This window comes from Glycine soja, chromosome 13 (assembly GCF_004193775.1).
Source record: "Glycine soja cultivar W05 chromosome 13, ASM419377v2, whole genome shotgun sequence".
Classification (NCBI taxonomy): domain Eukaryota; kingdom Viridiplantae; phylum Streptophyta; class Magnoliopsida; order Fabales; family Fabaceae; genus Glycine; species Glycine soja.
This window is the reverse complement of record NC_041014.1, coordinates 22472607-22543415: the sequence shown is the minus strand read 5'-3', so window position 1 is coordinate 22543415 and position 70809 is coordinate 22472607. Positions and strand designations below refer to the sequence as shown.

At 31.8% G+C, this 70809-nt stretch overlaps 8 protein-coding genes and 1 long non-coding RNA gene across 14 annotated transcripts in view; 3 read left to right on the top strand and 6 right to left on the bottom strand.

Moving 5' to 3' along the window:
* Window positions 1-6849, top strand: part of LOC114382505 (auxin response factor 19-like) — a 7468-nt gene extending 619 nt beyond the window's left edge. The window contains exons 2-14 of the mRNA XM_028341974.1: window positions 1-361; window positions 1193-1305; window positions 1398-1493; window positions 1600-1656; window positions 1784-1939; window positions 2041-2125; window positions 2442-2532; window positions 2620-2784; window positions 2870-3065; window positions 3192-3330; window positions 3747-5623; window positions 5761-5951; window positions 6043-6849. The exon at window positions 1-361 is cut by the window's left edge and continues 131 nt beyond it. Of these exons, the coding sequence (XP_028197775.1) occupies window positions 319-361; window positions 1193-1305; window positions 1398-1493; window positions 1600-1656; window positions 1784-1939; window positions 2041-2125; window positions 2442-2532; window positions 2620-2784; window positions 2870-3065; window positions 3192-3330; window positions 3747-5623; window positions 5761-5951; window positions 6043-6226 (3393 nt within the window). The 5' untranslated portion in view covers window positions 1-318 and the 3' untranslated portion in view covers window positions 6227-6849. The remainder of the gene's footprint in view (window positions 362-1192; window positions 1306-1397; window positions 1494-1599; window positions 1657-1783; window positions 1940-2040; window positions 2126-2441; window positions 2533-2619; window positions 2785-2869; window positions 3066-3191; window positions 3331-3746; window positions 5624-5760; window positions 5952-6042) is intronic.
* Window positions 6850-7455: 606 nt separating this feature from the next.
* Window positions 7456-9845, bottom strand: LOC114382506 (20 kDa chaperonin, chloroplastic-like). Of its 2 annotated transcripts, none has more exons than XM_028341976.1 (6): window positions 9693-9845; window positions 9284-9468; window positions 8919-9098; window positions 8625-8780; window positions 8072-8149; window positions 7456-7810 (listed from the first exon to the last, which is right to left on the bottom strand). In XM_028341976.1, exons 2-6 carry the CDS (start codon window positions 9449-9451, stop codon window positions 7637-7639), a joined length of 756 nt encoding a protein of 251 aa, XP_028197777.1. In that variant the 5' UTR covers window positions 9452-9468; window positions 9693-9845; the 3' UTR covers window positions 7456-7636. The 2 variants fall into 2 exon arrangements, with proteins under 2 accessions (XP_028197777.1, XP_028197778.1); XM_028341977.1 differs by having other exon boundaries at window positions 9284-9456; window positions 9693-9825.
* Window positions 9846-14506: 4661 nt separating this feature from the next.
* Window positions 14507-15488, top strand: LOC114381452 (ethylene-responsive transcription factor ERF017-like). The gene has a single exon (XM_028340717.1). It carries the CDS (start codon window positions 14583-14585, stop codon window positions 15180-15182), a length of 600 nt encoding a protein of 199 aa, XP_028196518.1. The 5' UTR covers window positions 14507-14582; the 3' UTR covers window positions 15183-15488.
* A 493-nt stretch (window positions 15489-15981) lies between these two features.
* On the bottom strand, window positions 15982-20097 carry LOC114381000 (beta-galactosidase 15-like). Its single transcript, XM_028340162.1, has 17 exons — window positions 19914-20097; window positions 19623-19831; window positions 19451-19517; window positions 19257-19349; window positions 19020-19163; window positions 18836-18924; window positions 18605-18710; window positions 18426-18513; window positions 18212-18330; window positions 17953-18114; window positions 17681-17874; window positions 17484-17587; window positions 17280-17389; window positions 16948-17181; window positions 16634-16848; window positions 16266-16542; window positions 15982-16184 (listed from the first exon to the last, which is right to left on the bottom strand). The coding sequence occupies exons 1-17, from the start codon at window positions 20076-20078 to the stop codon at window positions 16077-16079; spliced, it is 2484 nt and encodes an 827-aa protein (XP_028195963.1). The 5' UTR covers window positions 20079-20097; the 3' UTR covers window positions 15982-16076.
* A 15257-nt stretch (window positions 20098-35354) lies between these two features.
* LOC114382527 (FCS-Like Zinc finger 13-like) lies at window positions 35355-36613 on the top strand. The gene is made up of 2 exons (XM_028342007.1): window positions 35355-36059; window positions 36221-36613. The coding sequence occupies exons 1-2, from the start codon at window positions 35494-35496 to the stop codon at window positions 36378-36380; spliced, it is 726 nt and encodes a 241-aa protein (XP_028197808.1). The 5' UTR covers window positions 35355-35493; the 3' UTR covers window positions 36381-36613.
* A 3995-nt stretch (window positions 36614-40608) lies between these two features.
* LOC114382412 (oligouridylate-binding protein 1-like) lies at window positions 40609-44881 on the bottom strand. 4 transcript variants are annotated; one of them, XM_028341802.1, is made up of 13 exons: window positions 44858-44881; window positions 44578-44724; window positions 44155-44216; window positions 43762-43864; window positions 43453-43529; window positions 43313-43374; window positions 43130-43217; window positions 42893-42968; window positions 42750-42780; window positions 42302-42421; window positions 41842-41927; window positions 41415-41588; window positions 40609-41084 (listed from the first exon to the last, which is right to left on the bottom strand). In XM_028341802.1, the coding sequence occupies exons 2-13, from the start codon at window positions 44656-44658 to the stop codon at window positions 40812-40814; spliced, it is 1233 nt and encodes a 410-aa protein (XP_028197603.1). In that variant the 5' UTR covers window positions 44659-44724; window positions 44858-44881; the 3' UTR covers window positions 40609-40811. The 4 variants fall into 4 exon arrangements, with proteins under 4 accessions (XP_028197603.1, XP_028197602.1, XP_028197606.1 ...); XM_028341801.1 differs by having other exon boundaries at window positions 44578-44878; XM_028341805.1 differs by lacking the exon at window positions 44155-44216 and having other exon boundaries at window positions 44858-44874.
* A 3883-nt stretch (window positions 44882-48764) lies between these two features.
* Window positions 48765-51132, bottom strand: LOC114382585 (protein TIFY 10A-like). The gene is made up of 5 exons (XM_028342110.1): window positions 50824-51132; window positions 50191-50338; window positions 49627-49871; window positions 49470-49527; window positions 48765-49105 (listed from the first exon to the last, which is right to left on the bottom strand). Exons 1-5 carry the CDS (start codon window positions 50990-50992, stop codon window positions 48997-48999), a joined length of 729 nt encoding a protein of 242 aa, XP_028197911.1. The 5' UTR covers window positions 50993-51132; the 3' UTR covers window positions 48765-48996.
* A 5560-nt stretch (window positions 51133-56692) lies between these two features.
* Window positions 56693-59791, bottom strand: LOC114382109. Of its 2 annotated transcripts, none has more exons than XR_003660182.1 (3): window positions 58870-59791; window positions 58733-58773; window positions 56693-58219 (listed from the first exon to the last, which is right to left on the bottom strand). It is a non-coding gene; the product is annotated as an uncharacterized LOC114382109 (long non-coding RNA). The 2 variants fall into 2 exon arrangements; XR_003660181.1 differs by having other exon boundaries at window positions 58883-59791.
* A 1102-nt stretch (window positions 59792-60893) lies between these two features.
* On the bottom strand, window positions 60894-68507 carry LOC114382098 (probable polygalacturonase). The gene is made up of 5 exons (XM_028341333.1): window positions 67710-68507; window positions 64141-64261; window positions 63158-63406; window positions 62393-62546; window positions 60894-61687 (listed from the first exon to the last, which is right to left on the bottom strand). Exons 1-5 carry the CDS (start codon window positions 68133-68135, stop codon window positions 61162-61164), a joined length of 1476 nt encoding a protein of 491 aa, XP_028197134.1. The 5' UTR covers window positions 68136-68507; the 3' UTR covers window positions 60894-61161.
* Between the last annotated feature and the right edge of the window lie 2302 nt (window positions 68508-70809).

Below are 70809 nucleotides of genomic sequence, written 5' to 3'. Positions count from 1 at the left end.
GTTTTGTCCTATTTGTTTGAGATTTGGTGTGACTTGAATCCTTCGATGTTAAGTTGTTGAATTTGGAGAGCTTGTGCTGTGTGGAAGTTGGAGTTAGAAATTAGTTGCATTTGAGGGAAAAGGGTCAGTTTTTTTGTTGATCCTATTCTTCCATATGAGTGGACAATTTTGTGTTCGTTTTCTGTGGCAGTGCTGGACGAATTGAAGTTTGAATTGTCTTGTTATGAAAATCCTGTGGGACAAGGGCAAATCTTGTTGCTAGAAAAGGCCATGTGGTGAATTTGTTTTGCGGTCATTGTTTTTTTTTTATAGGTCGTAATGAAGGCTCCATCCAACGGTTACTTGCCTAATTCTGGCGAAGGTGAGTTTTTCTCAAAGTTTACTGCCTCATCATTCCTGTCTCTATCTCTCTCTTTCTCTGCTTGTGTTTTCCTATTTCATCAATCATAAAACATAACCTGGTCAGTGACTCCGAGGATGATTGTCTTCAAAGAAAATGCTGCTTTTGTGTTGTTAAATTAATCAAATAGCATTTTAGATGGAATAAATATGGGCATTTGACATGTTTGTGTCCAAAATGGTTTTCTTAGATATGCAATAATTGGCATTTTTCTCCTGAAAGATGATGAAGAGAGAATTGCTTTTCATCTCGCTGTGTCGTTGATGTTCTTTTGCTTAAACTTCCGGAGTTGTTTGTTCACTTAGTTTGATTTGTGACCGGGTGTAGTAATAATATGGTAAATTGTGCAAAAGTGTCAGATGTTGTTTCTGAAGTTTCATTGCAAGAAGGGAAATGATGAATATGTTTGCGTGATAGTCTTCAGAGGGAATATGATTCCTATATAATAAAAAAATTTAAAAAAGGAAAGGGTTTTCACCCGAAGTTAATTACCTTCTAAGTATATTCTTTATGGGTAATGGGTCTACTGATATCAATACAAGAGGAATATGCAAGATCTGTTCCTTGCCTTTTTCACCAAAAATGCCTTTTGGCAATTGCAAATATGTGATTAAGCTACTGCCCCCTGAGAAAATATTGATTATTAATGAATTTTAGTGTTCTGTAGTATATAATATATCCTTTTGAAATTCTGCATCTCTTCTTCAATAGCATGCTTGAAGAAAACTGTTAGAGAAAAACTTAGTTATATTTTTGTTCAAAGGGGTAACATTATGTTTGTTTTGTTAACAGGGGAAAGGAAGACAATCAATTCAGAGTTATGGCACGCTTGTGCTGGACCTTTGGTTTCTTTGCCTCCTGTTGGTAGTCTTGTGGTTTACTTCCCCCAAGGACACAGTGAACAAGTATTTTTCTTATGCCATGATTCTATTAAATAAGTGTTACTGCATGATCTTTCTGTAGATATAAATTTCTTTTTGATTATTATAACTTTCAGGTTGCAGCTTCCATGCAAAAGGAGGCTGACTTCATACCAAGTTACCCTAACCTTCCATCCAAGTTGATTTGCATGCTTCACAATGTTGCGTTGCATGTACGTGCACTTCCCACATGTGACATTCCTGATCTGCATTTGATACCATTTTAATTGCTCTATGATTTGATACAATGGTATAATATTGTTATGTATTTTGGAGCAGGCTGATCCTGAAACTGACGAGGTGTATGCACAGATGACCCTTCAACCTGTAAACAAAGTATGTTAGCTGTTCAATCTGAGAATTTGTTTATTGCATGTGGGATTTGTTTCCCACCTTTTATTTAAGGTCCTCTCAAGCAAATGATGTGTAATACATCAAAGTTTGTTTGATTTGGCTCTTACAGTATGAGAAAGAAGCAATACTGGCATCAGACATGGGTCTCAAACAAAACCGTCAACCCACTGAGTTCTTTTGCAAAACTCTTACAGCTAGTGACACTAGCACTCATGGTGGATTTTCTGTGCCACGTAGAGCAGCTGAGAAAATATTCCCACCTTTGGTACGAGCATAACATTTTCGCTTCTTTTTTTTATTCTTTGTAGCTTGAGATAGAATCCCAAGAAGTTTGCATGCTGACAGTAAGCGTGTTTATTTTGATAGGATTATTCAATGCAACCTCCAGCTCAGGAGCTTGTTGCCAAGGATTTGCACGACAATACATGGGCATTTAGACATATTTATCGGGGTATTTCCCCTTTAACATGTTCTTTATTCATTTCCATCTTTCTTTAATATATAGTCCTTAATATGGTATATGTCAGCATTGAAATATAGTGCTTTCTAAACTAAACCACTAAGGCATATGTTGTCTCCTTAGTGGTTCAAATGCAACATCATTTTGGTTGAACTAAAACAGATTTTTTTTTTCAAAAAATAAAAACTCTTACTTTTAGAATAATCTTATGCGTGGTTTTGACCAAATTGTGAACATAGAAGCTGTGTAATTGATTTTTACAGAGTTTGAATGCTAATTGCTAATCTTGGTTGCACATCGGCTACAGGACAACCAAAGAGGCATCTATTGACTACTGGATGGAGTGTATTTGTCAGCACTAAAAGACTGTTTGCCGGAGATTCTGTTCTTTTTATCAGGTAAGATACCATTATATTTTGCATGTGGATATTCTGGAATATTTTGACCCCTTGTTGCTGAGCAAAATTGTTTTTGGTTATTTTTAGAGATGAAAAACAGCATCTTCTTTTAGGTATAAGGCGTGCTAATAGACAGCAACCAGCACTCTCTTCGTCAGTGATATCCAGTGACAGCATGCATATTGGCATTCTTGCTGCTGCTGCTCATGCTGCTGCAAATAACAGCCCATTCACTATATTTTACAATCCAAGGTACATTTGGCATACTGCATATGTGTATTACCATGACATGGCATGGCATGACATCCATTGAACAATGCTCCTTTGAATTTGACAGGGCTAGCCCCTCTGAATTTGTTGTTCCATTAGCCAAGTATAACAAAGTCACGTACACCCAAGTTTCTCTTGGAATGAGATTTAGAATGATGTTTGAAACTGAGGAGTCTGGGGTACGCAGATATATGGGGACAATCACTGGGATCAATGACTTGGATCCTGTCCGATGGAAAAGCTCACAGTGGCGCAATATTCAGGTATTATCAAAACGTTAAATTTTTATAAAGAAACTGTAGAAAAGTTTATGACTAAAAAATATATGCACTGACAGTGTGAAGATTTTTTACACTATCATTCAATTACATCTTTTGAATTATTGGTAGGTTGGATGGGATGAATCAACAGCTGGTGAACGCCCCAGTAGAGTTTCAATCTGGGAAATTGAACCAGTGGTGACTCCTTTCTACATTTGTCCACCTCCATTTTTTAGGCCAAAGTTCCCCCGGCAACCAGGAATGCCAGGTAGCAAGACTTCACCCCTAGCTAGTTCAGCTTTCATTTTGAAGATTTTCTTTTGTCTACAATTGATTTATGTGGTTCACTTGTTACCTTTACTGATACTTTCTTTGATTATTTTCTTTTTGTAAACAATTCAAATATCTATCTTACTTCAAATCGAGTATCATTTTAATGGTCATATCTTGTAAAAAAAATGCTGACAATAGATGTGTTAGTTAATAGTTGCCAATTATCTTACTGTTTATAGAGTCAGCCTCGCATTATGAAAAAAGGAATCAAATTACTTCTGTGTTGAATGTACAGCCTCGTTTATAATATGATTTTTGAATGGCACCACTTATGAAACCTGCATTTTATTCTTATTCCCATCATTGTGCATGGTAAGTGGTGACAGATGATCCTTGCAATTGATTATGCAGATGATGAGTCAGATATGGAAAATGCTTTCAAAAGAGCAGTGCCCTGGCTTGGAGATGACTTTGGCATGAAGGATGCCTCAAGTTCAATATTTCCTGGTTTCAGTTTAGTGCAATGGATGAGCATGCAGCAGAATAACCAGCTCACTGCTGCTCAATCAGGATGTTTCCCATCAATGCTTCCATTTAATACCCTTCAGGGTAACCTTAGCACTGATGACCCTTCCAAGTTATTGAGCTTTCAAGCTCCTGTCCTCTCTACCCCAAGTCTTCAATTAAACAAACCTAATCTACCAAATCAAATCAACCAGTTGCAACAGTCTCCAGTGTCATGGCCTCAGCAGCAACAGTTGCAGCAACAACAACAGCTGCAGCAGCAGCAACAGCAACAACAACAGCAGCAGCAGCAGCTACAGCAGCAACAACAGCAGCAGCTACAGTCATTGTTGCAAGTACCAATGAACCATCTCCAGCAGCAGAGGGAACAACAACTGCCTGAACCACAAAATCTGCCATTGTGGCAGCAACTGCCTCAGCAGCTAGGACAGCAGCCTCAGAAACAACAGTCAAGTCAACATGCTACTATTATGAATAATGGGGTAGTCGCCTCTAACCAGATTACAAATCAGTTTTCACAACAACCAATGGCATATGGTCAACTTCAGCAACAACAGTTACTCTCAGGAGGTATCCAGTCAGCTACTAAGAATACATTGCCATTGACATCCTTACCACAAGACTCACAATTTCAGCAACAGATAGATCAGCAAGCTAGCCTCTTACAGAGGCAGCAACAACAACAGCAGACACAATTGCAACAATCTCCATTGCAGTTGTTGCAGCAAAACCTGCCACAGAGAGCACCACAACAACCCCCAGCCACTCAAATGTTACAGCAAAATCCCTCTGAGCAACAACTCCACCTGCAGTTGCTACAGAAATTGCAGCAGCAGCAGCAGCATCAACAACTACTTTCCACGTCTACCCCACTTTTGCTGTCTCAGCTTCTACAACAACAAAATACTCACCAACAAAACCAGCAATTACCGCAGCCCCTGCCGCCTATATCTCAGCATCAACCTCAACAACTAGGCAATAACGCATTCTCAACAGAGAAGCTTCTCAACAGCAACAACTTATCTTCATCTCTTATGCAATCACAGAAGCTTTCAATGAACCATCCCCAGAATACACAGAAATCACTTACCATCACTAGAGCTCCCTCTACACTAACTGAGGGAGATGCCCCATCATGCTCAACCTCTCCATCTACTAATAACTGCCAGGTGACTCCCCCAAACCTCCTGAAAAGAAATCAGCAATTACCAGCCACATTAAGGGGAAGTTTGATAGTTGAGCCCACTAGTAATCTGATACAGGAGCTTCACAGTAAGCCTGGCACGCAGATCAAACAGGAGTTTCTCAATGTAAAAGGACCTGACCAGTTGAAGTATAAAGGGACAATTACTGATCAACTAGAAGCTTCTTCTGGAACATCTTACTGTCTTGATCCTCCTGGTAATGTCCAGCAGAACTTGCCACTTTCCAACTTCTGCATGGAAGGGGATGTCCAATCACACCCAAGAAATAGTTTACCATTTGACTCCAATCTGGATGGTCTAACCCCTGATACTATGCTTCTAACGGGGTATGACTCTCAAAAAGATCTTCAAAATTTGTTGTCTAACTATGGTGGTGCTCCAAGAGAGATTGAAACTGAGCTGTCAACTGCTGACATCAGCTCACAGTCGTTTGGAGTGCCAAACATGCCTTTCAAGCCAGGTTGCTCAAGTGATGTTGGCATCAATGATACTGGGGTTTTAAATAATAATAATGGCTTGCGGGCTAACCAAACTCCACGAATGCGAACATATACTAAGGTTTGCCATTCTTTTGACAATTGCAAATAAATCTATTTGGTATATTTACTGGCCGCATTGTGTGTGTGCCTCTAAGTTAAATGAATTATGAGATTATATGGTGTATTAAAATTCAAAATGATGTACAAATTTTGTAGGTTCAAAAGCGTGGCTCTGTTGGAAGATGTATTGATGTTACCCGTTACAAGGGATATGATGAACTCCGGCATGATTTGGCTAGAATGTTTGGGATTGAAGGGCAGCTAGAAGATCCTCTAAGGACTGATTGGAAATTAGTATATGTGGATCATGAAAATGACATTCTTCTTGTTGGTGATGACCCTTGGGAGTAAGTAGCTAAGTCCTTAATAATTTGTAAGCCTACTATTTCTGCAATTCTGGTTTGTTTTAATTGACCACCAACTTATGATTCCTTGCAGTGAATTTGTAAGCTGTGTCCAGAGCATAAAGATATTGTCATCTGCAGAAGTGCAGCAAATGAGCTTGGATGGGGATTTAGGTGGTAATGTTCCAATCCCCAATCAAGCTTACAGTGGGACAGACAGTGGCAATGCATGGAGGGGACAGTATGAAGATAACTCAGCTGCCTCCTTTAATAGGTAATGATGTCAAATGCTGACGCTTAAGAGAGATCAACTTGTGCATTTCAAGTGGTGGTGGAGAACCAACTTCTTAACCTAACAAAACTTCTGGTTGGTGCTTCTCAAATGGAAAGTACACATTCATTACAAATGATGCAGTTTATTGGGGATTGTATTAGAGGTGGACTGGACCCATAACTGCATCCTAGTTCTCTTCACCACACCACTTTTGATGGTGAGAAAGTTTAGATCCTCAAATGTAGCAAGAGCAGTTTCCCTTACACTATTAATGCTACAGATCCTATAACTTCGGAATCAGCTTTTCTTGTGGTTGTTTGATTAGGATTTCTTTTTCATTTTTTGCAAGGGACAACAGGATAGGGCAGCTAGTGTATAATATGATCGTTCTGATATAAACATTAATTTTTACTTATCTCTTGTAAATCTTGTCATGGTTAAAGTTGTATACGGAAGTTTGGTGTCTAAGTGATTGCCCAGAGCCTGAGACAACGAAGAATGCATGCCAATTCTAGCTCTTGTATAAAGTGCCTACGATGTTTCCACGGTGTCCATTATGGATGAAGAAAAACTCAGTTTCTTTTTAAACTCTTCAATTTTGGAATTAATGTGCTTCAATTACAATTAGCTTTTTGCGCGTCCAAGAGAGACAGCTTTGACAAATAGTTTCAAGATGCCTTCAATTTCCACCTGTAAATTTCAATGGAAATTCTTTTACCTTTATTCTAGTCACACAGAATATTTACACCTAGACTTCTATCATAATATTCGTTTTAGTTATTTTTAAAAATGACATTTTGTACTTTAAAAACTTAATTTTCACAGTATCATGTTTTACGATGCAGATATACCTGTGAGAATATGCAGTGATAAAAAAAAAAAAAAAAACAGCCCAAATTAATATCAAACCGAAGAACTAATTATAAATAACTGTTAATTAAATTTTTTATAATGGGTTAATTACCTATTCTGAGGACTGACGTTACGAAGCAATGCAATTACTGGATCTTACATTTATTAAAAATAACAATAAATTTTATACCGAAGTTTGCGATGAAGTTATTTGCATATGGGCTTTTGACTGGTTGCTCATACAGACTAATTGTTCATTCTTGAGTTGAAGCACCAAATGTAAAATGCCTTACGAGGACGATGCCTTTACAAGCTTTCTAATTGGATTCGGTGGAAATAGGCTAAGGCCATGGAAGTGTGTCCACATACAAGAGAGGGAAGTTGAAAGGCCGTAGAAAATAATATATTTCAAACGTTTCAATTTAACGCAAAATTGTCTAAGGAACAGAGTTGCAATCAACTATATTTCAAGCTGTCTTCACAACATAAATATCCATTTCCCTCGGCATTAACTCAAAATTTTGGGTTAGGGAACAAAAAAATATTTGCTACTAAATACTGACTAGGACAGGATAGCCATGACATCTGAGGCCCTCAAGGCAATGTAGTCAGAACCATCTTTGCCCTTGAAGTCATTCCCTGCATACTTGGAGTACAGAACTGTATTCCCGGGGGCGACAGACAATGGCTTTCTATTACCTTCCTCATCCAGAGGCCCCGGACCAACTGCTATCACCTGTAACATCAAGAGTAGAGCAAAAATATTACGAACTAATCTCAGAAAATAAATAAGCAAGATTTATTAGAAAACATTATTCTGGCAAAGTATTGTTACTCCATAGCACCTATCTAGGACTGTAGTACAAGGAAATACAATACTGGCAAGTATCAGTTCTCAACACATTCTTCTGACCACTCAAGCAATTTTTTCAAAAGTATTTTTGGGGGTAACTACACTATCTTTTCAACACAAGAAGTTAACAACATGAAAGCTCACTGTTCCAATAGATGGTTTTTCCTTGGTTGCCTCTGTGAGCAACAACCCTCCAGCAGTTTTTTCATCCGCTTCTGCAACCTGGAGTATTTAAACAAATCAGTAGATACCATCATTAATTCATTGCCACAGGGATGTAAAATAAGCAGAAACCATGTTCAGTAAATGCCACAGCCTTGTAGCAAAATATGGCAAGAACAAGATACAAAATGGGCAGAACAACAATACACCTTGAGCATTAAATGATTATGGGGGAAAATTGGAAGAGCTTATGGGGAACTTATTTAAGCTTACGAAAATATCTTATGTCTCTTGTAAGCTCTTTTTGGCCTATTTCAATTCGCTTTTTGGTGTAGCTTATCAAATAAGCTCTTTTTCACCTTATTCTAACAAATTTTATGGTAAAAAACCCTTCTGTGATTAGAACTTATTGAATAAGGGCTTAATTAAGTTGTTTAGCCAAAAACAACCTAATATATGATTGAAAAACTATCCAATGCAATTCTCCTCCTAACATTCAACATCAAAATAAACAAAGATCTAGAGAGTAACACACCTTTATCAAGACTCTATCATTTAAGGGTTTAAGATCCTTGACCTCATCTGTTTCAAGGATACCAATGATGTCATCGTCCTTCAGAATAAGATGTTTTGAACCATTGAACTCCACCTCAGTCCCTGCATACTTTGAATACACAACCTGCAAACCTGTCTGTACAAACAACTGCATCACATAAGTTTGCAATTAAGAGGAAAACACCCCCTTCCCCCAATCTCCTGCCCCCAAATTTAGAAAAATAAATGAGAATAGATTGAAGCATCAATGATTTTGCCAACATAGTAACATCACCTTCACACTAACATCCACTTTGCTCTTCCCAACCGACTTCCCATCCCCAACAGCAACCACTTCACCTCCTTGAGGCTTGCCTTGAGCAGTTGCTGGCAGTAAAATCCCACCTGCAGTCTTCTCCTCTGCATCCTTAATTTTCACCAGTACTCTATCACCCAGAGGCTTAACAGTGGTGTGCTGCATTGTGAAATACAATCAGAAAATATGTAACACCGAACTGAATGTAAAAACTAAAACACTGGAAACAATACAAAGGGCCAAAACTTATTATAATCTATGTCAAGAATCAATCACAAAGTCCACCTAAGAATGAAGCATTGAAACATTTAATCAAATGCATTAATAACAATGACAATAAAGACCTTGGGGGCGACAACAGTGGCGGCTTTGACAACGAAAGAGGGAAACGAGGTTTGTGTCAGTGTCCCAATTCTGACGTGCCCAGCAGAAGGAAATCGAAGCGTTGAAGGTTGAAACCTTTCAAATGCAGGCAAGTTCCTCAATGATGAAGTGATTTGAGAGGTTGCCATTGGAGCTGCACAAAAAACTGAAAATGAAAATTAACCTACGCTACCTTCAACAGCAGAAAATGTATCATAAATAATGCTATTAGAATCGTGCATTGCATTTTTTTCTGAGTCACTCCGACAACAGCACAAAATTGAGATTTTCGTTCAGGTTATCCAATTGAATTATCTTAAATTTCCCGAGAAACAATAGTTTTGCTTTGCTAACAAAAAAACAAAGATGAATAGAGATAAGAGAGTGTACCTTATCAAAGTGTGTCACGAAGCTTGGAAAGTAGGAGGAACAGTGAAAAGATTAATATAAACCCTAGGCAAATTTATAGGACCTTAGTGCAGTGCACGGTGCACCACTCCCCAATGTCTTCTTACGAGTATCCAAATCAAATCGGCAAAAATAATTTATAATAAAGTAATAATGTTATACACTTATACTACAGTGTTTTTTTTTTTTTTTACAAATCTTCTGCATAATTTTTTTTTAAAAATATATTCAATATTTTAAAATATTTATGTTTATCATACAAAAACAGTAAGTGGAAAGATTTAAAAATTAAAACTAGTGTATTTTTTTAACCATAATCACGAGGGTTTAACAGGGCAAATTAGAACGAGACAAGATACAGCGGAAACAGAAGTCCAAAAATACATCGTAAGAACAAAGCCCAAAAGCCGAAACAACTCCTGGGATTAGAATCCAAATGGAAACGAGGTTTAGCCGTTTAGCTATTCCAACTCCACTTTGCAATACAAATTGTGCAATAACAAAACTAGTGTGCATTTATTTCAAAATGATACAGTATTAGATTTTGAAAATAAAATATTTAGATAGTACTATTAGATAAAAACTAACATTTTACTGTGATTCTTAATAAACCGACAGGAATCTAAACATACATTAAATATATACATATTTATTTAAATTCATGTTAACTAATGTTTTCATATTATTTTAGAGACTTAAATATATTTTTAATTGTTTAAATTTAGGTAGTTATTTTTTGAGTTCTTAAAAATTATATTTTTATCAGTTCCTCAAATTTATGAAAAATTACTTATAATTCCTTTTTTTATTGTGTTCATAGTTTTACAATTTATCATAATTTTCAATTACCAAAATATTTTTTTAAAAATAAATTTGTTAAAAAAATATTTTTTTGTTGATTTAAAACCATCGGAATATGCATTCCTACATAAAAGATCTTTAACGTCAATTGAAAAAGAGTTTTAACGTCAATTTTGAACCAATGTTGAATCCAGTAATATTAAAAGAGATGTTTTTAACTTCAATTTTAAACCCATGTGAAAAATTGCTTTTTACATCAATTTTGGATTAAATTGATGTAGAAAGTGCATCAAATGTGTACATTGCCTAGATTCCTACATCCCTTTTGACATCATTAACTAATGTAAAAGACAGTTATAGAATATTGGTTACCTAGAAAAAAAATGGACGTGAAATTGTGGTTGTTTTTATTTATTTTTATTGTGACGGCTTTAAACCGCCAAAAAATATTTTTTAAAAAAATTCTTAAAATAAATTATGTGAGTGAAAACACATTACAAATTGTAAGACCGTTGTAATGAAAAAAGAAATTAAAAGTAATTTTTTTTAAATTTGAAAAGCTAATAAAAACAGATTTTTTTAGGAATAAAAAAAATAATTATTCAAATTAAAAACATATTTAAGTCTATTTTAAATTTTAAATCATTCAACACAAATCTAAATGTGTTAAGACCGATAAAGCCTTGTTTAGCTTTAAAAATTCAAGATGTCTATTTCTTTCTCGTAACTCATGGAATAGAGTTATCTCCCATTAATTTTTAGAGGGATGATTTTCATGAAGCATGGTCGTGTCTATAAATATCAGGACATAAGGTAAAATTTATAAAAAGAAATTTAATGAAATATAATTATTAAATTTTATATTAATATTTTAACTTTTTGAGTTGCAAAATCATTTAACAAATTAATGTTTTATAATCAATTAATTCTATTTGTTCATTTTGTAGCATCTAAAATAATATAAATAAAGCAATAATAACAACAAGGCCCAACGTTCACGAGACACCTATCTCATAGTAAAAAATACAAAGTGGTTTTTTTAGTAAATTGTGAGCAAAAGATATACATAAAGATTTAAAATACGAAATTACAAACTTTTTAAAGTTAGCCAAATCTAACACTAACAAAAAAATTATCATGGGGTTATAAGGTTGATATAAATAGACTCAATTTTCACATATAATTGTATATCCCTTTCAATGAAGCATATGATCTCGATTGACTCCCAGGCCAGCTAGCCCTAACATGGTGCTTGCCATGCTGCATCAACCATAGATTGAAAAAGTAGATTATTCAATTCTAATTAACCAAAACGATTTAATTAAAAGTGATTATATTAAAATAAGCAAAAACATTAAACTTTTCTATAGAACTAACCGAAAATTTAAACCTAACCATAAACAAAAACTATAAATAAGCAGACGAAATTAAAGCAAACCAAACATGCATAAAATAAAAAGTAACACAAGAAATTGTAACTATTTATGTATTTAAAAGACAAGCAATTGTCCAGCACTTACGCAAATGGCCTATCACCACCAATCTCTCGAGGTGTGGCCTTTTTCTCCCCAACATTCTCAACTAGTTTATCTATCAAGTGCAATATGACTTTGTTGATTTGTGGTTAGTAATTTGGTGAAAGCATTTCTTACACTGTATTTGCTTTGTAAGAAATAGTGTGGAGAAGGAGGATATGATGGAAGAACAAGGAAGTAAGTTTTTTCGTTCTCTTGGTTGCCTGAAAACAGGTAAGAAATGTTCAGAAAAATTGTGGGGTTCATGTTTTCATGTTCCACTGAAGATAGCAAAGATTTGTGTGGAAATCTTGACATTGCAACTTTGTGCTTCTCGCATTTCTTCTTCCTCACAAGTTGCAGCTTTCGGACACGTGCTCATGCTGAGCTTCTCGAGTCTTTTTCTCCCTCGCATAATTGATTATGTGGAGAAGCATAGTCGATTATACCAGGCGTGTGAATTTTTTTTTTGGCTGGAATACAAGGTTTGTGATGGCTGTATGAAAGGCATGAGTTAATCAATTATATGGAGGAATAAATCGATTATGGTTACCGGTTACCGGTTACGAGTAATCAGTTACACGTACATACATAATTTTGAGTAACTTTTTTTTTGGTGAATATAATTATGAGTAGATTTTTACTGTTGTGTAACTTAGCTTTACTTTGTTATCTTGTATCTAGTTGGTACTGCTGATACCTTGATTTTAATACTAGTATAATTTTGTCTTTTGCCGACCCTCTCCAGAAAAAAGAAACCCTCATTCCATTTTATATAATTAAACCTTTTTTATTTATTAATTTTACTTATTAAATAATAACATGAAGTCCTATACATATTAAAGGGAAAATAAAAGGGATTAGTTGATGTGAGGAAAGTGAAAACGATGGAATGCATTGCACCAGGTGGTTGTGGTCATACGGGGCATTCTGAATCGGGATTAGAAAGGTCATGATCGAATCAGATTATGACAATGGGAGAACATAAGCATCACACATGACGTAAAATATACACGTGGGGCATATGTCTCCAACCCTGTCTCTTTACTCTTCAGCTACTTTTTTTTAGAATGTTTAATACTTCTACGATTAAATAATTAATTTCGTCTGTTTAACAAGTAAAATAGGTGGAGAAAAATACCATTTGATAGCGAGATTAATAATATGCTACTTGATAGTAGTTTTTTGATATTTTTATGGTAGCTAAGAATTTTAGTAGTAAGATCAAAATAAAAAATTACTTCGTGATAAAAATCAATTCAAAAAATGTCCAATCAATGTATTATAATATTTCGATAACATGTGATAATTCTCGCATCACTTACTACATTTCAAAATAAATTAATTACAAATGCATAAAAAAATTGCAAGAACTATATAATAAAAACTATCATTAGAATAATTTATACCAATTTACATTTTTATCCTTTTACGGAAATGGTAAACTGAATCCCATCGATTGATGGATGCAAGGCAGCGATTTTTTTTTAACAATTTATTGAAAATGTTTAATTAATCTTGACATAATAAAAACGGGCACTGATATGCTTAATAAAATATTACTGTATACTGAAAAAGTATTCAACCTCATGAAATTTATTTCTTTTGTAAATAAATATTTTAAAATTTAAGTTCATACTGATAGATGTTTAAATTTTATCTTGTTTCTAATAAATAATATACACTAATTATTCTAAAAAATAATTTAATGTAGTAATAATTTCCTTAATGTTGAAGTAGTAGTATTAAATGTTTTTTTTTCTAGAGTTACTTTCTGTAGATACTGAATAAATAATAGTATTTGATTCTTAACTATCAAAATCACTTCAAATTTATATTTTGTTGAAATTCTTAAATTTGACATGATATAATGGAACATGTTAAAAATCAAAGAATATGAGAGACCATTTGAAATTTTTCTTGTAGTTGAAAAGCTTTCATACGTTGATTCTGAATATAAAAAATTATTATTAATTTATCAACTGTTGCTTTTAGGGAGCAATGAAAATTATGAAATTGAAGTTGAAGAAAAAGTGGTGACATTTTTACATTCTAATATTTTAAATATTTTATATTTTTTCTCACTTTATTAGTATTTTGGGTGTTAAATTGAAGTTATATATATATATATTCATTAAGAAATACTCCCAATGTTGAAAGCAAATCAAACATTAAATATTGAGAGTAGCAGTAAATAGAATCCCTAGCCAAATTGTATTAAGTTCACGTGGATTACAATACACACGTGGTCCAAGATTATCTTCCTCCACCTAAAAATTTCAGAACGCGTAGGGCTAACATGGGGTGCCACGTAGACAGACAAGTCGCAATGGGTCTCTCGAATTCTCCCAGGTACGCGCCTCGCCGAGTGAGTGCTGACCGCAGTCAAAATTCTTCCCTCGCTTCATCAAACTCTCTCACACAACATAGTACGGTCAACCTCATACTCGCAACATATATATATATAGGCCGCAACCTACTAAGTTTTCAGTTCTCACAAATAAATAAAAAAAATTGTTTTCGTGTGGAAACAAAAAAACAATACAAAAACAAACATATGATGGTGAAGCCGAGTAGCGAAAAGCCAGAGGAGCATAGGGATTCCAAGTACTACAAAGGGGTCCGAAAGAGAAAATGGGGCAAATGGGTATCCGAAATAAGACTACCCAACAGCCGTCAGAGGATTTGGTTGGGATCCTACGACACCCCCGAGAAGGCCGCGCGTGCCTTCGACGCCGCAATGTTCTGCTTACGTGGCCGCAACGCCAAGTTCAATTTCCCCGACAACCCTCCCGACATCGCCGGCGGGGAATCCATGACGCCGTCACAGATTCAGGTCGCCGCCGCACAATTCGCCAACTCTGGGCCCCACGAGGGACATTCGGGTCGACCCGAACATTCTCCCATGCAATCTCTATCGCCTTCTGTTTCAGAAGGGACCGTTCTAACGGACAGTGACGTCACCACACTTAACGGTTCGCTAACGGATTTGTTCACTCCCGTTGGGTCGAGTGGTTACGCATCCGATTACGGGATTTTCCCCGGTGTTGATGATTTCAGTGGCGGTTTTTATGTGCCGGAAATGCTGAACTTTAATTATGGAGAAGAAAACGGGGAAGGGTTCATAGTTGATGAGTCTTTCTTGTGGAATTTTTGAGGGGCAATCAAATCCAGTATTAACCGGCAAAACCGGTCACGGTTGCGGATAGTTTTATTGTTTCCGGAACCGTGGCAATGACCCGGGTTTGGATTGGTTATTTTTTAGACGACCAAACCTATAACCAAGAAACTATGATATCCATGCAACTGTAGCACCAAAAGTAATGCAATTTGTCCAGATAGTTGTGATTTCTTTTTTTTAAACAAGATATTTGTAATTTGTAAAGCTCTTATAACAGATATTGTGAAAAAAATAATTTCTGATTCATTCGATAATGAAAATATCAGTTTCTCCGTCGCCAAATACTAATTGTTATTTTTTTAGATTATTTTTTATTCTATGATCACTTTTATAAATAAAAGGTGAATTATTTTTATGACAAATATTAAACGCATCGGTTAACAAGGGTTTTTTTATTTATTAAAACAAGTGCTATTAATCTAATTTTAATAAAAGAATGTCAAATTAGACTATGTTTTACTTTTTTAAAAGCTTAATGTAGCTTAAAACACTTAAATATCATTAACTAAATTTGTTTCAAATAATTATAATGTTATAATACATTAATAACATCATTAGACGAGATTTTATTAGTACACTTTTGTTAGATGGATTTCAACATGCATATTTTATTCTTGTTATTCGGTAATAATTGTCTGTTTATGCCTTTTAATTCTCAATATTATTATTTTATATTTATCGAATATATCAATAGTAGAAAGACCATGGCTTAGATAAATTCCAAGAGCAAAATAACAAAAGGCAATTTAAATTTTATTAGTTCTGGTAACCAGTGATAACTGCTGGGCCCTAATCTAAACTTTATTGCAACGAGGGCCTGAACCTAAGAAATCTACCCATAAATTGCCCTTTGTTTTATCTTCTAAAGTCCTAACAGACTGCCTCCACTGCAAGTCTCTTAGCAACATTTCCACAAGCCGTTGGACCAAATGTCTTCTCTGAAACATCAAATGAACATGCTTGCTTGCCAACGCATGCCTACAGAAGTTATTAACTCAAACCATTATCATGCTAATAATAATCTTAAAGAAAATAAGACACTAAGAGACTCTTAATTACCTTTTGCACGATGGACAGTGCGTTACTCTTGCTCTCGCAACTGCCATTGGTGAATGCTCCACACACTCCTTCTGGATCACCAAAACTTGCAAACTTAATAGCGGAGATTTTACGACCTTGGCAAGACAACTCCAAGGTCTTGTTCTCGTATGCATTTGCACATACAGTGCCAACAACAACGGTTTGGAAATTCACTTGTGATGGGTTCCCACCCAACTCCGCAAACAAAACCAAATTATTTGCACCATCTTTAAGATAAGAGCGAGGGACATGGTACCTGAATAATTTACAGCATAAAACATAAATTAAAATAAATAATTTATAAACACAAGAAATGATAGTGTAATATGTGTAAAAGTAAATCCAACCATCTTTGTGTTGGCTTCCCACAATTTGTAACACATTTTGAGTCAGTATATTCTCCACGATAATCACAAGGCTCATCACTACAACCATCTTCTTCCGCATTGTAACTAGGCCAGATACGTCCAATGTTTTGACCATTCACCCAAGCATAGCCTTTGCCCATTCCTTGCAAGTCCACCACAACAGGGTCTGTCCCCAGAGGAGCATTGAAAGTAGTCTTCCAATTATAAACACATTAAATTAGTTTTTAACTTGAAATTAAAAGATCATAACAATTGAAAACATTATTGAAAGAAAATGAAGATTATTTAATTACCTTGTACCAAGTCAACATCCTGTCTGTGGGTAACTTCTCAGATTCCCATTTGTTTGGAGCAGCGAAGGGTGAGTCATCACTAAAGAGTTTGTGGTCCCAACCATGCAACCCTACCTTGTATGACCATTTGTTTGAGGATAAATTCTTAATGATGGTTTCATCACCTTTTACACTGACCAGCTCAATAGGCTCAACAAGACCGGCGTGCCATGTATCAAAGAATGCCCCGTAGTTCTATTTCACGAGATATAAGCATTGTTAATCAGTAAAATTGAAACAAAAATTTATTATTATATGCAAAATTAAATCATCAACGTCCATAGGTAAAGTACCTGAAGTCCAACAGTGACACTAAGCAAGCTTATAGTATTCGTTCCATGCTTCAACTTAATCTTCGGCTCAAATTTATCGTTGTGAATACCATATGTGGCCCAGTGGGAACCTATTCATCAAACAAGTGGAAATCTTGTTACTGAAAATTTGACACGAATAGAGTCGATACAATATTAATTTAGCATATGGTTCTAAAATGTTACCAATATGTTCTCCGTTGACGAATGCATGAATTACATGGCCGCTACCGTTAATCCTAAGAGTCATATTTTCACCCCAAACTGGATCATCGTGCTTGACATGAAGTCTGTCATAAAAGGAAAAAAAAAAATATGATCAACAGAACAAAGAGAAGCGAATGAATTTAATTAAAAACATAAAGTTAAGTGGAGGTGATTACTTTGTCATGTACCAAAGATAGTCACTAGCATCATTAGCCGCATCTTTTTGATCAAGAAGTCTGTTTGCAGAGACATTACTTTTACCATGAAGAGCATTATCAATATTCTCTGATCTCCACACCCACTTCAACGCTGTTGCCTCCTCTTCTGCCTTGCTATTTTCTTTAACCATTACAGAGGTCTGCACATTCACCTGATTGAAAAAAATTTAAATTATTAACATAACTATTGATCTTAGTGAATTAAACTTAGTATAGGATTTTTCTTTAACCTTGGCAGTGTTATACTCTTCGTGCTCACAATCAGGAAGAATGCTAACAGACCATGCTGGAACGGTATAGTTCTTTCCTCTAAATGTTAGAGTGGCATCAGTGGTGGTGTTGGTGCTGCTCAAGAAGCAGCTTGATGATCCATTTGTGGCATAAATAGTGGCCTTAAATTTGAAAGTATATTATAATAAGAACTTTTATTTTAATGAAGTATCAACACAAGTCATGGAATTTGTTAGTGGGTTTATACCATTAATTTACCTTAACAGAGTTGCCAAAATCAGTCTCGGACACGTTCCCACTAGTAAGAGTTTCCTCCATTGACTTCAAAACATTGTGAAGTTCTTTGAGGTGACCCCATTTTGGTTGGGCAATGTTGCCTGCAAATAAATATCAAAGGTTTATCCATAAGTTTTATATTCAATAAGAATAAATAAATAAATTTAATTCTAAACATTTAAATAAATTCAATTACCGTATTCATCGAGAGGAGCATCATAATCATATGATGTGGTAATATATGGACCCCCGGCTGTTCTATCGAAGTTAGTGCCACCATGATACTAAACCAAAAAATCGTATACATACATCTTAGTAAAAATTAATTAAGATCAGGGACATGACGATTAATAATTTGAACGGTGAATTTTTTACCATATAATAATTTTGGAATGTGCCTCCGGTTTGGAAAAATCTAGCCACAGCAAAAGCAACATCTTCAGCAGTTCTGTGTGGATCTCTGCCACCCCAATTCTTGAACCTTAAATAATTCACCCAAAAAATAAAGGCACAAATTTAATATCTATTAATAAAAATATGAAGCTAAAACTGTTTTTTCTTTTAAAAAATGAAGATTTAAATACGAGTTAAGAACATTAGACATACCAGCCTACCCAATTTTCGGTCCACATTTTAGGACTGCTAGGATTATTAGGTTCAAAGTTGTCACAATAAAAACCATTGCAAGTATTGATCTAGCATATAAAAAAATGTAAAATGATCAGATTCACATAATAATTATATATCCATATATATATATATATATATAGATAGATATACACACACATACCATAGACTGAGGAGCATCGGACTCCTGGCACATGATCCATGGAACCCCAACGTTCAAGGACTCTGCCATGTTCGCGCACCAATTCATGTAAGCTTTTCCAGCATCTCCATAATGTGAAATTACGTTACCATATTCATTTTCGATCTAAAAATTATTGACCAATTTGTTAGTAAATATTTTTTTAAGAAATAAAATTCAATGAACCATTCATAAGGAGATCGGAAAAAAATTAAGTACCTGAGTAAGAATTATGGGACCACCTTGAGAAGCAAAAAGTTTCTCTTTTTTTACCATATCCACGATCAAAGTAGTGAAATTTTGCATTTCATTCTTAATTCCAAAATTAAAACAAAAGTCAGTAATAATATATTTTGGAAAAACATATAAAAAGCTCAACAATATAATACAAATGAGAAAAAAATAAGCATTACCATGTACACACTATTGGCAGTCCTAATCTCGACATCAGGTAGATTGTGAACCCAAACAGGAATCCCTCTAAAAGTAGCCACACAAAATAATTGAAAATTTTATAAGACTACTCATGATAAAAAAAATATTATAGCATGCATTAAAACAAAACAAAAGGATGATTAAATGTACCCATAATTCCATTCGGCACAAACATATGGACCAATGCGAAGAACACCATAAAGTCCAGACTCTTGAATGGTCTTGAGAAATCTGATGATATCATTATTGCCAGAAAAATCATACACACGACGTGAAGGTTCATGTGCATTCCAGAAAACATATGTTTCAATTGCATCTAATCCTCCTTCTTTGGCTTTTTGGATTAACTCGGGCCACATCTATGATTAAATTGACCAAAATTAGAGTCGACAATCTTTTTGGGTGACTAATTAGTGTCGAGAAATAAATGAGTATATTTACCTCAGGGGTGCTTCTAGGATAATGGATTGATCCAGATAAGAGCACTCTACGCTTACCATCAATTATGATAGCCCTTCCATCATGAGAGACTTCAACAGCATTGGAGCCGATGAAGGACAAAATAACAAAGCAAAACCAGACGGACAGAGAGAGAAAGTTCATCATAGTGAAAGACTCGGATAGAAAAGAAAGAAAGCAATGTGATCTAATCTCTGAATTGTACTTCTTTATTTATAGATACTGAGAAGAGTGAAGAGTAGTGTAGTTCAAAATTGTTAGTTTCATTCCAAGATATTCTGTTAAGATCATAACAAAAGAATCTTACTCAAACAGACTTGTATTCGTAGAAACAGCATGGTTAACTAATTTCATATCTTAACACATTCTTCCGTTATTCTTTACCGGGAGAGAGGACAGTATCCATTTCAAGATTCAATCTGTCAAGATCTTAATCAAAGAAAAGAATCTTTTCTTTTGGAGGCAGTTCAAAGTTGTTTTTAATTCAAGATGTCTTTTCCTAGAACCCAGTCTAATGTTATTTGGAGACTGATTGGGTTGGCCCACAGAACTGTACTCATTAGTTACATTATTTTCTAATTAGTTTTATTTTAAAAAAGTAATTTATTTAAAATTGTAGTTGTTGCTGTGCACAAGGTAAACATTTATTTATGTGTAATTATAGTTCATAAAAAATATTTTAAAATTAAAAATTAAATATAATTAAAATTCATAATAAATGAATGTTTTTAAATAAATATATTATATTTTAAATTTATAATAAACAAGTTAAAGTGTGTTATAGGATTATTTTTAAATTGAAATAGACAAAGATTTAAGAAGAAGAAAAAATATGTAGGAACAAAAGGAGAGTGATTTAGATGATGAAAATACATGTTTAACTATTATTTGCATAGTAATACATGAAATGCACTTTTTAATAAGAAAAAAAATGTTAAAAGATATAATTAAAATAAATACACAAAGGATTTTAATTTACAAGGATAATAATAAATTAAACATGATTTAAACAAATAAACATATATTTTTATTTTATAATAAGCTTAAAAGCCCGCAATTAAAACAATCCTGAGGAGTAAAGTTTACACAGATGAGATTTTCTATGAAAATTGAAATAGAAGGAGATATATAATTATATAATTACTACCATAATGATGATAAGATTTTGTTTAATGATAAACATTTGTCATCTGAAAAATATGATGTAAGAGTGGTTTGTTGTCTCTAACTACAAATAATATTATGATATAAGTTTAATGATATTTATAATAGTTACTTTAAAAAATTAATAAATTATTTTAGATAAATGATAGTGTAGATATTTTCACACTAAGATGTTTATTAAATTTTTATTATTTATAAGCTCATTCCAACTAATTATACATATGTTTACCAGATTAATTGATTAAAATAAGATAAAAGTATTAAATACTATCAACTATTGTAACTTTGTAAGAAGTAACTGTTAAATGATTTTTTATATTTTTTAATTTCAATATGATAAAAAATAATATTACTTCATCTCTTCCTAAATTTTGGTTTTTTTTAGTATTTGATTTTTTTTTTTCAAAACTTTGGATGCCTTAACAATAAAAAAAATTCAGTTTGATACAAGGGATTAATCTCCAAGAATCAAAATTTAAATAAAAAAAGATCCAATGATGTTTCAAAAATATTTGTTAAAAAAATATACTTTAAAAAATAATTACTTTAAAACTCCAATATGTAGTTGTATTTTTTTCCAACCATAACTTACATGTCTCCTAGAAGAAAACTATACTTGTTAATATTAATTCTTGATGAAATTTGGGGTTAATATGGAAATTTTTAAAACGATAAATGAGAATATTACTTCTTGTATTACTCCTAGAAGAAAACTATAATTCTTAATATTACTTCTTGTAGACACAATTATAGATTGGAGTAAGTTATAAATAAATTGTTGAAAATAATATGGAAGTTTTTAAAACAATAAATTAGAAGATTTTAGCATAAATTTATACAATTAAATGTTTCTTAGTTTACTCTTTTTATAGACTTATCTTATTATAAATTTGAACTATGTTTTAACCAAGAGCATTTTAACATTTCTATGAGTTATTCTAGAGTGAAACAAAATTAATTAACACCACTAGATATCAAAGTTTAACACTTATAATAAATTTATGTGAGACTAATATTGATTAGAAAACTAGATAATTAATCATCTTTAATAATATTTTTGTTCGTGATCAATCACATTCTTTTATTCACAAACTCATAACAAAATCTTTTTTAAAATATCTGAATTCATTTTCACCAAGACCAACAACATATTAATAAATATTTACATTGGGATTTTACATTTGAGTATTTAAATTACTTTATCACTCCAATGCCATTTTTTCAGGCAATGCAATATACATTAGCTGTTCATGCAATATATACCTTTTGTTTTAAATAATGTGTACTAATGTAATTTAATCATTTTATTTTGTCTTGGGCTATAACTATTTTTTGTTGGAAAATAATCCATTGTTAAAGTTAATTAGGTACATTTAAAACATTGTGAACCTAATTTTTAAGGATTAAAACAAAAACTATATTGAAGAAAAGAATGTGTACTAATGTGATTTAATCATTTTATTTTGTCTTGGGCTATAACTATTTTTCTTTTTGTGGAAAATAATCCATTGTTAAAGTTAATTAGGTACATTTAAAACATTGTGAACATAATTTTTAAGGACTAAAACCAAATCTATATTAAAGAAAAGAAAATATATAAACTAACCAAATCAATTACGTATTAGGTTATGACGATTTTACTTTGCTAATTCATTCACCTAAAATTATCATAACGTATTAGTTTGTAATGTAATTACGTATTTGTTATCGCATAAATACCTTTGCAATAATTCTATTTTGCGTGCTTATGCTCCTAATGGTAGTTCCTATATTTGGAAGTCCATTGTCAAAACTGTAAATGAGCCGAAGGAGGGTTTTATCATAAGAATAGGCAAGGGGAAAGTTTCCTTTTGGTTCGATAGGTGGCTATGGCAAGCCCATTTGTCTGACTTGGTAAATTATGTTAATATCCAAGATTCTCATTTAATGGTTCATTATGTTTTTAATGATGTTAATTGGAACTTTTCGATGCTGGCTGAGGATTGTAAGGAATGCATGCGCAATATCCTTGTGAATGATTCTTTGGATGATGAAGTTCCTCCTCTTGAATCTATACTGTCAGGTCTGCTTATTACATCTGATACCCGAACTGATTCTTGGCCGTGGCTTTGGTCCTTCTCACTTCCAACAGTGGCTAGCTCTCCATAACAGCTTGCCAACTAACTAACGTTTTCAGTGTTTTTTGACACATTTCTTTGGATGTGTGGAGAAGCCCCGGAGTCCATTTTATATCTCTTGCGTGATTGTGATAAGACTCAGCAAGTTTGGAATGCAATGTCTTGGTATCGCACGTCAGACTTTGATATTTCTGACTCCTCGATCTTCTTGGATTCGTAAGAATATTACTAGTGATCATGGCATTCTTTTTGGCGTGATTTGCTGGTTTTGTCAAATTAAACGTAGATGGGAGCTCTCTCGGTAATCCTAGTGCGTCAGGCTTTGCTGGAGTGCTTCGAGATTGATTCTATCGGTCAGTGGATTATTGGTTTCTCGGGCTATTGTGGATTTACTACGAACCTTCATGCGGAGCTCTTGGCAATCTTGCATGGTCTTCAAATTGCTTGGAGTAGAGGTCTCAAGAAAATTAATTATTTGAGTCTGATGCTCTGTTGGCTTTGGATCTTGTTTTTGATGATAACCTCAGATTTCATCCTTATCACTTTGTCATCAACAAAATTCGTCAGTTCAGTCACTTTGATTGGGAGGTTGTCTTCAAGCACACTTATAGAGAAGGCAATAAAGTTGCAGATTGCCTTGCGAAAAATGGAGCTTCAATCAATCAACATTTGCTCCTTTGGTCTTCTTGCCCTCATTAATGTTGTTTGTTTGAGTGATGTTATGGGTATAGTTGAGTTTAGATAATTTCTTGTTTTGCTTCTCCTTTCTTTGCTTTCTCCTATATATAAAATAAACTAAAATTATCAACCAACTAATATTTTAGGTTATGCATGGTTTACAATAAATGTTTACTTCTTATATAATTTATTTATTTGAGAATAAGAAATGACATATCACTCAATAATAATAATAATAATTTTTTTTTAAAAAAAATCTGTAATTCAAGATAAGAACTTATTATGATGGGTCTAGTACTAGGAGTATAGATAGTTTATATAATATGTTATTGATTCGAATATAATTGAGCTCGATTTTCTTAAATAAGATTTCGAGTTTAATCTTTTATATGAAAAAAATGTAATATAAAAAAAAATTATAATTAAAGGTAGTTAGTCAAATCTTCCTCTAAATATTAGTTGATGATATTAATCATTAACAGCTTGCATTCACTCTTGTTTTAAGACTCTTCTCTCGTGAAGTGATAGACTTTACTTTCCTAACATACATCTGGTATATATCTTTTTATATTTTTAATAATACTAATTAAATTATTTAAGTATAATTAAATATCATAAACTAGTTTTTTTTTAATTTAAATACACACCTAATATGTATCCGATATATTTCATTATACTTAATTTTAACATTAACTTAATTGCTTAACATGTTATAAGTGGATATCAAAACTAATTTTAAATAAGCATATTGTCTAGTCAATTCCTTTAGAGTACTTTTGGATAGAAAATTTTAACTGAGTAAAGTAATATATTAGAGAATTTAAAGTTCTTTAATCTAAAATTCATTGTTTGAATGGTTTTTATGAAGAATTTAAATTTTTAGAATTTTAAAATAGAATTTTAAACAACTAATAATGTGAAATTTTAATTTTCTTCTAAAACGTGAAAAATTAAAATTCTCTCATACCTTTCTCTCCCCTAGCTTGCTTCAGCCGCAAAAAGAACATTGACCTGTGTGTTATAACCAGTTTTGGAACCATCACCAACGTCACTCTTCATTAACCTTCTTTCACACCCGTCGGCGCCACTGTCGCCACCGTCACTTTCCATGGCCGCTTCGATATCCTCTCCAAATCTGCAACCTTCCTCCACCATGGTTCTCTGGCGGTGATCCCGAATGCCTTCGTCATGTCCCTTTTCGGACCGTAGGGACAAATTGTTGGCAGACTCGTCTTCGAGAGGCTCCTTGCCACGGACACGGTGTTCATGACTGTCGCGTCGTTCAACAACCTGTCGTATCATCGGCTTTTGTTAGAGGAGGACGTGTTGAACAACTTTGGCTGCAACAGAGACGCGCAGTCTCCAAGGAATTTCCGATGGCAACGTGGAGAGTGGGGCACATTCCAGTTGAGTCGTGTATGTATGGTTGTCACCTCCCTTCGGATGTGATTTGGGTACCCCTAAAGAAATTTAATTTTGAAAATGGAAAATTTTCGATTGATGTATTTCAAATTCTTAAAATTTAAAATTCTTTAGAATTTTAAATTGTCTCATCTTGTGATTTTTGTTTTTAATATATGGGAATCATAAAGAACATACAGAAAAAAAAAATATATATTTTGTGACTTTTGGTTGCAAAGACAACAATAAATTTTAACACAAAACTTAAAGTAATTATCTAAATCTCTTCCCTATTAATTTGGTTCTAATTTTATCTATGTTAATAAAGATTTTTCTACCACCAAAAAGATTTAACTCAGTTAGTTAAAGTGTGTAAGAATTATTGTAAACTTTCTATATGTTTGATCCTTAGATAAGAAAAATAATTTTTTTTACCGTTAAAAATTGATTTCCTATCAATATGTTCAAAAATGCATTAAAATGTATTATCATATAATTTTTAATGATATATTTTTTTTAATGTTTTAATGATAAACTTAAGTACAATGTTTTAGGTATTTTCTATGTTCTTAAATTAAAATTGAAGTTTCACCATAGAATTCAACGTTGACTTTAAATACTTATTTTTTTGTGAGTACCGGGTTGAAAATTCTTTTTTAATTAAATAACAAGACGAAAAATATTTAAAGAATTACATCTATGTATTATTTTATTAACAATAAAAATTATGATAAATAAATTATTATTAACGTTTTTCTAAAAGATATTAGAATGTCAATTATTTCTAAAATCAAAATTGTACTTGCATATCCAAATTCATTGGGTCCAACTCATTGTTATGTGTGGCGCACAAACAGCCCAATACCTCTTGCCTTAATTTTGGAGTGTTAGATAAACTTTCCAGCTGCTGCTTCTTGCACCCCTTTCAGAATTTTTTTTTTTTTTTTTATCTTTTGAATTGATCATTCTAAAAGCCAAACTCTATAATCAATCTTAAAAAGGGATGCATGAAACAATAGCCAAGCTCCAAAAGAATTACGCCCAATTAACATCTCGTAAGTGATAACAACATATTTGCAAACTTGGGTGGTATTAGAGGCTTTACGGTGTATATCATAGGGGTGTAAGCACTTGATTGAGTTAAATTTAATCTAATTTTCAATCCAACACAATTAAATGTAATTAGGTGAATTTTCTTTTTTTAGCAATCTAACCCTAACTGACCTTAATTGGGTCGGTCAAAGGGTTGTGCAATTAAAAAAAAAATTGAATTCTTTAAAAGAATTATTTGTCAGTTCTTAGTATTCATTGCTTCATTTTTTTACCACTCACATGCAATCATTAGAATGAGTTAATATCAGAATCAAAATAAATTGTTGCAACTTGCAAGTGAATGAGGATTGTTTAGGATTTTTTTATTACTCACAATCTCTCACATATGACACGTACAAAAAAAAATAATTATTATTTTTTACTATATATTTATTAATTTATTATGTAGGTAGATTTAAAACTTGTAAACTTATTATCCAATTTATTTTTAATTGGATGCATTAAAAAAACCCAACTCAATCCAATAACACAACCACTTATAATCATGTTAAAAATGTAATTGACCTGAATTGAATCGAATCGATTTATATTTATTGGTTAAACACAACCATTTATCATCGTCATCCCTGGTATAATGTAATTTTTTGCTACATTCTCTTCATTCATTTTTTTTTTAATCAAGTTACGGTGTGCTTGAAAATTAAAATATGTACATTAATTCACTATAAGAGAGAAATTAGAGTTGAATGTACATTTAAAAATGTATAAAATAAACACATTCTTAATAATTCATTTTGTTATTATCCATTATCCCGTGTCTTTGTAAAAACTAAACTAATTAACTAAACGTAACCTAACTCTCTGGTATCTGTTCAAACATGCTTAATTGACTTATCCATTATCCAGACACACGATTTCTACCTTTTAGTTGTTGTTTTCATTTGTCACTTAATCTTTCTTAAGAAAATAAATTGTTTCCTTTCAAATTTAATTCTCTATTTTTTTAATTTAAATTTCACCATCTAAGTTTTACATATATTTTTTTTCTTTTTTTTTCAAAAGAGGCTAAGTTGATAAAATAATAAAGTATGATTACATCAAAGAAAGCAATGTATGTAACTATTGTCCCAGTTGTTATGGATTTCGTTAGATTTGTTTTGAATTAAAAATTCACCATTTGCATGTACCTCTAATCCCAAAAAAAAAAAAAGAATGTTGTTGATAAATTATAATATGAATGCTCTGAATGAAACGATCACTTGCTTAACAAACCAATGAATTGAAACTCAAATAGAGTTGCACGGAATCGTATAAAAGCAATATATATAAATCTTTATCAAGTTGGATTTTCAGATAAATTAGGTAAGATCATACCGATCAAAATAAGTTAGAATTCTAAATGGATCACGACGTATATGACTTCCTTGAACTTCATCTGAGAATAAAATAATATATCTTTTAAAGAGTATCATACATTTGTGGACCGTAAACTTGGCTGGTCTTGCTATTTGTTATATTCCTTTCTATATCTTTACCATTAGAATATATACTTTATATTACAAAAATTTCATTTGACAATTATGCTAAATCATTTGTTGGCCATATGTAGGTAGAACTAATTAAAAAAGTGAATGCAATATAAATTTAAAAAAAAAAAGAAAAATGATTAAACGATACGTATAAAATCATGACAGCGTTATAATTAGGATAAGAGTCATTTTTTTTAAAAAAAAATTATTAATATTCAAGAATGTAAGACCAGTTAGTTATATAAAGATAATAGTGTATTCCTGCATCAAAAGGGTCCACAAATTAAATAAACAATGTTAAGCTTAACGATGAGCACATTCACAACTGTTCACCTATATTTTATATGTTGGGTTAATTTGGATGCTGCAACATGAACAAAGAATGTAGGAGAGCTAATGCGCACTGTGTAAATGAGTTTGTTGATTCTTTTTGTTTTAGTGTTTTGTAAATCAGAGCATGTTAAACATCTTATGGTAATTGAGACATCTACAGTTGTAGTTAATAAAATTATATTTGCTTTATAAAACAATGGCACCACAAAATTATGCTAGTGTTTTAATTATTGGTGGTACAACTTAATTTCCTTTATCTATTCATTGACTGTTTTGTATATTTTCATTTGGTTAATAATATTAAAGAATTTGGACCTTCTCATTAATAAATCATATGACACTGTCCCATTATAGAAGATTAAATTCTTTGTTTGGATGTGTTGCACACCAACCGTTTATAGGCAAAGATCATTGGTATTGCATTTAGTAATACCATATATATGTGTTGTTGCAACTCTCCAGGATCCTAGTTGTGAGGGTTAATTTCATGATAACATGTATACATTGCTGAGCTTTTAGCTATATTTCATGGATTGAACAAGGCATGGAATAAAGGCCACAAGAAAGTGATTTGACATTGATCTCATTGAATGTGTTGCTAGTTGACTACAGATGTTTTGCCCATCTTTTGGGCTTATTTTTTTTCTCCCTCTTCTCATCTATCAAACAAAAATAAGCAGAATATTAACAAAACATTTTTGTTAGCACATTCTTTCTAATAAATATTTTTCTATTCATTAAAATATATTAAAAACTATAAAATTAAGAGAGATTTTCGATTAGAAATAGTGCTTTTTTTTATGGATTAAGGTAGGTCTTCTCTCTAAAATAACAACAATAACACCAAAGGAAGCTTAAATAGTGTGTTAATAATAATAATAATTTTTTAAAACTTTTAACACAAATATGTATATGTATGGTAAGTTGTTCATTGAGAAAAAAAATAGATTTTAGTAAAACCAAGCTTGATCATCCATTGATTAAATTAGATAGAGTTCTTAAAATAGTTTCTCAATTAAGTAGGAAAAGAATGATAGAGAATACTAAGAGAATGCTTACTAAACAATTAAGGAGAAAAGTAAAAACACTTAATTTAAACTGATTCACTCAATATAAGTTGCATTCAGTTCTCGTTTACACAAAAGTAAAAGTAAAGTATTTTGATTTGTTACTCTCGACTATAAAAGTATTTTTAATATTACTTCTTACACTTTTTTAGACTCCTCCTAAATCTAAGAAAACACTAAGTCACTTCTGACCTTCACAAACAGTAGTTTGAATGAATACAAATATTCAATAACACTCAACAAGTGAATAAACAATAAAGTTCAAATACAAGATAACTTTTTTTAACAAAGAATAAACAAATAAAAGCTTTAAATCAGTCATCCAGTGATTTCAATAGAGTTTTGCTTCAGAAATATTCTCGTTTTCTCGTAATAATTTTTGTCTTTCTTCTTTGTCGATAGAGACTGTCTTTTATAGACTTTAGTGAAAGATCCATTAAGAGATCAATGTTAATTTCTTGAAAAAACCGTTGTCTCATAATGGGAGATGAGGCTACATGACATTCGCTAATTTGCGAGGATATACATAAAATTATAAACAACATGTGTTCTTTGTCCTCTTCAAAAGCGACCCATGAACAATATTTTGTGAAGACCTTCTATTTTTTTTTTATTCTATCATTTCCTTAAATTCAAATGTTAACAATTCAGATATAGAGAGACAAACTTAAAATCCAAGAGAAAGAATAGGTGCACTTCCCTTTTTCACTATCACAACCTTTTCAAACTGTATTGATCATTTTGAACAAGTACTTGAGTCTTAAACTGATGGGAAGCATGTGGTAACAATACATAGTGTATAACACTCTTTTTATCACAAATGGACGCTCTTGATAAGTCCTTTAATAATATTGATCTTGTCCATTTGTTATAAACTCGTTAAAATATTAATAATTTATATTTATTGTTAATCATTAAAATCCAAGGTAGATGTGAAAAGTGATTGTCCAAACCTAATACTTTCCATTTTCTTTATAAATATAAATATATGTTTTGGGACATATGCTAGTGAATTTTTTTTATACTTAGTCTATATACTTACCATCATGTTTAAACAAGGAGAGGAAGATCCTTTCCTATAATTGATATTATTTTAGGAACATTCAAAGGAAATCAAAAGATTGCAAGAGCATTCTAAAAAATCAAGAGAACATGAAGAATAATGACTTCAAGAAGTAAATGCCATTCACCTTGTCTGGATGTTTTGGTGTCATAAATCATGCAACTATTATTCATGATGAGAGAGTTATTTATTCATTATGTATGAAATTTTTTTAAAAAAATATTAATTCATTCATTATGAAATAAATATTATTTTGGTGTCTTGTTCAAGAATTGAAAATATTAAATTATAGTAAAAATTAAGGTAAGACTCTAATGTTATTTTCTTTGAAATATGTATTATTAATATTTTATTATAATGTGTATGCACACTGTAATAAAATATTTAGTAGATTCTTAAGATTTAAGACATCATTTCTTTAATTATTTTTCTAAAAAAAATTTAAGATTAACCTTTATATATGTGTGCATGCATTTACATGAACCTATCATATTTAATAGAATTTTTAGTGAGTGTTTGATAGAATGAAATGAAATGAAAATTTTAAATTAAAATAAACTATAAAAGTGTTAGTCTTATTTCATTTTACTTAATTTTTGTTTTCTTTCACCTCTACCAAACTTAAGATTATGGTCTAAGACACCATCTTTTATTTAACTATGTTTCTAGAAAAAGAAAAAAACTCAAAATTAACCTTTATAAATAAAGATCACGTATCTTTTAAGATGTTATTTGACCTTTTTTATTTTTTATTGAGAGAAAACAGCATTAATGTTTACTATATTTTTTTACTAGTAACATTGACTATATAAATAAGTAATAATATTATTTTAATAAAATTTTAATTTTAAGTGTATAAAATTAAATCGTCAAATTTTATTTTTCTTATCATATTCTCACTATATTTGTGGACACATTCTTCACGTATATATAAAAAAGGTAAATTTGTTTTCTTATTGTACTTACATGTTTTATATGCAGTACTAAATACTCGTATTATTTTAATTAAAGCTAATTTTTAGTTTCTCAATATTAACCCGACAAAGTTATGTTTAACTTTTGAGAGGAAGGTTGAAGAAAGAAGAAGAAAAAAAAAATTGAAAGGAAGGAAAATTCTTTGGGAGGAGTTTTTCAATACTTTTCTTGTGCTAAACCAGCCAGTGTAAGAAGCACACGTATGCACTGACACGTGACATGGGCCCCGGACATTATTGGTTTTGTAATAAAATCCGTTCCGTTCCGTTCTTTCTTTTTGTTTTTGGTCAAGAAAAGCTCCTTTATTTCAGTTGCCTCTCTGTATTGTGGGCCATCTCTTTATTGCTTCCACCTCCTTTATTGATATTCCACAACACTTCAATCACCAAATTACCCCTTTCCATTCAATCAATTACACTCTATCCTTAAAAATAAAATAAAATTCCTTAAAAAATAAAATGAAATATTATACGAATCTTAAATTGACTAGACTTTATTTTAAGTACAGATATAATAAATGGGTTAGCTGAATTGGATAACATCATAAACAATCCAGATATAATAGCAGAGCGTATGTTATTTTAACTTGTACAAAAGATATTTTTTGTTAAAATTGTTAGATAGATTATTTAATTCAATTAATTTTAAAACATAATCATCCTTTGTAGTTTAGTAAAAATTTAAAAAATTGAATTTAATCATCTATGGCAAATTAAGTATTAAATGATACACATACACGCACCTTTTTAACTGACATTCAATTCTCCAACACCAACGGATAAAATAGCAACGATTATATCCAAATAGATTCAATTAATGATCATAATACTGATTTTTTTAAAGATTATTCTCTTCAAATACTTCTCCCTATATCGACAGCACATTTTAGGCCTTATTCATAGGCATTGGCATGATTTGATAATAAATAACATTATTTTGTTTATTTATTTCAAATATATAAATTAAATTAATATTTGTCCAATTGAATGAGATGAGATATTGTTGATGAAGCGGTAGTGAAACCAACCTATAGGATCGTAATTAAGGACACCTTGATGCTCAACTCAACAAAATTTTAAACATAGTAAGGTGGGATAGAAATTTATATACTAATAGAAAACAACAAACACTAAAAAACAAAATTGCAATGAGTGTTTTGTTGAAACAGAGAGTATGAAGTGGCGGAAATATTTATAAGAAAACGATAGACTATCTCAGGGATATAAATGTAATTTGGCAGCGATAAGTACGTTTATGTTCGGAGTGGGCTCACCCAGGTCGCTTTCGACATTTCACAGTCAGTGGGCCCAGTACACAGTACACGTTGCTTCCATCCAACGGTGCAGATACCTTGGAGTCCTTACCAATAAGGATGATTTTGGGAAACTAAATACCAATGTGAAATTGTTGAATTTGGATGGCGTCATTCAAAAATACCAATGTAAAATTGTCCACAGAGTATTTTATTAATACGGGTTATTCGAGTTACCTTGAATTTGGATGAGGTCATTCAATAACTTGTTATCTGCCATAGGTGTTTTATTGGTTTGGTGGTGTCATCCTCAATAATTTCACTCCATCCTAATCATTCTTAGTTTGGTAATATCATCCTCATGATTTCACTCAGTTATTTTTAATAATAATTAAATAATTTTGATAATTATTTTAAGTAAATGCAGTCATCAAGGACATGATACAACTAATTATCTACAAAATTGACATGAGTTTACCATGAATGGAAAAAATAACATTTCATCTAAATTCTCATTATAATTATAATGCATTTCAATTTAACTTAAATTTTGTTACAAATATTTTTTTTCGCTATTTAATAGAAAAAACTATCCATAAATAAAAACACATGATCAAATAAAATCATTTAAAGACCAACAATTTATAAAAATAAAAATAACATTTAAGATTAATTAAAGTCACTTAAATTAAAATTATTAAAATATAAAATCACTTAAATTATTTAATTATTAAAATTACATATTAAAAACATTAGAACTAGTGACGTTCGTTAATGTGGTATCATCGAGATAACAAAGTTGTTGATTAACATCACTTAAATTCTACGTGACTTGAATCACTCAGGTTGATACATACTTTGTGGATATTTAGTTTTCTAAAATCATTCTTATTGGTCAATTTCTTGATAATGACACTCGAGCATTTCTTTGGTCAAAACAAAATTTGCCAATAAAATAATAAAAGCAAATAAAAATTATGTTTATTATTTAATAAAGGAAAAATATAAGATTTTTTTCAAAGTCTTCGAAATTTTATCTCCTCAGATAAAACGAAAATATAAAAATGATTGAAGTACTAACATATTTATTGCCTAGTTATCATTATAAAAAATGATATAATTATGTTTTTCATTTTTAATAAAATAAAACAAAATTAGTCATTTTTCTTCTAATTTAAATAATGAAAAATTTATTTTATATATATATATATATATATGTGTGTGTGTGTGTCTATAGAACAGTAATGTCTTATTTGGTTATTCCAATATTATGGAAAAAAAAAAGCTGCAGCCCATAACACTTTTTAGATGAAGAACCTCTTTTATTCTTTTGAGGGAAGATGAAGTGACTTTTTTTGTTTTACATATATGTAATTTGAAATTGAAAATGTAATAAAATATATCCGTTGAGAATTGAGAGGAAGGTTGTATATTTTATTGGCTAAATTACAAATTTAGTTTTTTTATTTGTTTCAGAATTTGATTTTAGTCTCCTTATAATTTAATTTATGGATTTAGTCCTCTTATTTTATGTAATTTTGTTATTTCAATCCTCGACGTTGACTAATACTTGATAACGTTGATCGTCATGTTAATTTCGTGTACCTAATTAATGTCAACTTCCGATAAAATCGCGACACATGACGGTCAAAGCAAGTAATTAACTGCTAATGTCTAATTTCGGAGTTATGGATTGAGATAATAAAATTGCAAAAAATTGGAGGACTAAATTCGTAAATTAAATTATAGGGACCAAAATCGATTTCTAAGACCAAATTTACAATTTAACCTATTTTATTTACAAATAACTTCAATCGACATTATAATTAAAAAATATTAAATTTATCTTTGTATTTGTTTCATGATAGATTTCTTAGGGTTTGAAGTTGTCAATCTACACCATAAGAGTATATGTAATCTCTTCCATCTTTTAGGTCTAATATAAATTATATAATAATATTATATTTGGGTTGAATAATTTGGTATCCAAGTTAATGAGCTTTAGATAGGTCAATCCAATAAAAATCAAAGGATACATCGTCCCTTAGTTTCAAGCGTTGCGACACAACGAAGCTAAATATGTAAAGACCTCAGTTTAAGGACCATAAGAGAATATATAATCTCTCAACCTCAAGTATTGCAGTGCAAAAAGATTAAATATGTACATACTTCAATTAAAAAAACGACCGATAAGACATCAAAGAGTATAATATTTTATTTTATTTTTCTGATTTCATATGTGTTAAACTGATAATATCTTGTTTTTTTAAACAATAATATTTTAAGTAACAACCCAAGAATAAGTCTATCACAATAAACACAATCGAAATCAAATAAATACCGACACTAATAGTATAATATTTATTTTAAGCACATGATTATTTCAATTAACTATTCTACATCAGTAAGTTCAACATGTTCTACATATTTGACCGTGCAATCACATAGCCTCTATTAAACTACTAACGTTTATATTTCCTATTCCCGAACCGTATCTCAATAATTGAAAATGACAAATTTTTTCAAGAACCTGGCCCACTGACAAGCGACCTAGATAGTAGTACCACATTATTAAGGAAAAATAATCACAAGAAAAGAATCGGTTCAAGCTGGAAAAAGTAAAATAAAATCAAATGAATTAGATTATGACACCACCTGTTGAATAAAATAATAGAGCATGAAATAAAATAAATAAAAAATCAATTGTTGGGTATTTCTCTAGCAATCATCACCCACAAAATATCAAACAAAACCAGGGGCTTAGGCCCAACCACTCCATGAATTAATAATAATACCCCTAAGATGGCTTTATAGTTGGTCTTATAAAGACACCTACCCACAACATCCCCTTTCTCCAATTCCTCACTCACTAACATAACAACCTTTTTTCTCCTTCACATTCTCCATTCCACAACATCAAGGTTCTGATCATGTCGGGGAAGAGGCCCCGGCCAATGATCGGAAAGTTGTCGGAGTTGTTGGTCTCGAGAGGCCGCACGGTGGCACTTTTGGACACCACTGGAAGCCCAAGAGGCCCATTAGACATGAAGATGATGCAATCACCAAGAGGCTTAAAAAATTATGATCTTGGTGGCGTTGGTCTTGGAATTGTGGTGGCTCTTGATAAATCCAATAACGAGGTTGCTGCACGTGAAGTTTTGCCCAAACACACCGTTTGCACCTCCAATTTGAACCGGTCCGGCCCAATTCCGGTTCACTACACCAAAAACCCAGATGAATTTGATGTCGAGGAATACACCTATGTGACATGCCGCGTACCTAACAAAACGTTCACCAAGGTATACTATGATGGTGGTGAAGGTGATATTATTCGGAGACAAAACAACAACAACAACAAAAACAACGTTGTAGTTCTCAGAAGAACCGAACCACAACCTTTGATTGAGCCCGAATCATCGTACCCCACATCGAGTTTTCTCAGTTCATGTCACTTATGTGGAAAGAAACTCCACGGCAAAGACATATACATGTACAGGTATTGTATTAACTCAACCCAAAACTTTTTATTGTTTAATTAATTAAATTTTAGAAAAGTCATCCAAGCACAATTTCAAAATGTGGATAGACATTAAATTACGTTTCATTTTAGATTTATGAATAAAAGTTTAATAACTGGTGTGTCGTTTTGCACCACAGAGGAGAGAAAGCGTTTTGTAGCCCTGAGTGTCGTTCGAGTCAAATAACGATGGACGAAAGGAAGGAACGGTGTAGGTCAGAAGCTTCAAGGTCTGTGGAAATGTCAAGTTCGCCATATACAAGGGAGCAAATATTTTCAACTGGGATTCTTGCGCTTTAGCGTCACTCTCTGGGTGCGGAAATAAATTAATTAACCAGAGATTGATGATGCTACTACGTACATACATAATAATATACGGCTATACTATTATTCAAGACAGCTTGATTTGAAACAAAAACAAAAGTTTTGATCGGCTAAAGGGGTAGATATTCTGATGTATTTTTTGTTTTATCAAGAAGCCAAAGAGTTATGAATTTTCAGATCTCAGTTGCACAGATTAAGTTTGTTCTGTTTCCGAGTTTTCTCTCTCTGGTTAAAATACAGACTAAAGCTTCAATTTCCTAATTAGAAATTACATGAATAATTGTATTAATCCTTCCAATATTTGGACCACCAAATTAGATATCCAAATGTTTGAAACTTTAAATGATAGTCATATTTCATCATTAAATTGTCTCTTAAATTATAGCCGATGTTTAATCGTGAGATTTTATTTTCAAAAACCTTTTTTATGAGTATGGAATAAAAAGGCAACAACAGAAACTAAATATAAATTAAATTCAACAAGTACTTAATCTATTATCAAAATTTTCCCTTCAAAGTTCTTTCATGAAAACAAGTAATCTTTTAAATCTTTTAAGAAATGAAATTTGATGACTACATTTTTTTATCTAAAATATAATGTTGGGCACTCATTTTTTATTTTGTCCCTAGATATATATATAATTTAGGATTTAGATTGTATTTTTATGATGATTTTGTTTGTTTTATTTTTTAATATAAAAAATCATGTTTATTTTACTTTTAACAAAACAAAATAGTGTGTTTGTATGAGTTTTTGTGAGAAAAAAATCAAAATCCGAAAAAGTCAGATTTTAGAAAACTATTTTAAGTAATTTTTTTAAAACGCTAAAATTATAATGAACTTTAAAAAGTAATAAGCATTTTTTTATAATTGCAATCAAATAAAAAATAATAATAACTTTTACCTTATAATATAAAATTTCTAAAAAAAACAAATCACGTTTTATTTAAGTTTACACGAGTTCAATATCGGCCCGTTGAGTATAAACTATAAACTGAACTCAAAGCCGGACACGTATAGAATAATAATAAATAAAAAAAACTCATACTTTTTGTTACATTATTGTGACATGTTTCATTTCACAATAATTTTAAGCGACTCCCATAGTTCTTTTTTTTTTTAATTATTTAACAAGAAATAACGAGGGGGGAGTTAAAAATATGATTATACAAAAATTAAAAGTAAACTCAATATAGAAGGACCGAGAATATATAATTTTTTTCCATCTCTGTATTTCTTTTCCTATTTTGTTCTATAGCGGATTGCTTTCATTGCAGCCCATAAATGGTGCATAAGTCATCTAAAATGACAAAAGGCGAAGACTTAAGGGAGGAGAAAGTGGGGGTAAAAGTGTAAAATCAAAAGGGTGCATGCATTGGGACCTTTTTTTGAACACAAGAAGAAGCTGTCTCATAAATGTGGTATTTCGTGGTTTAAGTGGATGCCATTGAGTGGGGACCCTTAGAAAATGAACACACCACACCACCAATGTCCAATAGAATGAATATGACAAAGGAATCCAACTATTACTGTAGTGTGGCCATCCCATCCCCACTAACAAAAAGAAAAGAAAAAAATCATCAAACGAGCGAGCTAGGATCTTAAAGAGAAAGAGAATCATATCATGGTTCCCTGCTACTTTATGCTTTGGGAACCCCCTTTTATTATTCGTGACTCGTGACCATATTATATGCCCCCACTACCAATTTCTATTTCTCCTTCAAAAATTTATTTCCCTAAAAGTGAACATGATTGTGTTCCCTGCTCTCAAGAGAGACCTAAGTGGTATGTCGACCTACATAGATCATAGATGATAACGTGGCTGAATCACTTTTGCTAGTTTTTTTTCTTCTCATAAGCTATTGAAGCATTGTTAACGTGGCTGAATTTCAATTTAAGTGCTCTTTCATCCTCATGATAATTTCAACTGCATAGTTTAGACTTTAGAGAAAAAAGAGAGGGGATGGGGGGTAAGTGATTATTATTGTGCGCACACAAACTTATGTAGTTTCTGTGAAAAAAAAAAAAAAGCAATGGCTTTCACATTTACTGAATAATCCAAGGCAACCTCAAACCTGATTTTCAAATCCACGAGATAATTTCATTTGCATAGTTTATGGGGGAACTGAGTAAATTGTTGTTGTGCATACAAACTTGCATAGTTTGAAAAAGAAGAATAAAATTTGTGTCGGGATTGATTAAGTTGGAAAAGAATTGTCGTTAAGAAAATGATATTATAACGTTTAATTAGGGATAGCAATAAGTTAATTAGTTCATCAAGAGCTTACGATACCAAGTTGGTTAAGTTAATTCTTCTTTACAAATTTATATAATTAAAAAGTAATGTTTAAACAAATTAAAAAAGTCTTATAAATCTAACAGACAGCCTATTTATATAATTATAATACAATTATAATTATTTTAAATAACAACACAATTATTAATAGGAGAAAAGAGGCACCGCGTGTTTCTCTAAGATTTTTTTTAAAATCATAATAAATAAAAGAAAGATGATGAAAGTTAAATAACAGCAGATAGTATGTAACGTGTAATTGTATGGTGTGAGAGGTTTAGGGAGTGTAATTAACGGGTGAAACATAATGGTTTATGGAGATACTTATAAGAATAAAATAGGATACGATGTATATCAAAATCTCATATTTTATCAATAAGGTCCAGCATAGTTTATATATAATTAAGTATTTTAAATATATTATCAAGAGTTAAAATTCATTTTGATCATCTTTACGACTGGACAAGAATTAGTTTCTGATTATTTATTGGGAGATATCTTGGTGCTTGCGAAAAAAGAAAAACCAAATATCCCTTTTATATATAAATATAGATAGTAAATTTTTATTGTAATATTTTAACGTTGTAATTGTGTAATTATTTAAACCAATATTTTTTATACCCATTAACTTATTTAAAAGGTTTTATCATAAAAAGTGAAGTCATAAATAATTTTAAAAAGTGTTAAACATTTGAAAATGTCCAACTCAATCTTGAAATATGAGTCGTTAACCTAATCAAAGGGCTCATTATAAAACAATCATTTAAGTTATATATATATATATATATATATCATAGTTTTAAAATGTCAAACCAAACTATGTTTCGAAAGTAGGAAATTCCGAAATTCATATTAAGTCAATAATTAGCCTCAAACCCCTCTCCCTTAATTTTCTAACTGCAAAAAAAAAAAAAAAAGACTCAAATTATTTATCAATGAGAAAGGTTATACTTATTCAAAATAAACTTGAACCCATGCTTTCTCTCTAATGAACCAAAATAAATTACAGTAAGTTGGTTAGTTTCTTATGTTAGTTGAGAGTTGTTCTCATACCATACAGGGTGTAGCATCTATCAAATATAATGTGTGAATATTTGTACATAAAACTTCTAATATGTTTTCTGTTTACCACTTGTTTCTTCTATTGATTTTTTTCTTTCTAAAAGAAGCATTTTAATAGCTCGGAAACTAACATCGTATATCTCAGTAAGCAGTTTTACTGTTTTTATTTTTTAAGACTAGAATAACTAATAAAAACCAAACATGTCAATCAATTTGACACATTCTACTTTAACTATGATCTCATTCAAATATCAATATTCTAGTTGTCCTGAAACAAAAAGTGCTTTACCATCTTAGTAATTATTTTCTGCTTAAGTCTAAAAGAAGTGGGTCAAACAAAAAATATATGAAAAATAGTGTTTGAATTAAATATTAAACCATAAAGTATAAAAGTCATTTTTTTTAAAAAAATGGTATGATGTTGAAAATATTTTAAACATTTTTTGTTTCAAATAATTCTTTTATACCTATTATCTTATTTAAAACAGCATGTTTGGCATAAATAGCAGGGGGAGGAAAATTTGAGGATGATAAACTATTCTTTTTTGTTTGGTAGCTACAAAAAATGAGAAAAAGAAATTGCATTGAAAAATTTTAACTTCTTTTTCTCAAAAGTTTGAAAAGAAAAAAGACCAGCATGTAAGATATAAGTTCTACCCTTTAAATTTGACTCTTGCGATATATTTATAATAAAAGATAATGAGTATAAAATCCATCTTTATACGAGGAATGTATACTTTATTTTGAATGATAATGACTAGTTTCAGTTTTTTTCTGTCTTAAAAGATCATCTTTTCGAACAAATGCCAAGGACTTTATTTCCCCTTCCCGAAATATAAAAAAATTGGTTAAATAATAGAAGACACCATTAAGGCATGCAACGGCTAAAAAAACTGTAGTATTACATAAACAAGCACAGAAGAAAAAAATGGGAGGATGAAGTTAGCATAGCAGATGGACAGGGAAGGAAGAAATAATCGGTATTGTAGAACCATTCTTACATACTTTAATCCTCCCTTGTTTATCGCAGAGAGTTGCACACCAACACATTTTACTGATAGTACACTAGGTGTTGGGTGGTTGCAACATTCTGGAACCTTGCATCGAAACCAGTCCCAGTAGCACCCATCCCCATGTCTTCATGCTTTAGGGCATGTTGACCTTGTTGATGCATAAGGGTGTGTGCACCACCCATTTTACTCAAAGCCATTTGACGTTCATATGCTGCAAGACCAGCCAGAGAAAAGCCCGGCACATTTGCAGAAGGTGGCAGAAGAGGAGTAGAGGCAGTTCCCAGAGGAGTAGGCTTGCTACCCCATGAACACTGAAATATCAATTAACAGCATTAGATACAACATTTTTTCAGAGTCTTCAGTTCAGAGTTAGAAAGCTCAAATTATATCAATTGACTTCTTTGAAAGAAAGGCAAATAAATAGTTGTCATTTTACTTCAAATTATCTTTCTTTTTTTCAAGAGAATCACATATGACACTAAATTCCAGTTTAATAACCAGGAAACCATTTTTTCAAGTAGCACCCAAGTAAATGGGTAAATGGCAAGAATACCTCCATACGAACAGGAATAAATATTACACAGCTGCAACAATATGGCACACAACATAACATATAAATATCCAGCAAGTTAGCAACATACCTTGATAGGTTTGCCAAATAGAATTCGGGCATTACCCATCTGTATAGCAAGAGCTGCTTCAGCATGGGTACTGTATCTCACAAACCCAAAACCTTTGTCTCGTTGCACCCTAACATCTTCAATAATTCCGGCATTAAGAGAATGAAAATGTTGATGGAGATCAACAGAAGTAACCTGCAATTTCACAGCCTATGAGAGTTGCCACAAAGCAATTTTGCAACAAACAGAATTTACAGGACTTGGCTATACATATTTAATACTGCTCACAAGTTGCAAATCTAATTGCCTAATATAGTACTATCTATGTACAAAGCTACAAGAGCAGTTTACACTACACAAGCACAAATTTGTATAGCCAGGAAAAAGTATTTCAGATAGATATGAAGAACTAAAAAGGTAAAAGCTATGGGAAAAATATTATCCTTGCCTCCGGAGCAAGATTGCCAACATAAACAGTGGTATATTGAGGATTCTTCTCGGGAGTGTCATCATTGGTTGTTTCCTGGCCTTCTTCTACAAAAATAATAAATAAATAAAAAGCCAACCATAAGCAAAGATCATTCACCAAGCAAAATCTACAATCAAGCCACAATGATTAATTGATGAAAAATATCAATATAGCTGCAAAAGATAAATATTTAAAAAATGGAAATCATGATGCACACATAGAAGATAAACCAAAATATTATATCAGCTGCTTGAAAAGTTAATGTTTGGAAATTGGAAGTGTCTCATTAAAATTAAAATACTATTTGAAACAAAATTTCCTGTCCGATAGCAACAGGTTTAAAACTAAACTTCATATGTAAACAGGAAATGAAAATTAGAATCCAATCATCTCTAAAGCCAACTCCAACTATAAACACAATAAATAAACTCAATCTCACCGGATGATCCATTGGTCAACTCCACGACAATTTTTGAATCCGAACTCTGCTTTTCATCACTGGCACTGGCCCCTTTGGTTGCCCAATTACAACGAATCTGTCTACTTCCAAGCCATTTTCCTGAAGTGTTGGGGGAAACATTAAAAGATTAAATAAATTAGATACAAATGATGCATCAAATGCAATTAACAATAAACAAAAATTAACCAAAAAGTAATTTAGTGAACCAAATATACCAAAACTTATGTTCAAGGACCAAATAACAGCTCAAAATGGTTATTTGATTTTCAAAATAAATAACAGCCAATTACTATGTCCCAGTATCGATCCCTCTTATATAGTATTGAAGATTCGATTATCATATATATACTTCACAACATTCATTCATACATCATGTGAAGCATGTTAAAAATGAAAAACTAGCATTTAGAAAATGCGTTTATCTTACCAGTCAAATCATTTATAGCACTTTGGGCATCCTGATAAATTGAATCACAGAACCAAAACATCCTGATAAATTAGAATGGAAAACACAAAAAACACCAAAATCTGCAAGAGAATAAATGTAGAAATGAAGTGACGATTTCATGCCTGCTGATTCCGAAAAGAAACAAATCCAAATCCCCTGGAACGGCCTGTCTTCTGATCCCACATTACCCTTGCATCACTGTAACCAACATACCATAATTACCATATCATGATACTACAAATATGAATTGATTTCACATATACATTCAGGTATCTGCACTTCCAACAAAATATCTGAAGTAAACCACAAAATAAAATAGCAATGAGAAGGAAAAATAGAGAGGGTATATAAAAACTTACGAACAACTAGGATATACAGAGAAGCAAGCATACAATGTCGCATCTGTAACCTCAGGACTAAGGTCACCGACAAAAATATTAAAGTGACCTGAATCCAAAAGAAGAGAAAAAGGTAAAGTTGTCTTTCCATAAAACAAAGCACAATAAAATGACCTCAGAGTACATGGCCAGCAAGAATATAACCTGAGGTATCCTCTCTCTGGCTGCTAGCATAAGCCCAGTTAACCTTAATAGGCTGCCCAAAACTGCAGACAATGTGGTGTGTGTTAAAATATTAAATTAATAAAAGTTGTACCATAACTCAAAATTAGGATTCCACATACATATTCCTCCCATTGAGAGTTACAATGGCAAATGCAGCAGAACTGCGATCAAAGTAGTCCACAAAGCCATAGGATGACTGCAAATAAAAAAATAATGCAGATTATCATGATTAAGATGACACATGAAGAGCACATAATATGGAAATCACATATGCCTAACATCTAGCCAAAGATCTTTTTGGTGAATACCCAACTTGATATTCACCACAGGCAGCTAATGGAAATCATGAATTCTATCATACATTATCAAACATCACTCCATCATTTATTTCTTTGAAGATATCATTATAAAGTATAAACAAAGCTGACCTTCTCTTTCCTAATAAGTTTACATCCTTCAAGGGCGCCTGCAGTTGAAAAAAGCTCTTGAAGAAGGGAATCTGTAACCTGGGGATGAATGTTGCCAACATAACTGCATATACGCCGTAATAGTGATTAGATATTTAAAATGAAACATACAAAACAAAAGGGTAAGTTAACAACCCCGGGACAAAAAGAATTGAATACACTTACTATAAAACACAGAGACCAACAGATAAAATTAAAAATATTTCAAGCTAAGGATTATCTTAGAGACAATGAAGTCAACAAGTCACCTAAGGCAGCTAAACTGGAAAAAAAAAAGACTAAATCAAAATAAACAAAGAACAGTTGAAGTTACTAATTTAAAAAAATGAAAATAAAATGTCTATTAACACTCACACACTGCGGCATGAACTCGAATCAAAGCCAGGTGGCAGATTTCCACTCAAGATAGGCTCTATCTGCAAAATAAAGATGTAAAAAGACAAACAAAAAAAAAAGGAAAAAAAGAGTTTCTAAAAGCAAAATAATCCACTCTCCTCTCAACTAAATCTAATCAAACAAATCGCATTTACAAAACCATAGAAATACCTAAAGTCTCAACAAGTAAAATAAAAAATAAAAAAGACGAATTCGCACCACTAAAATCACACATATCTAACAGAAATTAAAAACTGATAGTTGATCAATTAGCAGGAAATTGAAGTAAAACAGTAATCAAGAATATAATGGGAATAATTAAGCTGAAAATAACAATAATGAGTACCTTGAAAAAAAAAGCTATAAATGAGAAAATAATAGGAAGGAATGGAAAAGAGGAACCTGAGGAGGAGTAAGGAGAGCGGGGTGGTGGTAGAGAGATGGTTGCAACATGGCATGCTGCCTTAACCTCTGTGGTTGCATCTTCAATTCTAGGGTTAGAGTTGCAGAGGAACAAGAAATGGGGATTCAAAGGAAATGGAAGCAAAACTGAAAAACAAGAGAAAGTAAAAAAAAAAAAAAAGGAAAAATAAAAAAGGGGGAAAAAAAGAAAAAGAAAAACCCTCGAAAGAGAGGGGAAAGGGAAAGAAGAGAGACAAACGAAAGAGTAAGAAGATGATACAGGTTTGTTTTGGAGGGACCTAGTCTCAGACACACTTCGCCTTTAAAACTTAAGTTAAAAAAAAAAGGCCATAATAATAATAATATTATTATTAATTGAGAGAGAGAGAGTGAAAGGAATAAGCTACAGAGAGGACCACCGCTAGATTTTGTCTCTGAACTACGGTCATGGGCTTCTTTTCCTAAGCCCAGAAAGGAATCATAACTCAGAGAGGCCCCTTATTGCAAAATGAATCATTTTTATTTTTTTTGTGATTTTTGTTTTGGTGATTATTGCAAAATGAAAAATCTGATAATAGGATATTAAGTTGCGTTTTAGGAACGGTTCAGTCAAATCATGCATATAATTTTCATTCCTTAGTATAAAATTCGTGAAAAAAATACGTAGGATGATATTTTAAAGGTTAAAATATATTTTTATTTCCTACTTTTTACTACAAATATTTTATTTTTTATTTTTGTTAAATTATATTGATTCATCAACTCTCAAATTTAAGTTAATATTGTTCTTCCAATACACCATTCATTTTTAATTTTAAGACATGATTTTAAAATTTTAAAAAGAAATGGAGGGAGCATATATATATCATTATGATCAAGGTTGGTCTAACATAAATGAAGCACAAAGCAAATGTTAAGAGATTTTTTTTAACTTTAAATAAAATAGTTGGGGAGCATGTTATGGTTAGCCACAAATTCATATGGTTTATGGTGCATCATTTTATCTTACACCCTCCAAGCTTAATTAGTTCTTCTTTTCCTAACTCTCTCCTGCAGCCTTCGTCATTGGCTCACTGTGTGATACTATCGGAGGTGATTGTCGGCAACGACAATTTCTTCTTCTTTTTTAGATTTCAAATCCTATCCCTTGGCCTTGGACAAGAAAAAACAAAAACCTTTCTTAAGGATGTTTCAATGTGCGACAACATAGTGCGATGTTGAAAGAATGATTATGGTTGTACTCAATCCTTTTGACGCCGCCGAGAGAAGAAGAAATGTTTAGTTCGAGATCAACGATTCGTTGCACTCTCTTGGCGTTGCTGCCAGGGTGAAAAGATGTATGACATGCTGGCTTACTAATTCCAAACGTGAACTACCTTAGTGCTCTCTTCACGCTAAACATTCCTTCTTCCAACTTCCAGCTTACAGTTCGTGAATCGTTAGTGCTCCTATGTTGTTTGTTTTCTTCAAGTTGGTGTTATTTAGAAAATACAAATACAATAAATCATTCATTACAATCATCTGCTCATAGACAATCATACAATATATAATAACATCATTATTTTTTTTCCAATATTGAAGTTAAAAGTTATAATAACAATAATTTCTAATTCACTAACAATATATATATATATATATATATATATATATATATATATATATATATATATATTTACATTAATAATGTACAGAAATTAAACTACTTTTTTAAATTTCTATTATAAGTATGACTAAAACACTTTTACCATCATGAAAATCCTAGGTTTCCTCATCCTATAAAGGTGATTAATTGAAAAATATAATTAGAAAATATTCTTAAGAAAGTTACTTTTATAAACTTATTTTTCAAAAAAAAAAGATCATATCAAACATAAAAATCTAGTATTTTAACTTTGAATTTTGAGAAACTTAAAATAATATTCCACCAAGCACCCTCCTATAAGTAAAAACAAGCATAATTTCGTTTACGACTTACGGCAGTGGCTTTCTTTTACTAATACTAATAAGGGCACACTACGAAGAGAAGCCCATATTCTAGCGACATCATTGTTGAACACTGTTGTAGAAGGCTTTAAATTATTATATAAATATGGACGTAGGTAATTCCTTGTGTTTTGTGGTCAAAGAAATACAAATTGACGACAACAAATGTATGTATATATATATATATATATATATATATATATATATATATATATATATATATATATATATATATATATATATATATATATAGATTGGAGGAGTTATTTTTTGAAAGTTTGTTAAACAAATTTTCATAACTTCTCTAATCAAGTTTGTTGCTTGTTTTGAGACATCCAACCATGGGATATAACTGCAAAATTTTGTCATTAATTTGCGTGTAGTCGGTCATTGACATTAAAAGACCATGGAGAATTTATTCTGATAATAAGTCAAGAGTTCAATACTCCAACAATAATAGGAGTATAACCAAGTCAAAATTCAATGACATTAAGTTTTTAGTTGTTAAGAAAAATAGTTTAGAATAAGAAGTTTTTAGTTGTTAAGAAAAATAGTTTAGACACATAGGGATTGATTCCATGATAACTGACTCACTTACTAAAGATTTGGTACCTAAAGTTTTTCATGAGCACATTACTCATACTGGTGTAGTACTTTAGTTTAGTGAGAGTCTCATTTATGTCTTATATTCTATGTTTTTCATATATTTGTATTATTTGGATTTTCTACATAAATAAAGTTGATGTTTATCATTATATTCTAAGCTTGTTATGTGTGCAATATTTATATGTTGCATTAGGATTGATCTCTATAAAAAAATAAAGTTTGAGCTAGTTGAAAATAAATTTGATTAACATCACATTGCATGTAATTTTCATGTCCCTAATCCATATTTGATCTATGCCATCAAGTATGAGTGATAATGATGATCATCGTGTCTTAGTCATTATAGGTTGTGATGAAAACCTCAATGGTTCCTTGTTATTATATGAGATGGATTAGATTGTTTAAAGAGTAGTCTTAAAGTAAATAACATATAGTTGCATCCCTAAAGAATTTTGTGGTATAAATATCTAAAGTTAATATGAAATTCAAATGAGAAATTGTTAGAAATTTTATAATTCTTAATTAATTAATATGGACTACATATTATATTATCATTTATATTTGTTATTTACATTTAGATAGGCTTAATATAAGTGATCGAATTTAGCGAGCTCATTAGACTACCAATAAAAAATTGATATAAACTTAATGAGCAAAAATCAATTTGACCCATTAGGAGATAATAAAAAGTTGTATATGTTCGATCATTCATTATGGATCTATGTATTTCTAAATATGATGTAATATGTATGATACTCATATGGTATTTTATATGACTTGCTATAATTCCAACCATCATCCCCAATTCCATACCTCCACCTCTCCTAACAGATGCATCAAAGATAATTTTATAACTGCCTTGTTGAGGAGCTGACCATAGACTTTCTCAAGTTGGAAAACATCTTGCTCAAGACCAGTACACATTCCATGTTTCTGCCATTAAACACAAGCTGATTTCTCGATGTCCATATTGACCAGACCAAAGTAACCATCATATCTCTTACCTCCTTATCGACTTTCTTCGACCAGAACAAAAACCAATCATATCTCTACTTCGTCATTGCTCTTGAACGAATGTATGAATTATAGTCAATAAAGGTTTAATGCATCATAATATTTTTAAAAACTACTCGTATAATTTAGGAACTTACAAGGAATGTGTACTGTGTAGTAGATGCAAGAATATGATGTCTACATGTCTAATTTAATATGTAGCTGTCAAATTAAGTGGACACGAAACAGTCAAACTTCAAAGTTTTGGATATAGGGTTCAATTTCGCAAGGGCAGAGTAGGGGGCACAAGGAAATATTTGATAACTACTCATCGAAAATCACGTGGCAAGAACGGTTTTAATTAATACCAAATGATTTTGAGACGTGATAAAATTTGTCTTGGAAAATTGATGCTATGATTGGCGTGAACAAAATATTAGAAATAAAAAAAAAAACTTTTTATTCCTCTCGTCTTGAAATGGTGCCCAATTCTCGCACAAGAGTCCAATTGAAAATAATGTTGAATAGGATTATTATCCTTTTTAACTTGATGCGGATTGAGGTTAATATTGATTCTCTTTGGTAGCGGAAAAAGAAGCAGGGGAAAAGCAACAAATGAAGGAAGGTAACAAACAAAAGAAAATGAGAAGAATGACTACAAGAATTTGAAATACTAATTACAGGAAATATTTGCAATCATAATAATTGAAGCCTGCACCTACTACTAATGTTAGATCTATCATAGTCATAGTAGAGTAGAAGTTAAAAAGACAAAAGAGCTACAAAATCAAATGTAGAAAAAAGAGAGGCTAAAACTACTAAAAACTGCAAATGCACTTAGACTTGTGTTGATTGAGCACCTAATCCAAGCCATGACATGGATTCAGCCGGCTTACTTGAAGCAGAGTTGGGATTGTTTATTTGATAGGGTGCTTTGGCAGCAATTCTGCAAACACAGCATAAAAAGATAACAGAATTAGTCCATTAGGCCAAAAAACATTACTCAGCGGGTAATTGCAAGACAAAAAGAGGAAAACTGATTTGCACAATGCACTAGATTGATTCCTTCTTTACTAAGAAAATAGCATGATGCATCAATTTTCCATGACACAAAAACTAGACATAAACAGACCACGCAAAAAGGCCAGACATTCACTACACAAACTGGTTGATACTGAGATTGTTTCAAAGAATCAATCACTAAGAAAAGGATAAGAGTTTATGTTTGAAAAGGAAAAAAAAAAAATCAAAGATGCAGGCTCATAATAAACAGATTCACCAAGCAATATTTCCTTTTTTGAGAGGCTTACCTATCTTTTCTCTTAGAAAGGAACCGATGAAGTGAAGCTTTCCTAGCAATTGGCAGATCTGTACAGAAATTAAATTTATGATCAGAAAAAACATGATCCATAATACAAAAGTATTGGCTTTGGTCATTTCAAAATAGTAGAGATCAAAAGAAAGTACCACAAACAAGTGGTCTGGACGGTGCTTGAGGGGAGATATTAGGAACAAAGGAAGGATGATTCACTTGCTGGTTATGAGTGTGAGCATAAGCAGAGGTGTTTTGGCTTTGGGATATTCCCTTGCCGGCTAATGACGTTATCTCCTCCAATTTTTCAGCAGGAAAATCATCAAACACAACAACTTGCCCAGCATAAAAGATCGTCAACTGAGCAGCTTTAGGCTCCTTCTCCATAGACTTAAAAGCACTGTAGATCATTAAATAAAGGAACACTTATTAATCATTATGAAACTTTATGCAGTCATGACTCAGCAGATCTCCTCTAGAGGAAAAAGAAATTGACCTTAATTATGATCTCACATTCTCACCCTGGTGCTTTTAAAGCTCATTTGTAATAGAAATATATCATAGTACTAAAATTTATTGATGGACTAAGATCTCATGCAATGCTATAAAGTATATGCAGAGAATCCATTCCCCTCATAACTCATTAATTTTCTTCCACACAAAGAATGACATGAAAATATGTTAACTAACTTCACGGCTAATTAAGCACAACAACACACCTTGATTTAACCATGGTTGGAACCTCTGAGTGGTGAGGATAAGCAGTCTGGGGAGATAGGAAATCCACAGTAGTTGGGTTCCGTTGCGTGATGATCGTGGGAAACAACTCCATGGTTGTTGCAGAGTGACACGATGTCTCAGGGGAACCTGTGAAACATGGAGGTTCAGGAAAACTCGTATAGAAAACATGCAAGTCCATTTAGGAACACATATGTTACAGGTCGTGTTATAGAGCAATCCACCAGACAAAAACATTTCTTTAGGAGAACAACCCGTAGCATTTCAAGGAGAAAAATCTGAACAGTTAGGACTCATCCAAAGGCAAAACACCTCATTTTGCATCGCTGTCGGTTGAGATTGTTTTTTTGCTCTCCAAATAAGAAGGAAAATTTAGAAACTACGACGTCACATTAAGATCCGTTTTTACATAAGTATCCAATAAAAGTTGATCAATTAAATGCATTCGAAACATCGAACCTAGACAAAAGCTCATAAAAAGAAAAAAAGAAAGAAAAACTTATTCCAAACCAACGATTTCACAAATTGGCTTCCTTCTGAGTTCTAACAGAATACATTTCAATTAAATTTCAGAACGATTTAGGGTTAATTGAGAAATAAAATACAATTCATACCGTTTGTTTCGGCAGTGCAAGTCATCCCGAGGGTAAGGTCTCCGAAGGTACCCTTTTCCTTGATGTATTGGCTCAATAGACTACAAGTCTGAGAGAAAGTGGACTTTTCCGCCGGAGAGTTCGCCGGGTGGTGGCCGGAAAATACCAAATATTCCGATGAGCTGGACATTCTTCCAGCCGTAAAAACTAAAATGAAGACAGAGAAACAGAAATCCGAAAGAAAGAAATGGTTGTTGAGAAGAAGCTTTGGCAATGGTATATATAATGTTGAGAATATTTAATTGGAAGGAGGAGGGAAAATGAAATTGAAGCACGAGGAATATGTGGGTGTTTTTAATTTGATGTGGAGTTACTTGGTTGCCTCTTATGACCATTCTACTTTATTTTAATTCAGAAGTTTCCACCACGTGTTGTTTGCGTTGGGTAAAGGGAAGCGGCAAAGTTTTGTTGTATGCGCACCGCAAGCAATTGCGTGGTTCGCTTCCTTTCAAGACTCTGTTGGTCAGTGCCATTAATGTGGATACTTTATTGTTTTCTCACATTGTGAACCAGCTCACATGAACAAACCCTGTGACTTCAATTTATTAAGTACTACAATATATACTTCCCCCTTCTTGTAATAAATAAATAAATAATGATAAAATTATATTTTTGTCTTTTTAGTTCTCTTTAACTTTGATTTAGACCTTCACACTAACAAAAGATAATAATTATCATGTATATATTAGTGTTGTCAACGTAACGTAATTGTGATTTCTAAAATTTAGGCTTAACGATCACATCTATGCTATTTAATATAATTGGAAGACAACCAAAATTTGAAAACAACTAAGAGAATGAAAAATATAGTTTTGTCAAAAAAAAATGGTTTTAAAATAATTATTATTTTTATTTTTATATAATATTAATTATTTTTTATACTTATATCTCTTATCAAATTAATAATATGAATTAAAAAATAAATAAATTAATGATGATAAAATTAATTTTATAACTTTTTTCATTTATTTGTTAGTTTTTATTAGTAAGTATAAAATAATGTAAGATGATAATTATAATAGGAATTAAGTAAATTATTAATAATCATGACTCTTGAGCTTTTTTACAGAAAAAAAAATTGTCTTCCGACTAACTAATACTAACCATTGTGAATTTGTGATTAAGACACTATTTTCTTCCGACTTAAATATATAAAAAAACTATTCATGATAATTAAAAAGAAATTAACATACTTTTAAAAAAAGGTAACATCCTTTAATTTTGATGATAATAATATAAAGTGATATAATTGTAATAACGAAATACTACAGCTCTACTAACTACGCACTGAGTATATTGCAATTACAACAAATTATTATTGGTATTATTATTAATTAATTAAATTTCTAATCTCAATTTTTTAAAATTCTAATTTTTTTTATCATTTTTAATCCTCCATTAATTTTCTGCCAACATCTTAATCTTTTTATGAAAAATTATTCATTTTAAGTCTTTTATTTACTTTTATGGTTGAAAGTTAGCCACAAATATAAAATTAACGAAAGACTACAAATAGAAAAATCAAGAACTAATTTTAAGCAATAAAAAAGTAAATGAGAGATTAAAAAAGATAAAATTATTTAAGGGGACTAAAAATGCTGATAAAAAATTAATGACAAACTAAAAGTTGTCAACAAAGTTTGAGGTACTAAAACTTAAAATTTGAAAAAAAAAATGGGAGACTACAAACTTAATTAAATTTATTTCTATTATCATTATTATTATTTAAATTCTAATATTTTTATTCAAGTTTGTACGATTATTAATAGAATGAAGTTTTCTTTTTATTTAACCAACGTATGAGTTAAAAAATTATAGATAGTTTTTGTTAAAAAATAATTTATAAAAAAATATTTATTACATGAAGGAAATCATAATTTTGAACTTGATTAAATATTTTTTCTATAATTTGGATATTAAAATTGTAGAAAATAAAAAAGAAAAAAACAAAAATTAAAAAAAGATCAAAATTATAATTTAACATAAACTAAAATATGATATCAAAAGGGATTCAAGTTTTTCTGAAAACGAAATTCAAATCTAATTATTTTGGACTGATCTGGGTAGTTGTAAGTATCAATACACTGTTTTAAAAAAACATTCAAAACAATTTGCATTACCAATTCTCCATATTATGTTTTTGTTAACATGCTTCCAATTGCGATATACTATCACATCTCATTTCTTTTGATGTTTTAACTTTTTATTCCTCTCAAAAAATTAATGTTTTAGAATTTCTAAGTTTAATTAATCTCAGATATACTCGTATTTAATATTCACCGCTGGTGCAAGTATCAAACATCAACGTATTAATTTAGTTCAAATATAATAATTTTTAGTTCTACTAAATATTTTTTAATTCATATTCAATAGCCTTAAACACCTAAAGAAATAGACAAATGTAGTATTAGTTTCCAAGAATTGGAGGCATGATTAGTATTTTTAATCAAAGGAATATAAAATCACGGAATTTGGTTGAAACAATAAGAATTAATCGCTCAAGTTGTAAATCAAGGTTATATTGAAAGAGTTGTTTACATATTTTATGTCCCATAATGTCTCTAACAAGATTTTTTTCCGAAAAAATTACTTATGAAAAACTAAAAAGTCAATGGAATACAAACATCAATGAATAGCATATACCCATAAATCGTTATTGTCAATTTCACCTTATAAAAAGGCTTTCAAGTCATAGATTGATAATTATTATTTTAAAGTTTTATTAAAAAATATTCCTAATTAGTTATAATATTACTAGTTAAAACTGTTGAAAATAATTTAAGTCTCACATTGGTTAAAAGTAATTTCACATTAGAATATATAAGTGAGAGACAAACTTCACTTTTTCAACTAACTTTTAGAGATTGAATCAGGTCAATTAACTTATTTATTCTAAAAAAAACTTAATTTAACAGCTTTTCACAGTATCTTTAAAAATTGCAGAGGCCAGGAGACAAAAAGTTGATAGCTAATTAGCTACCTTTTAAAAATCAATACAGAGAAAAAGAATGATGAAATATAATAATACCAATGAAAACCTAAACAAATGGAAATCGAGAGCAAAAACATCCGTGTGTGTAACGCGGAGTTTTGGGGTGCTCCAGAGTTTGTTTGGTACGCGCAAATAACACTGGCAGACCGCACAGCTTCTTATAAGGCATAGCTTACTATTAAAAAAGAAAGCTAGTTGTATTTTGAAGAAATATAGCTCATTGATAATACTGGTGCATTACTTTTTATTTTTGGAAAAAATAAAATAAAAAGTTAGAACAGTAGGAATAAAAAATATAGTTCATAAATTAAAAAAAAAACTATTTTTTTAATCCATAGAAATAAAAAAATAATTTTAAAAATTTTGCAATAATTCACATCTTATTCAATCAGCTGCTGAAATTAAAATAATAGTACATTAAATTAAAAAAAGAATAAAGTAGAGTAATAAATTAATGTAAAAATAATATTATTGGTTGACATATGGTGGGTAAGGGGTTGGTCTGCTTAAAGTAAAAAAAAAAAAAAGAAGATAAGGGGGGAGTTGGTTGGGTTGGGACATGTGGTTTGTAGGGAGGTGTTGAATTTGATAACTTATGAGCTATCAAAAAGAATTATTATTCATTTGATGGATGTGTCACGGGCGAAGACTGAGTCTTAAGGAAGTGGTTCACTTGTTGTTTGTTTATCCTTTGGACAGCTACTTTCCATCCACGTGATATATTCATGTTCATCTCTCTAGTTACCAAACACCCTTGTTTTTTCCAACAATTACATAAATCTGCAAACCTTGGAGGCTCATTCACTGGACAGAATTTCGCTTGAACCCACAACCAGCCCCAGGACTAGATAGTTGCTTCCGTCACATCCAATTACATTACCAAATACTCAATCTATACTGTATAATTTGGAGTCAAGGAAGTTTTACTCTTTGAGTGCAGTAAAGTCAAGTCTGTAGTTTTCGGATTACTATATATTTATATATTAATACAAAGTATTCATTGACTTATATCATGATTAATTTTTGTCAAAAAAATTAATGTTTTTAAGGAATCTCTATTCTAAATTACATTTTTTTTTCATTTATAAAATTCAAATTGAAATTTCACTTAAGAGTTTAAGAGTTCAAGATTAAGTACATTTAGATATGGTGGTTAAGTGTGTACTACACACACATTGCAACTAGAGATAGAAAATTATAGGAATAGAAATACATTAATACACACTATAAAGTGTAAACACGCTACTAGTATGTGGCTTTTTTTCTCCCCCATAAAGTTATGAAGTTTCCCATTCCAAGCTAAGAGAAATCCACATTTGTGTTAAATATGTTTTTGTTATTTGTTAACTTTTAGTATTAGGGATTAGTGTTGCATAGGTGGCTTTTTAATATATATGCCCCCTTTTTAAAACTAATAATTATGGAAGTAATCTCATTTACGAACTAAGTAGTGCGATGCACGGAATAAATTTTTTTTGTTTGATGCTGAAATAATTTATATATATATATATATATATATATATATATATATATATACACTTAAAATAATACTAATAACAAATCATTATAAAACATTAATTAATATCACACTAAATCATTATATGCATATTTAATTTGAATGGTAATGTAAGTGAGTTAAGAAAATATACAACAATGTATTTGAGCAAAAATAATTTGTTTTTCACACGCACGCGCGCGCATATATATATATATATATAATATAGCATATAATATTTTGCCATTCATTATAATGAAAATTTGTTGCAATTGTTCATCAGACTGTTTTCACATAACAAATGGTTTTATAACTATTGTTTATTTATATTAATTTTATTATAAGGAACCCAAACGCTGTTATCTTGGCATCATTTAATAAAATCGTGTTTGACCATATGCTTTAACAGCATGTTGCAGTATAAATTTGGAATTGATATTCTAATATACGCTGCCAAAAAACATATCTTTCAGGAAAATGCAACATTCGAAGAAAGGCATGGAGTAAGGTTTCCAATTATTACTAAAGTTCTTTACCATTTATAAAAAATATATATATTAAAATAGCAAGGCTATTAAATTGAATGGGACAAATACGAATAACTAGGCAACAAAGGATGAAATGATGATTCTCATGTTTGTTAAATGGTACTATGATAATTTTAGCATTTTTGTCTAATAGTTATTTTCCTATGTAAAATTATGCAGCTATTAGGGTTTGGCAAGCCCCAGTCAGGCAATATAAGGTAAAAAATTGGATATGTGATAGTAGTTATGAAAAAGTTCTTTTTCTAATAGAAATATCTGGTTTCTAATCAGCATTTTTAAACTCCATTAATCTTCAATTCTCGGAATGAGTCCCTATCATACTTACATTACACTTTATTATTTGGACTTGTTGAAGTTTAAATATGAAGTAAAATCTCATATCATATCATGTAGGAATTAGAACACGAATAAAATCCATAAACTTGAGTATTAAAATTTTATAGACTCCAATGTTTAACCTCTCATGCACAATATGATCCCTCCCATTCATATCATGCTATCAGGAACTACCTTGATGATGTACTATCATAAAATGGTTTTATAGCTGCCTTTAAAAACTCTCAATGAATCAAATGTAATTTTTTAAAAATATATCTCATCAATGATGCAATCGAATTAGGCTAGCATTTTGGGACTACAATATTATTAACTTTGCCATTGCTTCCTGCAGATTTTTATAAAAATAATGAATATGACTTTATATTCATTAAAGGTTGATGAACGTTAAACATCAATTACCCAAATAAAGTAGAGATAACAAAATCTTGTGATACAGAACTTTGCTTCAACCCAAAGGATGTGAACTTTGTTGTTGTGGACTGATATTTTCACTTGAAACAGAGATTAAGCATTGTACATGTGGAACAACTACAACAAAATATAGCCACTCCATTCCAAAGAGGGAAATAAAGAAACAATATTCAAACACAATTAGCTTAATAAAATCTATAACAACAGAACCCTGTTTGCTTGATTTGTTCTTCAGAATAATCCTCTTTAATTTAGTTTTTAAAGTCTGCTGATCTCCCAAATAACATGTGGGGGATTTTGTGATAAAAATAAATAGAAAAAAGAAGTGGCAACCTTATTGTCTTCTACATTAAAAACAAAAAAAGAAAAAAAGAAACAAGTGAAACAATGAAACAATTTCGTGACATAAAGAAATAACTTAATTGCTGGTAATTTTAATTAAAAAAAATCTCACCTTTGAAATCTTACATATGTTGGCAGCATCTATTATATCTTAGTGTATATGTTCTCGTATAAGGCTCAGAGATACCCGAGATGCAAAACAACAAAGATCTATATGGATTTCATGAGTCATCCTCTAACGTGAAAGAAACTGTGCATAACCAATATATCCAACTAAAACATGGAAAAATGTGCAAAACCTATATATCAAAATGAATAAAGAGGAAGAAGAAAAATATAGCAGCAATACAAATAAATCAATGATATAAACCGTGTTTGAGTAGATGGTATAAATTATACAGGAATGAGAACCAAATGAGGACCAATCCATATACAGAATCTACACATACTAATCTAAAAGCTATAAGTTGTTTGAAGGGTGCAATGAGGAAATTCCTTGCTCTTTTACTAAGGCAAAAATTTCACAGCATCATTCGACCTTGTTTTCAAACTGAAAAACTAATTTAAGCACTTACAGACACAAATCAAATTACACATCAATTTTTTGTGTGTTTTCTCTAACAAAATTTCAATGATTTAAAACAATTTATCAACTTCGTCTCACCCACTAAAATTCTTGAAGAAAAAATATGTAAAAGAAAGAATTCAAAACCTATAATTACCAACTATAATTGCAGGGAAGAAACCTGCAATTATGCCATTATGCAGTTACAAAATATCAATAAGTGTGTGAATAAATAACCCATTAGATATAATATTGTATGCAGATTGAAACAACTTTGTCCACAACTTGAATAGAAAATAATATGTGCTTCCTTTTCACTTTTACATTATGTTCCATAATAAACCCCATATGGAATTACTTGACTTTAAAGTGATAAGGTACCAAGTTGCCTATTTTAAACCGAGTTCTAAAATTTTATAGTCATGAAAATTCAATTAGTAAAAGGAATATCAAAATGGAGTATTGGAAGTTATATTATTACCTTTGGTGGATCCCATTTTTTCATTTGAACTGCTTTCCTTCCGTGTCTTTGTCTTCTGCTAATCATAATTAGTTATTCAAGTGTTGGTGGCCTCCTTATCACGTGTCTCTCTTAATCTTCATTATCAAAATCCTTAGCTCTTAGTTCTTGTGTACTTGAAGTTTCTTTTTTCAAGATATCATCCCTTTCAAGGAAGCAATATTGATAAAATATGAATATATAGTCATGAGATCTGAAGAACTGATAATTAGTTGAAGGCAATAGAACCACATGGATAACAGCTAGCTGGACTGCTGCAGAGGCTATTCAAAGTTCTATGTATTTGGTGAATCAACAACCAAGAAAAACTCTCATTTGACTTTTCAAAATATCAATTATCTATATGGACCAACAAAATGCACGGGTTATAATCTCTGCAATTATCATAAAAAGTTTGGGAAATCTTTTTTTTACGTCAGTTTGGAAAATCTTCAATAATCCTGCTCAATGCCAAAATATTAAAAACAGTTCAGTACGTATATGGATAAGAGTAGTTATATGCCTACTTTACAAAACAATTTATATATATAACTAATTATGAAAACCCTCTGTATCAGAATAAGCAGAGCATACCTTCATTCAGTTTATCTTTTTCGATATTGGAATATATAGAGAATTAAAGATCAAATAATAAAATATATATAAAAAAGTGTAAAACCTTTGGGGAAGCATAAACAGAGCAAACCTCCTTTTAAGAACCTGGAATATTTGGAGGATTAAAGAATAAAGATCAGAATGTGATAGCATTACTCTTTGCAATAAACGCAAAGAATAAGAAGAAAGAAGGAACATAACTTGCTTTGATTACGTTTTTCACATCAGAAGCTGGAATATGCGTGGAAGTGAATTGCGAAACTATTTTTATGTTGATTACGTTTTCCACCCCACTTCCTCTTGCTCTCCTTCTTTCAAATATTCATTCTCATCATATTTAGCATCGCAATATCGTGGTCAGAATCATAGGAATGAGTTGTTCGGCAATCGGCTGCGGCATCTCTTCTCACCATCACCCCATATTTGCCCACGATAGCAATTCTTAAAATCCATCATTGATAAAGAGCAGTGGAAGTGTTTGGAGAAAGAAAGGGACGGAGAGAGAAGAATGACAAAGGAAATGCAACATTGGAAATAATGACTTGCGAGGCTGTGACCCAGGCAAAGGAAGAGACACTCTTAATTGCAGCACGGGTTTCCTTTCATTGGTTGTCTTCACGGTGCAATCAATTGATTGGAGCTAGAGATTATTCTAGCTTAATGAGATAGTGGAACATTTATGATAATAGAAAATGCACAATAAACGTAGAGTTTTTAAGCAGTCATTTTATTTGAGACTTTGGAGATGGAAAACTGATTTAAGTGCAGTTTTAGACGGGAGATTTAGCTGGAGACTATCTTTGCTTTATTATTAAGATTATCAACATTCTGTGCCATATTGTTTTACAGTAGACATGAGTAAGTTTTGAATGCTGTATATACAAAAATTTACAACAGGTACAACTATACAAGCAGGAAAAAGAAAAGAGATTCAGTAAAAGATTTTGTTTCTGATGCGAAAAACTGTCACCAAGTTGCTATGCTTATCGTGCTGGTTGCTGATGTTTTGAAGCGTGAAGTTGCTGTTTGAAGCTGTGTTCTCAAGTTTGGAATTCACCATATTTTTTGTTCACATTATCTATTCCAAGCGGTGCCTTAGATAAAGGATAGCAGTTGTTTTTAATGCTTTGGTGTCTAGCGAGTATGACTGTTTCACTACCTTCATACTTTGCTTTTGACACTTGTACTTTCAGAGGACTTATGTCTTGTTTTTAGCTTAGTTTTGAGTACATCTTGTACTGAAGCTAAGATTATTAATATGTTGTTGCTGTCATGTTTCCCATGACTATTATCAGGGTAAGTTAGAGGCCATCCTACATGGAAATATCTTCCAGATATTGGAGACCTTCAGGTAAATTTATTATATTTAACTATGACATTAGAGGAAACACCACATTTTTTTGGGGTGAAAAAGAGGAAATACCACATAGTTCTAAGTTATATTAACTCTCGTATCATAAACAACTATTTATCAGATGATTTTATCTTAAAACCCACTATTAAATTAAAAGTTTTTATTATACAAATCATATTTATAAAATCTTATATTAATCTAAAATTATTTAATAACTTATTATATACGTTAAAATTAATATAATGTACTTTTAAAAATATATGAAAGTAAAAACCCTTTGACTATATTTTTACCGTTGTTTACCTTTGACAAAAAATAACATAAATAACTAAGATAATCGAACGGGTAAAGTTAGATTGACAAATTACATTTTTACATAAAGTTGATAGTTTAAGGTTATAAACAACTACTAGTATGTTACAGACACTCTGACTGTGAAACAACCATTGAATGTGCGGTGGTTTAGGAATACCCACCCTACAGGGTTTCTACAGCTTCTTCAGGTATAAAAATATCTCAAACAGTTAAGAAATTCCACATTTTGAAGAATGTGAAAATAATCATTAACCATGGACTTTAGAAGAAATAGTAGATGGATGAGAGTAGATCTTAAAAGCGATAGGGTCCAGGGATTGAAATCGAAGGTCTGTAGCAGTTAAGTTATAGGAAAATGTTAAGCTTACCAACCGAACTTTCATTATTTGGTTCTATTATAAGGTTCACCTGATGACACAATTAAACCACTTGGATTACTAGGTTTTGCAGTTCTTATAAATATATTGACGTCACAGGCATGTATTACGCTCAGAGGTCATTGGGAATGCTCTAATCTTCCTCAGCAGAAAAATGAATTCCTAATGACAAATTCATGTGTTGCTAAAGTAATTCTCTTGCTTGCAATGAATCCCCCTAAAGCATTAGGGCATACGCACTATGCAATTGTGTAATCTAGTAAACTTAAGTACGCATATGAAAATTTTCTGTATTTACAGCTCCACTTCAGAAAGCTATAAAATGGAGTAGAAAAGTGACATTACATAATAAAATAAAAAAGGCATGACTTGACTTCTCCAACCTCCACAAAAAAAATTGATCTAATACGGACATAAATTGAGGCCCAAGTAAAAGGAACAATGACCTCAAATATCATAATCTATATCTGTTACATTCTGGGACGCAGAATGCTTAACCAACTGTCCTTGCTCATTGTACCGATCAAGGTTCTCACAGGGAGCAGGATAGATGGTACCTATTACACGGCCTTGAACAAATGCACACTGAAAGATATGCTTTTTCTTGTAGGTTAGACCAACTGACATGTCTTGAAAAGTCACATTTCTCACAGGAATCTCCTCACTACCGTGTATGCGTACTGGCACACGAACTCCTTGGCCATGGACCGTGGTAAAGCTTATGTCTCTGAGAATTGGGAGTGCCATAGGATCATACCCATCATCAGGGTGTTCATTGTAATCTGTCTTCATAACTATTCCAACTCGAACATTCTCAAATGTTATATTCCGATAAGTTATTTGGCGCACATATGCTCCTCGTCCACGGGCGGTCTTGATCCTCACACCACGCCTAGAATCCCATATAAGAATATTCTCCACCATGACGTTGGATACCCCGCCAGACATCTCACTGCCTATTGAGATGCCAGCACTGTTCCATTTGATAAAAATAAAATCATTTAAGATATGAAGACCCCAATAAATGATAAGACAGACAGACACAAACTGATATGAAGCTGTCAAAATTTAACTAAGATCGGTTTATGCAAAGAAAATTTAACTAGAAATATTATATAAATCCAGGACCATCAATTGGAAAAGTTGCCATCAGTCAGACAAAGCCGTTGATTACACATGGTATTGAGATCTCACGAGTGAGGATATTTAATTAAAGATTGAAAGGAAAAGAGAGTCTCCAAAGACAGTTTCAAACAAAAGCATAAATTACACATGGTATCATGCTAGTGGTATAATAACCAAATCAGGTATGGCATAACGGCAAACATGTATTCCTTGAAAATGTGTAGAGTTGCATAGCTTAGAGTATTGTTAAAAATTCAGGTGATGGATAAAGCAAGATAAGACATGAAACCCATGTTTCCTGGGTATTTATACATTGTACAGACATAGTCAGAAATAAATGACACTATATAGTCAGAAATAATTTATTTACACTCAGGCTCTTAAATTATGCAGGCATGCTAAAAGTTGTTACCTTGTGTGTTGGGGAAAGCTTAAATTATGGGAAAGTAACCCTTTTTTTACAAAGCTGCCTAAAGAAAGTGATTATTTTCCCAGATAAAAAGATGCTGAAAGGCATTCAGAAAATTACAAATTGGCTGAGTTAGGGATTTACCTGACCATAGAGCGAACAACAAGGTTTCGGATCATTATATTCATGGAAGGCCTTCCATAAGCAATTCCATACTGATCCCAGCCACTTTTTATTGCAATTGCATCATCTCCCACACTTATGTAACAGTCCTCTATCAACATATCCTCACAAGAGTCTGTTCATACCATAAAAATTAGTGTTTATTAAAATTCTTCATACAAACAATAAAATTAGATGAAAATTCCAGTTAAACTTAGATACCTCTCAGGCTGATAATTCACCAAACTAAAGTATAACAGGTGCACACCAGAGAAACATCTCACACAAGTTATGCAACACTAAATTCTATAATTAATCACTCACAGGCTTGAAGCACTTCCCAAAAATCTGACACCTCACACAAGCTTACCCAAAAAAAAGACAAAGGAAAAAGAATAAATTAACCTATTCCTGCCTGTATAATCATTTTCCCACTGAATCAATTAGCGTACAGCCATACATATACTGAGAAATGGTTCAGTTGGCCAGAAAAATAAAATTATTTACAGGATTAAGCTTCCACCCATTGTTCCACCATACATAATAATAACCCCCTACTATGCAACCTCCTTTACATTAAATCTCTTCAAGTTGGTTTATTTGTCATTGCTAGCTATCAAGATGAAGCTATCCTCACCTTATCGCCAAAATTTATTTTCTTAACAATTGGCATATACCTAATCAACAAATTCTAGACCATACGTTAAGATATGAAATAAAGTTTAGTATTCAGTAGAAGATACTTGCCAGGATCTATGCCATCAGTATTTGGAGCTCCAAACACAGGAGCCAATATAGTAACACCTTTTATTGTAATGTTTTTGCAGTCATATGGATGAAGTGTCCAGAAAGGAGAGTCACGCAAAGTTATATTGGTGATCACAATGTCACTAGAAAACATGATCTGAACAAGTGGCCCCCTAGTGTGGTTGAGACGCTTCTGGCGATATTTTTTCCACCATGTTTGTCCCTGTCCATTTATGGTACCGTTATGCCCTGTCAGTTATGACAATAGATGAAATCAGATAAATTTGTAAATTAAGCTTAAGCATCACATAGAACAAGGGGGAAGGGGAGATTTAAAAAAAAAAAAGAAAAAAGAACTGTGCTGTGCCAGCATTGCTTATCCTGATAATGATTGCCTCCTAATTAGTGCACTGCTTATATCTTGGTCACAGATTTCTCCCTAGTAGTGCATTATCCTTCAAGGTGGTTGTTTATATAATAAGTCAAGTTGCATGAGAATTGAGGTGAATAAAGAAAGACTTATGTTATGCTAAGCCTTTTCCCTTTAATGAGGTATAGGATGCAAGACAATTCACCAAACTAAATTACACCAAGGAAATATTAGCAAATGCTAAAGCAACTGATTTCTCAACAAAAATTGAAATATTATTGATTCAAACGATATAAACACTTGAAAAATTAATTTGACAAAATAATAGTCCATAAGGAACTATACCAATTGTTGTTCAACATAAGCTTAAGGCTTTGAAAATATATCTTGTCAACTATAAAGGCAAGTTTGGACAATATTATTTTCCTTTTGTGACTCTAAAAGCTAATTTTTCTTCTTGTTCCTTAAAATGCAACAATTAGATTGCACTGCAAGATAAAGACTTGAAAGTGACAATGACATTGGATACTAAGTAAAGACCTCTGTCATGAAGAGTGAGTGACGACTTTTGTATCCCTTCACATACATTGGAAGCAGGATGAAAAATCCTCACCTGTTATCACAACATCTTTAAGATGTTGACCATGAATCAAACTGCCATATCGAGGCCCAGGATGCTCCCTCCCATACCCATATGAAGGCAATGGAGGCATCAATGGCCAATATTTTTCATCCTGTTAGCCATCACGTAAGATGACAAATATAGTGTCAGTAAAATGTTTACTTATGAGAGAGTGGAAGAGATATGTAATGAAAGAAATAGATCAAAGAGAAAGATAAAATTACAAATATAAGTAGCTACATGCTAGCAATACACTTTCGAACATACTCTTTTGATCACACTTTTTATTATTGGTTGGAATTTATTGAAAATGACAATAATTTATGGGTCTCACTTCTCATTCAACAAACTTCATACACGATTTTGCAGTTTCCAATAAATTTAGACCAATAGTAGAGAGTGTGTTGCTAGCCATACTCTTAGCAGAATACATAATCCAGTGATAATTAACTAGAGTCATAGATATTAAGTCTAATTGTCCAAATTCTCCCACTCAGTGCCAAGTGCACAATGTAGATGTACATTAGCTTCCGGAATATTCTATGATGGATATCATGTTTCCAAAGGTTATACATTATACAGAAATCTGGCTGGTATAAAGAAATTCAGCAAGCCAGAAAATTGACTTTGGACAACATCAAAGTTTGTTATGATCTAGGTACAATAACTTTTGTCAAAAAGATAAATCAAGCAATATTCTACTCTTTAAAGCTCAATTAGGAAATATCATTTTGTACAACAGCATATAGTCTGAACAGCAGCCCTACCTAGCTATTATTTCATAGAATCAATTTGATCACCAAGAACTCAGTCCTTGGTGCTCTTTGCCAATCCTACCATATTGGTCTCTCAGTAGCAGTTTAAAGAATTATGTAGTATTTTTTATTCTTCATGCTCCAAGCTTGATCACAACTATTATATTAAATTGAAATATATGCCCATCATGGTAGTTAGTATCGTACGATTTGTGATATGAAATGTGTGATATGAATATGATACAATTCAAGTTGCTGTTGATACAAATCATGGTGCATTGCGTTTTTGGGCATGAATCACTTGAATCACAATTTCCAGATGAACCGCACGAGACATGCACCACAGTTGGCGAAGCGGGTCGAACACCAAAAATGGATTGGGTCATACTTGACCTGACTTTTAAAACACTAAGAAAACATTTTATTTATTTAGTCTTCCAAAAAATAGCAGAATAGGAAGGGAATGGGCTGGTTTTTCACCTACTGTTAGACCCTCTATGGCTCACAAGCTGGTTTTCACTTTTTATTTACATTTTAGCATTTCTCATTCATCAGTCCATTCTTCATTAACGTTTTTACTTTCGTCTGTTCCTCCCAAAGATATTTCCTCTGTTCCTATGTCTTCTAACTACAAGTGATGGTGCTGGTGGTCCTGTCTCCTGAAAACAAGAGCTGGTGGAGTGATTTTTCTACATGGATTGTGCTGCTGGTCCCCTTGTTTGCCTGGACACATTAAATTGCTGGTTGGTTGCTATTGTTTAGTTGCTGTTTGTTGGTGGTCCCCTCCCCTCTTTGCAGTGGGTGTGTAGCAGACAGCCACTTTTTTTTGGCCTTGTGGCTGTTATTATACAGCAACAGTGTTTGTTTTGAAGCTTATGTAACCACTCAATCATTGTTCCTCGTTGGTGCTCCTTCAAGTCTTCTCCATGCATGCTTAAACAATCTAAGACAAAATTCTACCATTTTTTTATATGATAGGAGGTATGTGAGCTTTCTTTCTAATGATTGTATTCTTAATCCTATCTTGTCTTGTGTAACCATGCATCCTGTTCAGCCTAATAATAGTTGCTCTTTGTTGGTAGTCCCCTCCCCTCTTTGCAGTGGCTGTGTAGCCGACAGACACTTTTTTTTGGCCTTGTGGCTGTTATTATACAGCAAAAGTGTTTGTTTTGAAGCTTATACAACACTTTGTTAGCTATTTAACTTCAAAATGCAAATGTGTGTGTGCTTGTTATGTTTTATTATTTGTCATGAATCTAGCAATTCATGATTTGGAAATTAGCTTTTCCAATTCATGATCTGTATCCTGATTCAACTACCTTGATGCCTACCACAAAGGAAATTTACATACCAAAACAGAAATACAGCAACATACTTAGCTTTTTTCCACTAGGTAGGGTCAGCTACATAGATTGTAAAACAACAATAACCATTTACCTCTAAATCTCTGTTCTTCATTGGTGCTCCTTCATCAAGTCTTCTCTATGCATGCTTAAACCATCAAAGACAAAATTCTACCATTTTTTTATATAATAGGAGGTACATGAGCTTTCTTTCTAATGATTGTATTCTTAATCCTATCCTGTCTCGTGTAACCACTCAATCATTGTAACATTCTCATCTTTGTGACGTTTAATTTCTTGTTGACTCTTTACTATCCAACACTCAGTCCCATACAACATTACAGATCTTATGGTTGTGTGATAAAAAATCCCTTTAAGCTTGAGTGGTACTTTTCTATCGCATATCACACCCAGAGTGTTCCTTCATCTCAATAAAGTCAGAGATCATTTTAGAAAGAAAAATTGTGCGAAACAACTGCAGTCACAATGGCCAAAGTGCCAAACTACAATCAACTAGCCTTGAAGAAATGTTATAATTGATACTGCAGTTCTACTCTAACAAATACAACATTCACTTACCTTTCCGAACATTAAACAGGTTAGAACACTATGACTTCAACTCTGAAGATAAGATATCCAACATAGAAAGATATATATGGTATAATTACGGTAATGTGTGAATGAAACTACTTCAGACTAACTACTATAGGCATGCTTCAACATATCATAAGTTCATAACAGTAATAGTTGCATTATCCAAAGACATTTTATTAGTTGCTATGGGTAGTTTGCCCCCCTCTTAGTTTCTGAAATTATCCAAAGGCAAGTAGCATATGACTGCTTTTGTTTGACACACGGAACAGACAAACAAAGTCCATGAAGAAAACCATTTCATTTAAAACAGAAACAGTACAGAAGTATTTATCACTGTACTTTATGAACGATTTAGTTCTTCCACTAAAAGTTATTTCTCTCCTGGGGGCCTAGTTTCCATTTCAATTACGCATGAAAGGAAAATGTACCATCTTTCCACTGAGCCACAAAATTGTTACTAAGAAAGAACAACCATATCCTCCATGATTACAACAACAACAACTAAAAAAGGCCTTATCCCACTAGGTAAGATCGGCTAGATAGACCACACAATGCTATTCGACTCAGTTAAAGACCAATTTTTCAGAGAAATTATTTACTGTGAGATCCTCTGAACAACTTACTCTGATGTCCTCCTTAATCTCTCTCTCTCTCTCTCTAGTTTCATGGGACTACAAATCATACCTTCTACTTTCTTCACTAGCTTTTCTTCTTTATATGTATGTGTCCAAACCACCTTAAAAACTTTCCTCAGTATTCATTCATGATTACAATTAAATAATAAATAATAAAACACGTACACACACCACAAAATTAGCATTGAGTTGAAGAAAAAAATAAAAAAAAGGGGGGAAGATAGAAAACTGACATCAATGCCAAGTATAACAGCATCTTCAGCTAGGAAGAGAGTCATGTGGCTGGTTAGATTAAACGGCGCCGTGAGCCAGCGTCCGGGAGGCACATTCAACTGCGCACCGCCTTTCTTGCCGAACTTAGAAACCGCTGAAACGGCCCTCTTGAAAGCCTCGGTGTTGAGAGTAACGCCGTCACCGACCCCTCCGAAATCCGTCAAATTGAAGGCCATGGGGCGGAGCATGGGCATGGGCCTGGCCGGAATTCCTCCGTAGACCAGAAAGCCACCAGCTATGTTCCTCTGCCACAGAAAAACGGAGGCGAAGGCGGCGATCCATAGAAAGGTCAAGAGGGTCTTGTGCGAGGTGAAGAACGCGGGGACCCAGCGGCGAAGGTCGAGCCTTTGGTGGTGGAAGCGCCCTAGCGTCGAGTTATCCACCATCGTTGAAGAAAGTACCCTTTTGCGGAATGGGGTTGGATTCGGAAGCTGGTGACGTGGGTCACTCCGAACTCCTCATGGATTCGTTTCGTGGGGGGTGGTTGGAGTGAAAAAGGAGGGAACTTTGGGATGTGAGAATGTGTGTTTGGGAAAAATGAATTGTGGAGTGAATTGAAAGGGAAGGTGGGGAGGAGTGGAAGTTGGTTCCAGAGACAGTGATGGGATAACAGTGGGTCCAAAAAGAAAAATGAAAAAACATGGATCCTTGAAGGGGTTCTTCTCTTCCTAACTCATTCTCATCTGTGTGGCTCTCTGCTGAGCTGTTTCGTCTCGTCAGACAATTGGAAAATGTAAATCACTAGATCTACCCAGATTAAAATTTGTATGTGCAGTGGTCCAGCATGTAAAAAGTGTAGTTTTCATGTGAAGACTTTATAGATACAGGAATTGCATGAATAATTAAGTCAACCAAGCAAAAACCAATAATTAAGTCGAAAAACAGTTGATGTCCCAGAAAATAAAAATACTCTAAAGATGGAAAATAAATTTGGAAGGAGAATTTTGTTGCTTATTTTAATTGACTAAGATAAATGTTTATTTTAAATAGTTATAGTTTTTATTTTAATAAATAGATGTATTTTACAAGATAAATATATTTTATAAAATTAAAATTTATAATAAATATATTTAAATATACAAATTATATTATATACAATTAAACTTGTAATAAATAAATATACCTGAATGTGTAAATTATATTTTGCATTTACAGTGAATAATTTGAATTGTGGTATAAGGTTAATTTAAACTATTGAATTTTATTTTAAAAAATTATTGAAATTCAATTTAAGAAAAAAAGAGATGAAAGAAGGTAAAAGAGATAAATGGTTAAAACCTATTAAGGTTTACCTAGTAACAATGGTTTGGGTAATATGCATAAAAATTTAGGTTTTATTCTCATAGTCACCATTGTACACACAAAAATTAAGCAATCGACCAATAGTTTTTTTTTCTAGTTGTAAGGGTAATTAACTTGTTAAATATATATCTAAAAAAGAGTGTAAAAAATATATTTAGAATGTGTAATTGAGAGGTAAGGAGAGAAAAATAATAAATCTTGTATTTCAATTTATAATATACAAATAAATATACCAATTAGAGTTGAGTTTAGTAAAAATGAGTAATATCACAAAACTTGGTGAACAAAGATTTAAATATATACTTGAAAAAGGTATTTACATTTAAATAAATGCTAGAAACATGATCTTTTATTATTCAAAACATGTCTCAAATAGATATATTTTTAAAACAAAGTAGTTGTTAAAAATATAGAATTTAATGGTTATATATTGTAATTTTATATTATCAACGAATAATAAATTAAAATTAATATAATTTTTTAAAGTAACTATTATAAAACTATATCATACATGATAGCTAATTAGATAATAATGTAAAATTATGCACTTTACCATGCAAATACATAATCTTTTTTTCTAAAAAATGTATTTTATAGTAAAGATTGGATGCATATTTTTTTATGTGATGGTGTATAGGTTAAGAGACTGAATAATATGGAAACAAATTATGTAATAAATATTTTTTATAGTTTCAATATAATTAATATTTAATTTTTTTATTTCTTAACAAGCATTTGACGTGTAGAATAAAATAAAATAAAAATTGTTAACTCATTGGCAAGTATACCAAATCGTCACAAGTAGTAAAGTTCTCGGAAGTTCGAGTGTCGAATCCACAGGGACTTTGTTTGTACTTAGATTAATGCAAACCCAGTTTAAAAGCAAGAGATAAGAATTTAAGAATAAAAGATAAAGAAAGATAGAAGATAAGGTAAAGAAAAGATAAAAGATTTAAAGATAAAATTAGAAGATAAAAGAATTAAAGATAAAATTAAAAGATAAAGAAAAAGATGAAAGATAAGAAAGATAAAAGATTTAGATAAAAGATAAATTCAAGATAAAATAGTGTTAGGAACTGACAGAGTTTATGATTTTTTTTTTTACCAATTCAGGTGATTTTATCCCATCCACATCTATTCATTTACTTGCCCCTGATGCCTCACGATGACAAGTCTATTTTACCTATCTATCCCCCAAATGCCTTTGCAAAGACTCAACAGATAAAATGCATGAAGTTCTAATTCTAGATGTTTGCTTTGACGCATGGGCATAATGCAATCACTCTATGCCTAACAATGATTTTATTATGATATCTTTTCTTCTTGTTCTATTAGAAGTTATCCTCTCCCGAGCGTCTAACCCCTAAAACTAATGCATGCATATCTTCTTTAAATCTTATTTAGAAGTTACCCTCTCCCGAGCATCTAACCCCTAATAGAATATAAAGATGAGTATGCAAGATAAAAACAGAAAAGAAAATAGGAAAGAAAAACCTGGTATTGCATTGATAAATAGTGAAGAGTACATCATACATCACATTGGCTGGCTTCTAGGCCTGCCAGACCCTAACTAAGGGTTTAGCCACTCATGGCCATTGAGGGTTTTACAATGAGAAGGGGTGAAAGAAAGGGAGTAAATGAAACCCCTAGGAGAGGGGGTTCTGTCGTGGTGTCTCTGTCCCTTGGACTGGCTCTCTATTTATAGTTGCTGAAGTGGGCTTTGGACCTTCGTAGGCGCGCTCAGCGCGACACCCCCTC

Coding starts and splice junctions, on each gene's coding strand:
- LOC114382506 (XM_028341976.1), bottom strand. CDS start 9,451: ATGGCAACCTCTCAAATCACTTCATCATTGAGGAACTTGCCTGCATTT. Junction 9,099..9,283: donor CCACTGTTGTCGCCCCCAAG/GTCTTTATTGTC, acceptor TTCACAATGCAG/CACACCACTGTTAAGCCTCT. Junction 8,781..8,918: donor AAGTGGATGTTAGTGTGAAG/GTGATGTTACTA, acceptor TTGTTTGTACAG/ACAGGTTTGCAGGTTGTGTA.
- LOC114381452 (XM_028340717.1), top strand. CDS start 14,583: ATGATGGTGAAGCCGAGTAGCGAAAAGCCAGAGGAGCATAGGGATTCC.
- LOC114381000 (XM_028340162.1), bottom strand. CDS start 20,078: ATGATGAACTTTCTCTCTCTGTCCGTCTGGTTTTGCTTTGTTATTTTG. Junction 19,518..19,622: donor TGTGCCGAATGGAATTATGG/GTACATTTAATC, acceptor GGCTACTTTTAG/AGGGATTCCTGTTTGGGTTC. Junction 17,875..17,952: donor AAGAGTATAACACTGCCAAG/GTTAAAGAAAAA, acceptor TTTTTCAATCAG/GTGAATGTGCAGACCTCTGT.
- LOC114382527 (XM_028342007.1), top strand. CDS start 35,494: ATGTCGGGGAAGAGGCCCCGGCCAATGATCGGAAAGTTGTCGGAGTTG. Junction 36,060..36,220: donor AAAGACATATACATGTACAG/GTATTGTATTAA, acceptor TTTGCACCACAG/AGGAGAGAAAGCGTTTTGTA.
- LOC114382412 (XM_028341802.1), bottom strand. CDS start 44,658: ATGCAACCACAGAGGTTAAGGCAGCATGCCATGTTGCAACCATCTCTC. Junction 44,217..44,577: donor CTCTCCTTACTCCTCCTCAG/GTTCCTCTTTTC, acceptor TTTATTTTGCAG/ATAGAGCCTATCTTGAGTGG. Junction 41,085..41,414: donor TATTTGGCAAACCTATCAAG/GTATGTTGCTAA, acceptor TTGATATTTCAG/TGTTCATGGGGTAGCAAGCC.
- LOC114382585 (XM_028342110.1), bottom strand. CDS start 50,992: ATGTCCAGCTCATCGGAATATTTGGTATTTTCCGGCCACCACCCGGCG. Junction 49,872..50,190: donor CCAACCATGGTTAAATCAAG/GTGTGTTGTTGT, acceptor AATGATCTACAG/TGCTTTTAAGTCTATGGAGA. Junction 49,528..49,626: donor GTCCAGACCACTTGTTTGTG/GTACTTTCTTTT, acceptor ATTTCTGTACAG/ATCTGCCAATTGCTAGGAAA.
- LOC114382098 (XM_028341333.1), bottom strand. CDS start 68,135: ATGGTGGATAACTCGACGCTAGGGCGCTTCCACCACCAAAGGCTCGAC. Junction 63,407..64,140: donor TAAAGATGTTGTGATAACAG/GTGAGGATTTTT, acceptor CATAACTGACAG/GGCATAACGGTACCATAAAT. Junction 61,688..62,392: donor GTTGTTCGCTCTATGGTCAG/GTAAATCCCTAA, acceptor CAAATGGAACAG/TGCTGGCATCTCAATAGGCA.